This window comes from Pristiophorus japonicus, chromosome 2 (assembly GCF_044704955.1).
Source record: "Pristiophorus japonicus isolate sPriJap1 chromosome 2, sPriJap1.hap1, whole genome shotgun sequence".
NCBI lineage: Eukaryota > Metazoa > Chordata > Chondrichthyes > Pristiophoridae > Pristiophorus > Pristiophorus japonicus.
Window position 1 is genome coordinate 37,588,327 of NC_091978.1, and position 72,089 is coordinate 37,660,415.

Below are 72,089 nucleotides of genomic sequence, written 5' to 3' on the forward strand. Positions count from 1 at the left end.
TTCTTCCTGCATCTAACCTGTCTAACCCCGTCAGAATTTTAAATGTTTCTATGAGGTCCCCTCTCATTCTTCTGAACTCCAGTGAATACAAGCCCAGTTGATCCAGTCTTTCTTGATAGGTCAGTCCCGCCATCCCGGGAATCAGTCTGGTGAACCTTCGCTGCACTCCCTCAATAGCAAGAATGTCCTTCCTCAGGTTAGGAGACCAAAACTGTACACAATACTCCAGGTGTGGCCTCACCAATGCCCTGTACAACTGTAGCAACACCTCCCTGCCCAGTACTCAAATCCCCTTGCTATGAAGGCCAACATGCCATTTGCTTTCTTAACCGCCTGCTGCACCTGCATGCCAACCTTCAATGACTGATGTACCATGACACCCAGGTCTCTTTGCACCTCCCCTTTTCCTAATCTGTCACCATTCAGATAATAGTCTGTCTCTCTGTTTTTACCACCAAAGTGGATAACCTCACATTTATCCACATTATACTTCATCTGCCATGCATTTGCCCACTCACCTAACCTATCCAAGTCGCTCTGCAGCCTCACAGCATCCTCCTCGCAGCTCACACTGCCACCCAACTTAGTGTCATCCGCAAATTTGGAGATACTACATTTAATCCCCTCGTCTAAATCATTAATGTACAGTGTAAACAGCTGGGGCCCCAGCACAGAACCTTGCGGTACCCCACTAGTCACTGCCTGCCATTCTGAAAAGTACCCATTTACTCCTACTCTTTGCTTCCTGTCTGACAACCAGTTCTCAATCCATGTCAGTACACTACCCCCAATCCCATGTGCTCTAACTTTGCACATCAATCTCTTGTGTGGGACCTTGTCGAACGCCTTCTGAAAGTCCAAATATACCACATCAACTGGTTCTCCCTTATCCACTCTACTGGAAACATCCTCAAAAAATTCCAGAAGATTTGTCAAGCATGATTTCCCTTTCACAAATCCATGCTGACTTGGACCTATCATGTCACCTCTTTCCAAATGCACTGCTATGACATCCTTAATAATTGATTCCATCATTTTACCCACTACTGATGTCAGGCTGACCGGTCTATAATTCCCTGTTTTCTCTCTCCCTCCTTTTTTAAAAAGTGGGGTTACATTGGCTACCCTCCACTCCATAGGAACTGATCCAGAATCAATGGAATGTTGGAAAATGACTGTCAACGCATCCACTATTTCCAAGACCACCTCCTTAAGTACTCTGGGATGCAGTCCATCAGGCCCTGGGGATTTATCGGCCTTCAATCCCATCAATTTCCCCAACACAATTTCCCGGCTAATAAAGATTTCCCTCAGTTCCTCCTCCTTACTAGACCCCCCGACCCCTTTTATAACCGGAAGGTTGTTCGTGTCCTCCTTCGTGAATACCGAACCAAAGTACTTGTTCAATTGGTCCGCCATTTCTTTGTTCCCCGTTATGACTTCCCCTGATTCTGACTGCAGGGGACCTACGTTTGTCTTTACTAACCTTTTTTTCTTTACATATCTATAGAAACTTTTGCAATCCGTCTTAATGTTCCCTGCAAGCTTCTTCTCATACTCCATTTTCCCTGCCCTAATCAAACCCTTTGTCCTCCTCTGCTGAGTTCTAAATTTCTCCCAGTCCCCAGGTTCGCTGCTATTTCTGGCCAATTTGTATGCCACTTCCTTGGCTTTAATACTATCCCTGATTTCCCTTGATAGCCACAGTTGAGCCACCTTCCCTTTTTTATTTCTATGCCAGACAGGAATGTACAATTGTTGCAGTTCATCCATGCGGTCTCTAAATGTCTGCCATTGCCCATCCACAGTCAACCCCTTAAGTATCATTCGCCAATCCATCCCAGCCAATTCACGCCTCATACCTTCAAAGTTAGCCTTCTTTAAGTTCTGGACCATGGTCTCTGAATTAACTGTTTCATTCTCCATCCCAATGCAGAATTCCACCATATTATGGTCACTCTTCCCCAAGGGGCCTCGCACAACGAGATTGCTAATTAATCCTCTCTCATTACATAACACCCAGTCTAAGATGGCCTCCCCCTAGTTGGTACCTCGACATATTGGTCTAAAAAACCATCCCTTATGCACTCCAGAAAATCCTCCTCCACCGTATTGCTTCCAGTTTGGTTAGCCCAATCTATGTGCATATTAAAGTCACCCATTATAACTGCTGCACCTTTATTGCACGCACCCCTAATTTCCTGTTTGATGCCCTCCCCAACATCACTACTACTGTTTGGAGGTCTGTACACAACTCCCACTAACGTTTTTTGCCCTTTGGTGTTCTGCAGCTCTACCCATATAGATTCCACATCATCCAAGCTAATGTCCTTCCTAACTATTGCCTTAATCTCCTCCTTAACCAGCAATGCTACCCCACCTCCTTTTCCTTTTATTCTATCCTTCCTGAATGTTGAATACCCCTGGATGTTGAGTTCCCAGCCCTGATCATCCTGGAGCCACGTCTCCGTAATCCCAATCACATCATATTTGTTAACATCTATTTGCACAGTTAATTCATCCACCTTATTGCGGATACTCCTTGCATTAAGACACAAAGCCTTTAGGCTTGTTTTTTTAACACCCTCTGTCCTTTTAGAATTTTGCTGTACAATGGCCCTTTTTGTTCTTTGCCTTGGGTTTCTCTGCCCTCCACTTTTCCTCATCTCCTTTCTGTCTTTTGTTTTTGCCTCCTTTTTGTTTCCCTCTATCTCCCTGCATTGATTCCCATCCCCCTGCCATATTCGTTTAACTCCTCCCCAACAGCACTAGCAAACACTCCCCCGAGGACATTGGTTCCGATTCTGCCCAGGTGCAGACCGTCCGGATTGTACTGGTCCCACCTCCCCCAGAACCGGTTCCAATGCCCCAGGAATTTGAATCCCTCCCTGCTGCACCATTGCTCAAGCCACGTATTCATCTGAGCTATCCTGCGATTCCTACTCTGACTAGCACGTGGCACTGGTAGCAATCCCGAGATTACTACTTTTGAGGTCCTACTTTTTAATTTAGCTCCTAGCTCCTTAAATTCATTTCGTAGGATCTCATCCACCTGACCCCGCCACGCAGCACTGCCCCCTGGTCATCAAAATCCACGGCGCGACCTTGGACAACATGGACCATTTTCCATACCACGGGAGCCTACTATCAACAAGGGCAGACATCAACGACAAGGTCCAACACCCCCTCCAATGCACCAGCGCAGCCTTTGGTCACCTGAGGAAGAGAGTGTTCGAAGATCAGGCCCTCGAATCTGGCACCAAGCTCATGGTCTACAGGCTGCAGTTAAAAGCGCCCTCCTATATGACTCAGAGACATGGACCATATACAGTAGACACCTCAAAGCGCTGGAGAAATACCATCAACGCTGCCTCTACAAGATCCTGCAAATCCACTGGGTGGATAGATGCGGATAGACGCACCAATGTCAGTGTTCTCGATCAGGCCAACATCCCCAGCATCGAAGCATTGACCACACTCGACCAGCTCCGTTGGGCTGGCCACATTGTCCATGTTATATATGCATGCTTGTTTATTGTGTGATGACTGTAACACCGTTATGCAACACTGTACACACCTTACCTGTACACCAGAGAGTGCTGCTACTGGAGACCTAAGGGTTACCTGCACACTGCAGGTATAAAAAGGAGCTCACAGCTTGGTGTCCTCACTCGAGGAGCTGCAAATAAAGGACTATAGGTCTACACAGTTTTAGTATCATACCCTATCTTGTAGAGTCATTACTCCACAGTCCACATGCGCGAGATGAGACTCCCAAAGCAAGCATTCTATTCGGAACTCCTACACGGCAAGCGAGCCCCAGGTGGGCAGAGGAAACATTTCAAGGACACCCTAAAGCCTCCTTGATAAAGTGCAATATCCCCACCGGCACCTGGGAATCCCTGGCCCAAGACCGCCCTTAGTGGAGGAAGGACATCTCATCGCTGAGAGCATGCAGTAAACAAGCGCAGGCAGCAGAATGAGCGTGCGGCAAACCAGACTCCCCACCCATCCTTTCCTTCAACGACTGTCTGTCCTACCTGCGACAGCGACTGTAATTCTCGTATTGGACTGTACAGTTACCTGAGAACTCACTTTTAGAGTAGAAGCAAGTATTCCTTGATTTCGAGGGACTGTCTATGATGGATGATGATGAATGTAGATAAAGAGAGAGGGATGGGTAGGGTTGCAAGGTAAGTTGGTGTGAGTAAGGATGTGTAAGGGTAGGGTAGGGAAGGCAGAGTGATGGGGATGTGATAAGAGGCACAGCAGGATGAGGTTATGTGTGGCTTTGCAGTAACTTTTCCTGATCTACTGAGATCATTGAAAGGTTTGCACTAATGCAGCCAGGTCTTCCTGACCACATCCCTGCTTGTGCCCTCCTGTACAATGTGGAACCAGGCAGTGTTGGAGTCCTGGGAGGTCGCTTCTGCTCATCGGAAGGGAACAGAATCTCCATGCGTGTGGTGACTCCCTCCATAAGCATCTGGCGGGAGTTATAGGAGAGCCTGGGTGCAGCTGTGCACCTTTGTGCAGTGTTTGTCAATGTTTGCAGCACCTCAATGCTGTAGAACACTGACAGCACAACTGTCAAAATGAATGTGGGCATGGTGATGAGGGGTTTGACTTATGAGAATAGGTTGAGTAGGTTGGGCCTATACACTTTGGAGTTCAGAAGAATGAAAGGTGATCTGATTGAAATTTATAAGGTAATGAGGGGGCTCGACAAGGTGTATGCAGAGAGGATATTCAAAAACTAACGTGGAAACTCTCGCCGGGCGAAAAAACAGCTGTAATGCTGAGAAAATCACCGTCAATGAAGCTGAAAGTCTGGCCCACAGTCTCAGAATAAGGGACCACCCATTTAAAACTGAGATGAGGAATTTCTTCTCTCAGAGGGTTGTAAATCTGTGGAATTCTCTGCCCCAGAGAGCTGTGGAGGCTGGGTCATTGAATATATTTAAGGCGGAGATAGACAGATTCTTGAGCGATAAGAGAGTAAACGGTTATGGGGAGCGGGCAGGGAAGTGGAGCTGAATCCATGATGAGATCAGCCATGATCTTATTGACTGGCGGAGCAGGCTCGAGGGGCCAAATGGCCTACTCCTGCTCCTATTTCTTATGTTCTTATGTCCCTTTCGGGAAACCGGTTGATGATGCGTCATCAAATGACATCATCGGACCCCCCTCCTTTGAATTGGCCAGGAACCTCGCAAGGCGTGCTTAACAAGCCCTATCAGGGGAAAGTTGTGGGGGGAACTGACATGGAAGCAGGAGCGGGGGTTGCAGCCCGCTACCGACATCACCTGCTTCACTTCCGAACCGGTAGGAAAAATCGAGCCCGTACAAGTTTAGCGCTCAAGTGTTGATTAAACACAATTTTCTTGGAACTGTATATGTGGACTCCTCACAAACACTTCCACTGAAGGTGTGGAGTGCGCTGGCTGGCACACAGCGGCACGTTGCAGGATGGCTCAGGGACCAAGGGAGAGGGTTCTCGGATGTGGCACTGGAGGTCCTGGTGGAGGAGGCCCAGGGGAGAAAGGATGTGCGGTAGTCACGGGGAAGAATGCAACCTCGCTCTCCTGTCCCTCCTGTCCCTCTCGCCTGCCGCAGTTGGTGTGGCTCTGCCTGGCATCATGTCCTCCTCCCATTCCCCATCCAGACCTGGGGGACCGCTAGCTAGATGCCCATAATCAAGCACTCTCTTTCTCCAGGCGGCTCCTGTAAGGTGTCCAATAAGGTAGAGTAGCATAGCACTCACTCCTTTAAGGTGAAGTTCTCAGAGAATTTGCAGAATAAATGTTGCTCAAGGGTTGGTGAAGTCTTGACAAAGTGTTCCATGAAGTCCCCTGATGTGTTTTAGAGGTCCTCTTCAAGAGGGAGTTAGATATGGCCCTTACGGCTAAGGGTATGGAGAGAAAGCAGGAAAGGGGTAGCGAGGGAATGATCAACCATGATCTTATTGAAAGGCGGTGCAGGCTCGAAGGGCCGAATGACCTACTCCTGCATCTATTTTCTATGTTTCTATGTTTCACAGCCCCAACAGCAATGTCAATGAAATGGTGTGTATCCCTTTAAGTGGTGAGTATCCCTTTAAGTAGTGCTTGAAAATCGACATCAACACCGTGTTTACTTCTTAACATCTGGCCGTTATTAGTGGCGGGCGTTAGCTGAAGCACTAGCCACCAAAATGCCGTGCAGCCTCCTGAATGGCCGACTGCTAACAGGCATTTTATGTGGCAATCAGCTGTTTAACGATACTCCGGGTGGACGTTCCTAGTGCAAGCTTCAACTCCTTTACCAAGATGACGCCTTGTGCTAAACATGGGCTAAACCGGTGTTGCAGCTTAAGACCTCATCTTGGCTACCTCCCTACCTCTTTAGTGCCAAAAGAAAGATTTGCATTTATATACCACCTTTCTCAACCTCATAGTGTCCCAAAGTGCTTTACAGCTGATGAGGTATTTAAAGTCTCGTCTCTGTTGTAATGTAGGAAATGCGGCAGCCAATTTGTACACAGCAAGGTCCCACAAACAGCAATGAGATAATGACCAGATAATCTGTTTTAGATGTTGGTTGAGGGGTAAATATTGGGTAGGACACCGGATAGAACTCATAAGATTAGGAATAGGCCATTCACCCACTCGAGCCTGTTCCGCCATTCAATTAGATCTTGGCGAATCCTCTCTCTGTTCTTCCTCGAATAATAAAAGTTGACCTATCTTTTCTTTTGGACACTGACTGACCTGCTGTGCAGTTTCTGATTTTATTTCAGCTTTCCTGAACTTCACCATTTCCCCTGTTTATCGCTAACTGGAGGAATCTTTTCGTTCATTTAATTGACAAGATTAGGTGACCCGTAAATGGGTCTCTGAATTTTGTCATTTTGTTGGTATAAGGCATCAGAAATTTGCCAGTAGAGGGTAGCAGCTCACAGTCTGACTTCCCCAGGATATTTGTGTAAGAGATGAGCACTCACTGAGCCTAACACACAAGACGCAGCATGTTTTGATTACTGAGCTAATGGAAGCCCAGGGGTGTTAGATGTGAGACCCCCGCAATTCAGCCAAGTTATCGCATGCTTCACGAGGCCTATGTGGCTGATGAACAAAATCTGTGAATAGTCTAACAGCTGTAAATAACAGGTCCGCAGCGATTTGGTGATTAATGCTGCATTAGCCAAATTAGAAAGGGTATAAAGGCTATGTACATTTAATGCGGCATGATATAGAGGGTGCGGATTGGGAGGTGGGAATTGATTGAAAACACACAAATGCAGAAAGCACAGGATTCAAAGAGAAAACGCTGGCAAAGGACAGCCGGTCAGTCAGGACATGGAAGAGAAAAGACAGGGTCATTTTTTTTTCATTTGACTCTCGGGATGGAGAGCCGTATCCCAGCAGGATTGTGTATCAGTAATTTGTACATGCGCTGCGCTTGATGGTCTGACGATTTAAATTAGTGACACCCCCCCTTTTCCCAAATACATGAGTGGCGTTTCCCGTGGGAGAGGAGGGCGACTATGGAAAATTGCCCCTGGTGCTTTAAGTGTGATCCTTGGTGGGTTGTGGTGAGGGGCACATGCAACACATGAGCCCATCCTCTCTTTCGGATACTGACTGACCTGCTGTGTATTCTCTGAGCAGCATTTTCTGATTTTATTTTGGGGTTTCCTAAAATTCATCATATCCTCATTTTATCCCACTCTTTTTGTTCATTTGATTGACAAGATTAGGTGACCCGTTCATATAAGGCATTAAAAATTGGCCTGTAGAGGGTAGCAGCTCACACTTAACACAGTCTCGACAATCCCTTAAGAACTTTTAGTTCCTGCACTGATTTGTTTGCGAGAGATAACCTGTCATTTCTGGCTTCAAGTAAACAGCAGAGTATGGAAATTCCTTGAGGCCCGTGTTAGGGCCTGAAATGGGCGGTGCACACCCAGAGCACACCCAGACCGGGAGGCCGAAAGCCGGCCAGAAATTAGGCCTCAGGCCTCAGTCTTCATGAACATTATTTGGTCGAGCTGCCAGCACCTGTTGTGCCTTCACAGGCAGCTCGACCATTTTAAAAAGAGGAATGTTGGCCCGCTTGCCTTGCTAGCAGTGGCCCAAACGCAAGTCATGAGAAGGAGCGGGGTGGAGTGCCAATGGTTGGTGGGGGGGTGGGCAGTGACTGTGAGTACTGTGGACACGGGGGGAGCACACCGCTCCTCCTGGCTCCACAGGAATAGTTTCATAACATTTTTAAAGACGATAACAAGACTTGCATTTCCACAGCAGGAGGGCAGAGAAACCCAAGGCAAAAAACAAAAAGGGCCACATTACAGAAAAATTCTAAAGGGGCAAAGTGTGTTAAAAAGACAAGCCTGAAGGCTCTGTGCCTCAATGCGAGGAGTATTCGGAATAAGGTGGATGAATTAACTGCGCAAATAGCAGTTAACGGATACGATGTGATTGGCATCACGGAGACATGGCTCCAAGGTGACCAAGGCTGGGAACTCAACATCCAGGGGTATTCAACATTTAGGAAGGATAGACAGAGAGGAAAAGGAGGTGGGGTGGCGTTGCTGGTTAAAGAGGAAATTAATGCAATTGTAAAGAAGGACATTAGCTTGGATGATGTGGAATCAGTATGGGTGGAGCTATGGAATACCAAAGGGCAGAAAACGCTAGTGGGAGTTGTGTACAGGCCACCAAATAGTAGTAGTGAGGTTGGGGACAGCATCAAACAAGAAATAAGGGATGTGTGCAATAAAGGTACAGCAGTAATCATGGGCAACTTTAATCTACATATTGATAGGACTAACCTAACTGGTAGCAACGCGGTGGAGGAGGATTTCCTGGAGTGTATTAAGGATGGTTTTCTAGACCTATATTTCGAGGAACCAACCAGACAGCTGGCCATCCTGGACTGGGTATTGTGTAATGAGAAGGGACTAATTAACAATCTTGTTGAGCGAGGCCCCTTGGTGTAGAGTGACCATAATATGGTAGAATTCCTTATTAAGATGGAGAGTGACAAAGTTAATTCGGAAACTAGGGTCCTGAACTTAAGGAAAGGTAACTTTGACGGTATGAGGCGTGAATTTGCTAGAATAGATTGGCAAAGGATACTTAAACGGTTGACGGTGGATAAGCAATGGCAAACATTTAAAGAACACATGGGTGAACCTCAGCAATTGTACATCCTTGTCTGGAGTAAAAATAAAACGGGGAAGATGGCTCAACCGTGGCTAATAAGGAAAATTAAGGATAGTGTGAAAGCCAAGGAAGAGGCATATAAATTGGCTAAAAAAAGCAACAAACCTGAGGAATGGGAGAAATTTAGAATTCAACAGAGGAGGATTAAGGGTTTAATTAAGAGGGGGAAAATAGTGTACGAGAGGAAGCTAGCAGGGAACATAAAAACTGACTGCAAAAGCTTCTATAAATATGTGAAGAGAAAAAAATTAGTGAAGACAAACGTAGGTCCCTTGCAGTCGGATTCAGGTGAATTTATAATGGGGAACAAAGAAATGGCAGACCAATTGAACCAATGCTTTGGTTCTGTCTTCACGAAGGAAGACACAAATAACCTTCCGAATGTACTAGGGGACAGTGGGCCTAGTGAGAAGGAGGAATTGAAGGATATCCTTATTAGATGGGAAATTGTGTTAGGGAAATTGATGGGATTGAAGGCCGATAAATCCCAGCCCTGATAGTCTGCATGCCAGAGTATTAAGGAAGTGGGCCTAGAAATAGTGGATGCATTGGTGATCATTTTCCAACAGTCTATCGACTCGGGATCAGTTCCTATGGACTGGAGTGTAGCTAATGTAACAGCACTTTTTAAAAAAGGAGGGAGAGAGAAAACGTGTAATTATAGACCAGTTAGCCTAACATCAGTAGTGGAGAAAATGTTGGAAGCAATCATTAAGGATGAAATAGCAGCGCATTTGGAAAGCAGTGACAGGATCGGACCAAGTCAGCATGGATTTATGAAAGGGAAATCATGCTTGACGAATCTTCTGGAATTTTTTGAGGATGTAACTAGCAGACAAGGGAGAAACAGTGGATGTGGTGTATTTGGACTTTCAAAAGGCTTTTGACAAGGTCCCGCACAAGAGATTGGTGTGCAAAATTAAAGCACCTGGTATTGGGGGTAATGTACTGACGTGGATAGAGAACTGGTTGACAGACAGGAAGCAGAGAGTCAGGATAAACGGGTCCTTTTCAGAATGGCAGGCAGTGACTAGTGGAGTGCCAAAAGGCTCAGTGCTGGGACCCCAGCTCTTTACAATATATATTAACGATTTAGATGAAGGAATTGAGTGTAATATCTCCAAGTTTGCGGATGACACTACACTGGATGGCGGTGTGAGCTGTGAGGAGGACGCTAAGAGGCTGCAGGGTGACTTGGATAGGTTAGGTGAGGTTATCCATTTTGAGGGCAAAAACACGAAGGCAGGATATTATCTGAATGGCGGCAGATTAGGAAAAGGGGAGGTACAACGAGACCTGGGTGGCATGGTACATCAGTCACTGAAAGTGGGCATGCAGGTACAGCAGGCGGTAAAGAAGGTAAATGGTATGTTGGCCTTCGTAGCTAGGGGATTTGAGAATTAGAGCAGGGAGTTCTTACTGCAGTTGTACAGGGCCTTAGTGAGGCCTCACCTGGAATATTGTGTTCAGTTTTGGTCTCCTAATCTGAGGAAGGACGTTCTTGCTATTGAGGGAGTGCGGCGAAGGTTCACCAGACTGATTGCAGGGATGGCTGGACTATCATATGAGGAGAGACTGGATCAACTGGACCTTTATTCACTGGAGTTTATAAGGATGAGAGGGGATCTCATAGAAACTGTACAATCCTGTCCCCTCAGTACAGATTCACACGAGGCATGTAGTGAAGTCAAGGTCACTCTGGACCTGCACCTTTATTTCACAGCTCTGGAATGCTGAACTTGCCTGAGACCTGTCCTTATATATCTGTCTCTTGCAAGTGCACCCCTGGTGGTAAGGTCTGCTGGTGGTTACAGGTCATATCTTATTACAGTCATGAATAGCATGTTAGGATACAGTTATATATAATAATGTAAGATACATGACATCACCCTCCCCAAGGCCTTATTGTCTTTTTGGTTCAGTCTCTCAGGTAGTCTAAGCTCTCGCGTGGAGAGTCTGAGTTGTGGTTCAGTTGTTTGCCTTGGTGTCTGTTTTTCTTTGGGTGTGGTTGCTGGTATCTTGCCTGGGCTGTCTGTTTCGATTGGTGTGATTGTTGTTGACTCGCCTGGGCTGTGTGTTGGGATTGCCCTTTCCTCAGGTTGTTCCCTCTGTCTGTCCACCAGGTGTGGTGCGAGTTCCAGATTGTAGTCTGCCTCTGGTTCCGCAGTGTTGTTGGTAAATCTGCTTTTGACTTGGTCTACATGCCTCCGGCAGGTTTTGCCATTATCCATTTCTGTTTCCTTCCTTGCCCGTTACTGTCCCTGCAAGCCGTTTGGGACCCCTGCCATAGTTTAGTATAAACACTTTGTCCCCTATCTCATTCCATCTCTCCCTCGAATTTCTGTCAAGGTACTCAGTCAGCTTACGGCGCTTTGCCTCAACGATTTCGTGCATGTCTGGGAGGATTAATGAGAACCTTGTTTTTAAAGTCCTTTTCATCAACAGTTGCGCGGGGGGGGGATCCCAGTCAGTGAGTGCGGACGAGATCTGTATGCCAGCAGCAGTCGCGACAGGCGACCCTGCAGCGTGGGACCTTGGATTTTAAGCATGCCTTGTTTAATGATTTGCACTGCTCTCTCCGCCTGGCCGTTGGAGGCCGGCTTGAACGGTGCCGTCATGACGTGATTTATGCCGTGGTCAATTATAAAGTCTTGGAATTCTGCGCTGGTGAAGCACAGACCATTGTCACTGACCAATATGTCAGGGATTCTGTGCGTTGCAAACATGGTTGCGAGGCTCTCCACAGTGATAGAGGTTGTACTCGAGTTCAAAATGGTGCATTCTATCCACTTTGAAAATGCATCTACAACTACGAGGAACATTTTCCCCATGAATGGGCCCGCATAGTCTACGTGCACCCGCAAACACGGTTTGGTAGGCCAGGGCCAGGGGCTCAGTGGAGCCTCTTGGGGGCATTGCTGAGTTGGGCACAAATGGTGCACTCAGACGCAGAGCTCCAAGTCCGCGTCAATACCAGGCCACCAGACGTAGGATCTGGCTATGGCCTTCATGAGAACGATCCCCGGGTGCTCTCGGTGGAGCTCCCGGACAAATGCCACACTGCCTCGCAGAGGCATGACTACTCGGCTGCCCCACATCAGGCAGTCTGCTTGGAGTGATAGCTCATGCATGCGCCTGTGAAAGGGTTTTAATTCCTCGGGGCAGGCATCACGAGCCTCTGCCCAGTCACCGGTTAGGATACATCTTTTTACTAAAGATAACGTGGGGTCGCTGGCCGTCCAGGCTCTGATTTGGCGAGCCGTCATGGGCGAACCTGTGGACTCAAAGGCATTGATTGCCATGACTATCTCACAGTCCTGTTCGTCAGACCCTTCCGTGGTCGCCAGGGGTAGCCTGCTGAGCGCGTCGGCACAGTTGTCTGTGCCTGGTCTGTGCCTTATGGTACAGTCGTAGGATGCCAGCATGAGTGCCCACCGTTGAATTCGCGCCGAGGCGTTGGCGTTTATTGCCTTGCTCTCGGTTAGGAGGGACGTGAGAGGCTTGTGGTCGGTTTCTAACGCGAACTTGGCCCCGAAAAGGTATTGGTGCATCTTTTTGACACCGTATACGCACGCGAGCGCCTCCTTCTCTACCATTCCGTACCCGTGCTGTGCCCGCGAAAGTGACCTGGAGGCATAAGCTATGGGTTGTAATTTGCCCGCACTATTGACATGTTGCAAAACGCACCCGACCCCATATGCTGACGCATCGCATGTGAGAACGAGCTTTTTACCTGGGTCAAAGAAAGTCAAAACACTGTTGGAACACAGAAGGTTGCGTGCCTTATTGAAGGCGCGTTCCTGGGAATCCCCCCAAAACCAATCGCACTCCTTCCTGAGTTGCACGTGGAGAGGCTCCAGCAGCGTGCTTAAGTTCTGCATAAAGTTCCCAAAGTAATTGAGTAGCCCGAGAAAGGCGCGCAGTTCTGAGACATTCCGGGACCTGGGTGCCAGGCGAATTGCTTCTGTTTTGGACTCTGTTGGACGGATTCCATCAGCGGCAATCCTTCTGCCCAAATATTCAACCTCGGGTACGAGAAACAGGCACTTGGATTTCTTGACTCGTAGGCCTACCCGATCCAACCGCTTTAGTACTTCCTCCAAATTACGGAGAAGGGAGTCGGTGTCCCTGCCCGTGATAAGTATGTCGTCTTGAAATACAACCGTCCCCGGGATGGACTTGAGCAGACTCTCCATGTTGCGCTGGAATATGGCAGCTGCCGACCTGATGCTGAATGGGCATCGATTGTACATGAAAAGGCCTCGATGCGTGTTGATGATGGTGAGTAGCTTGGATTCCTCGGTCAATTCTTGCGTCATATACGCAGATGTGAGGTCTAATTTTGAGAAAAGTTTACTTCCAGCCAATGTGGCAAATAAGTCCTCCGCTCTGGGCAGCGGGTACTGGTCCTGTAGGGAGACTCTGTTTATGGTAGATTTGTAGTCGCCACAGATTCATACGGATCCATCAGGCTTCATGACTGGGACGATGGGACTTGCCCAGTTGCTGAATTCCACAGGTGATATAATGCCTTCCCGCAGAAGCCTGTCTAGTTCGTGTTCAATCTTTTCCCTCATCACATAGGGTACAGCTCTGGCCTTGTGATGGACCAGTCTAGCATCCTGTGTGATGTAGATTTTGACTGTAGCTCCTTTGAAAGTGCCCACACCTGTCTGAAAGAGATGTTCAAATCGCTTTATAACTGTTGAGCAGGAGGTCGATTCCTCTAATGACATGGCATGGACATCATCCCATTTCCAGTTTAGTTTTGCCAGCCAGCTTCTCCCCAGCAGTGCTGTGGGGTCTCCGGGGACAATCCACAGGGGAAGTCGGTTCACTGTCCCTTTGTGTGTGACAGAGAGCATGGCGCTGCCGAGGACTGATACGATTTCTTTGGTATCGGTCCTTATTTTGGTGTCGACCCTTGTGAGTTTTGGTCTGTCTCTTTTATGCGGCCACAGTTGTTCAAATTGTTGAGCCCCCATGAGAGATTGACTCGCTCCCGTATCCAGCTCCATGTTGACAGGTATCCCGTTGATTAGGACCCTCATCATTATAGGAGGCGTCCTGTTGTAGGAGCAGCGGCCATTGATCGTGTTGACCCGCTGTACACCCATGTCCCGTGTACTATCCCCACCATCTTCTGGTCCGCTTTCCGACCCATCCGATTCATATACCAGCTGAGCTGCCGTTTTTTTGCATATGCGGTCCAAATGCCCTGTATATTCACAATTTCTGCAAACAGCCTGCTGAAATCGACATCCCCTTGACGAGTGCCAACCCCCACACCTCCAGCACAGACCTGTTCCATTGTTCAAAGAGTTCCCAAAGAATGAGCTGCGCCTGGCTGATCTCTCTTGAGCTTCTCTCAGTTTGTAGTTGATTGCTCGCATTGTGGGTTGATGAGGTGTGAATGGCCGTTCCTGTGGCCCTTGATGGCTTCTGCCTGCTGTCGAGAACCTGTTCTCCCGGTTTTGTCTGTGTGTGGGGGTAGCAGCTTGTTTAGTGCTGTGAACTTCTTATTCCAATATTTCGTTAGTTGTCGTACCTGCATTGTAAATTAACCTCGTTTCTTCTTCCCCTACCAAGAATGTCTGTGCAACCAGTGCTGCTGCCTCTAAGGTCAGGTTCTTGGTCTCTATGAGCTTTCGGAATATGCCTGCATGGCCTATTCCTTCAATGAAAAAGTCTCTCAGCATTTCTCTCCTCAATTCATCGGAGAACTCACATAAACTAGCCAACCTCCGAAGTTCCGCCACAAAGTCGGGTATGCTCTGGCCCACACAGCGTCTGTTGTTGTAGAACCTGTGTCTAGCCATGTGTAGGCTGCTCGCTGGCTTCAGGTGTTCTCTTGTCAGTGTGCTCAATTCTTCAAACGACTTGCTTGCTGGTTTCTCGGGTGCCAACAGATCCTTCATTAAAGCGTATGTTTTCGAGCCACAGCTGGTCAAGAGATGGGCTCTTCTCTTGTCTGCCTTATCGTCGCCTAACCAGTCTTTGATTGCAAAGCTTTGCTGGTTCCTTTCTATAAAGTCCTCCCAATTGTCTCCCGCATTGTACTTTTCATCTGATCTGTTGTTCGCCATTCTGTGGATTCTGTTATCCCATCCTTGTCGCCACTGTAAAGTCCTGTCCCCTCAGTACAGATTCACACGAGGCATGTAGTGAAGTCAAGGTCACTCTGGACCTGCACCTTTATTTCACAGCTCTGGAATGCTGCACTTGCCTGAGACCTGTCCTTATATACCTGTCTCTTGCAAGTGCACCCTGGTGGTAAGGTATGCTGGTGGTTACAGGTCATATCTTATTACAGTCATGTATAGCATGTTAGGATACAGTTATATATAATAATGTAAGATACATGACAGAAACGTATAAGATTCTGACGGGACTGGACAGGTTAGATGCGGGAAGAATGTTCCCGATGTTGGGGAAGTCCAGAACCAGGGTACATAGTCTTAGGATAAGGGGTAGGCCATTTAGGACTGAGATGAGGAGAAACTTCTTCACTCAGAGAGTTGTTAACCTGTGGAATTCCCTGCCGCAGAGAGTTGTTGTTGCCAGTTCATTGGATATAGTTAAGGTGGAGTTAGATATGGCCCTTACAGCTAAGGGGATCAAGGGGTATGGAGAAAAATCAGGAAAGGGGTACTGAAGGAATGATCAGCCATGATCTAATTGAATGGTGGTGCAGGCTCGAAGAGCCGAATGGCCTACTCCTGCACCTATTTTCTATGTTTCTATGTTTCTATGACAGACACCATTATTTGGAAAAGTGAATTTAAAAGCTGGTCCCATATGAATTCCCCTTTTTACTGTATTAAACAATATTAATCCATACAGAAATGGATGGATATTAAGATACAATAATTATACACAGCTGGCATACCGTGAAGTCCCTGCAACAATTATCTGGTCAAATCACATGTAGCATTTGGATAAACATCTTTCAACTACACTGAGACCCATTGTGGGTCTAATGCATGGGACTATACGCAGGGCACTTTCAGGTCAAAGAAGCCTTGATGAAAAACCCACTCCCAGTATTTATATAATGCCTTTCACATCTCCCATGTCCCAAAAACACTTTAACCCAAAGAATTACTTTTGAAGTGTAGTTACTGTTGTTATGTAACCAAACGTTAGTCAATTTGTTCACAAGAAATGTCACAAACAACAATAAGATGAATGACCATTATTTTTAATATTTATTCATGTGATATGCATGTTGGTAACAAGGCCAGAATTTACTGACTTAATTTCCCTTGAGAAGGTGGAGTAGGCTTTCTTTTTGAGCCACTGCAGTCCAAGTGGTGAAGGTACTCCCAGAATGCTGTCAGGTCGGGAGTTCCAAAAATTATGACCCAGCGCCAATGAAGGAACGTCCAAGTTGGGATGGTGTGTGACTTGCAGGGAAACTGCAATGCGCCTGCTGCCCTTGTTCTTCTAGATGGTGGAGGTCACGGGTTTTGGAGGTACTTGATGAGTTGCTGCAGTGCATCTTGTCGATGGTACACACTGCAGCCACGGTTCATCGGTGGTGGAGGGAGTGGATGTTTAAGGTGGTGGATGAGCTGCCGATCAAGCAGACTGCTTTGTCCTGGATGCTATTGAGCATCTTGAGTGTAGTTGCAGTTATACCCATACAGGCAAGTGGAGACTACTCCATTATGCTTCTGACTTGTGCCTTGTAGGTTGGTGGAGAGGCTTCATCCAGCCTCTGATCTGCTCTGGTAGCCACGACATTTGTGTGGCTAGTTCAATTGAGTTTCTGATTAATGGCGACCCCTCCCCCCCTCCACCCCCAGGATGTTGAAGATGGGGAATTCAGCAATGGTAACGGCCATTGAATATCAAGGGGAGGTGGTTAGACTATCTCTTGTTAGTGATGGTCATTGCTTGAGACTTGTGTGATGCGAATGTTACTTGCTACTTAGCAGCCCACGCCTGGATGATGTCCTGGTCTTGCAGCATTCACAATCTGAGCAATTGTGATCGGAGCTGAACACTGTATTAATCATCAGCAAACAGCCTTATAATAGAGGGAAGGTCATTGATGAAGCAACTGAAGATAGTTGGACCTAAGACGTTGCCTTGAGGAACTCCTGCAGTGATGTTCTGTGGCCTCTAACAACCGCGACCATCTTTCTTTATACCAGGTATGACTTCACCAACTGGAGATTTTTTGTCCTGATCCCCATTGAATTCAGTTTTACTAGGGCTGCTTGGCGCCACACTTGGTTGAATGCTGCCTTGATGTCAAGGGCAGTCACTCTCATCCCACCTTTGGATTTCAGCTCTTGTGTCCGACAACAACAACTTGCATTTATATAGCACTTTTAACATAGTAACTATCCCAAGGTGCATCACAGGAGCGTTATCTAACAAAATTGGACACCGAGCCACAGAAGGAGATTTTAGGACAGATGACCACCAAAAGCTTGGTTAAAGAGGTAGGTTTAAAGGAGCATCTTAAATGAGGAGTGAGAGGTAGAGAGGTGGGGAGGTTTACGGAGGGAATTCCAGGGCTTAGGGAAGGCATGCCCGCCAAGAGTGGAGTGGAATTAGCTGAGGACAGTCCCACCCAATTTGATGAGGGAGGAGAGGTGTTGGAGGAGGATGGCATGGTCAACCAAGTCAAAGGCTGCAGACAAGTCGAGGAGGATGAAAAGGGATAGTTTACCATGGTCACAGTCACAAAGTGTCATTTGTGACTTTGATAAGGTCTGTTTCGGTACTATGGCGGGAGAGGAAACCATATTGGGGGGATTCAAACATAGAATTGTTTGGACGAAGGCTGCAATGAGGTCGGGAACTGAGTGGTCCTGGAAGAACTCAATGATGAACATCAATGAGCAGGTTATTGGTGAGTAAGCACTGCTTGATAGTACTGTTGATGACTCCTTCCATCACCTTGTTGATGATTGGGAGTAGGCAGACAGGGTGCTAATTAGCCAGGTTGGATTTTTCCTGCTTATTGTGAACAGGACATACCTGGACAATTTTCCACATTGTCAGGTAGGTGCTCGTGTTGTAACTGTATTGGAACAGCTTGGCTAAGCATTATGCAGCGGCAGTGGTGAGAGGATAAAGAGCGGCTCGAGAGCGGATCTGAATTAAAGCAGCGACAGTCGCGAGGCTCCAATTCAAAAACAATAACAAAAATCAAAGGGTGATGTCACAGGAGAGGTGATTAGTTGGTGAGTATTGCAGCTTTTTTTTGCTCACTAAGTTAGGGAAGGGTGTTAAATTAAGAGCTGAGAAGCTGCTATTTGCTAGTACTAATTAAATTAATAACTTAAATGAGATAAAATTATCAAACAATAAAACTAAAATATTGATTGAATAAAAGCTTTAACTAATTAATTAATAAATAAATAAAACAAGGTTATAGATGGCAGGGCAGGAGGTGTGGCACAACTGCAGCATGTGGGAGTTTGTGGAGAGCATTGCGATCCCGAGCAACCACATCTGCAGGAAGTGTCTGCAGCTTGAGGAACTTAAGAAGTTAAGGCTAGCATTAAATTGAAAGAAGCTTATAATGTTGTGAAGAATAATATTAAGCCTGAGGATTGGGAGAGTTTCAGAAACAAGCAAAGGATGACCAAAAAATTAATAAAAAAGGAAAAAATAGAAAAATGAGAGAAAACTATCAAGAAATATAAAACCGATTGTAAGAGCTTCTATAAGTATGTAAAAAGGAAGGGAGTAGCAAAAGTAACCATTGGTCCCTTAGAGACTGAGACAGGAGAAATTATTATGGGGAATAAGGAAATGTCAGAAACGTTAAATGAATATTTTATATCTGTCTTCACAGTAGAAGACACAAAATGCATACCAAAAATGATAGGGAACCAAAGGTCCAATGAGGGTGAGGAACTTAACGTAATTAATATAAGTAGAGAAAAAGTATTAGAGAAATTTATGGGACTAAAGCTGACAAAACCCCTGGACCTGACGGCCTACATTCTAGGGTTCTATAAGAGGTGGCTGCAGAGATAGTGGATGCATTGGTACTGATCTTCAAAATTCTAGAACAGTCCCAGTGGATTGGAAGGTAGCAAATGTAACACCATTTTTCAAGAAAAGAGAGAGAAAACAGGGAACTACAGACCAGTTAGCCTAACATCCGTCATCAGGAAAATGCTGGAATCCATTGCTAAGGAAGTGGTATAAGGGCACTTAGAAAATCATAACATGATCAGGCAGAGTCAACATGGTTTTATAAAAGGGAAATCATGTTTGACAAATTTATTTGAGTTTTTTGAGGATGTAACTAACAGAGTAGATAAAGGGGAACCAGTGGATGTAATATATGTGGATTCCCAAAAGGCATTCAATAAGGGGTCACAGAAAAGTTTATTACACAAGATGAGGGCTCATGGATAGAGGATTGGTTAACGAGAGCAGGGATCAACATTTCTTTTTTCAGGTTGGCAGTCTGTAACTAGTGGGTGCCGTAGGATCAGTGCTGGGGCCTCAGCTATTTACAATCTATCTTAATGATCTAGATGAAGAGACCGATTATAATGTATCCAAGTTTGCTGATAATACGTGGGACAGTAAGCTGTGAGGAAGGAGAACACAAACAGTCTGCAAAGGGATATAGACTAAGCGAGTGGGCAGTAAGGTGGCAGATGGAGTATAATGTAAGGGACTGTGAGGTTATTCACTTTGTTAGTAAGAATAGGAAAACAGAATATTTTTTAAATAGTGAGAAACTTTTAAATGTAGGTGTTCAGAGAGATTTAGGTGTCCTCATGCAAGAAACACAGAAAGCTAGCATGCAGATACAGCAAGCAATAAGGCTTGGTGAGATCACACCTGGAGTACTGTGCACAGTTTTGGTCTCCTTGTCTAAGGAAGGATATACTTGCCTTGCGAGTGGCACAATGGAGGTTCACTAGATTGGATGAGAGGGCTGTCTTATGATGAGCGATTGTGTAGAATGGGCCGATATGCTTTGGAGTTTAGAAGAATGAGAGGTGATCTCATTGAAACATACAAGATTCTGAAGGAGATTGACAGGGTAAATGCTGAGAGGTTGTTTCCCTGGCTGGACTCTAGAACTAGGGGGCACAGTCTCAGGATAAGGGTAGGTCATTTAAGACTGAGATGTGCACACAGCTCAGTGTGCAGCACTCCAAGAAGGAAGTGGAGTGTTTGATTTAGCGCTCCCCTTCCTTCCAGTATCGTTAAAGTACATTTTTTGAGAAGGGGGAAATATTAGCTCCTAGTGCTAATTTCCCGCCTCTCAAATGTTACCTCCCCCAAATGGGGCAATAATCATTTTCTCCCCCTTTGAGCATATTCAAGGCTGAGATCAATATGTTTTTTGACTCTAGGGGACTCAAGGGAAAGTGGAGTTGAGATTGATGATCAGCCATGGTCTTATTGAATGGCGGTGCAGGCTTGAGGGGTCGTATATGGCCTATTCCTGCTCCTATTGCTTATGTTCTTATGTAAAAGCAAAATGACTTTGATGAAGGCAGGTAGGTGATAATAATGGCAATAAAAAAGGAAATGAGCATTAAAATAGTTATCCATTTAATAGGAAGTGCAACAGAGCAAGGGTAAGACTACAAAAGCTTTACAAGTGAACTTTGGTTTGGCAGGGTCATCATTTCTTTGCATTCTTGGTCAGAGTGAAGCATTCTTGGTAAAATGAATCATTCACAACCGGTGGTTATGCCAATGGGCAATTCAAAAAGGTCAACGAGCATCTTTTGGTTGTTCCTGGGACTCCCTGTTTTGGTTCTAACAGTGGAACAAGATAGGATGGATCATCATACTCCCAGTCATAACAAGGTGATACCTGGTCCTGGGTTGTTAAGGATACTGGAAACTGGAACTGGAATTATGGGGGCACCGAATTTAGGGGCTGAATCATAACAAATACATTTTAATTTCTGACTAGACACCAGGCCTTGTATCTTAAATGTCCCATTTTCATTAAGATGTCTCAAGATTAGTCAGTGCCACTCAGAAAAGAAGCAGTGAGACAGACGCAAGACTCTCCAGCAGGAAAAAACAGCCTCTCTGCAGAATATCAAGCATTGGCCCAAGTTGCATCCTGTCAATACGTTGTAGATAGTCCCAGGAGATACTTGCATGCTGAACATTTTTTGGAATACAAACTTTCAAAGAAACGCTGTCTTCTTGCAAGTGGATGGATTTCTTTCAGAACAAGATTGTGGCAGAAGTGTCGGTAACTAGAGGACACAGGTTTAAGGCAATTGGCAAGAGAAACAGAGGCGAGGTGAGGAGACATTTTTTTTTTACACAGCGACTTGTTATGATCTGGATTGCACTGCCTAAAAGGGTGGCGGAAACAGATGCAATAATAACTTTCAAAAGGGAATTGGATATATACTAGAAGGGGAAAATTTTGCAGGGCGGTGGGGAAAGGATAGGGGAGTGAGACTAATTGGATAGTTCGTTCAAAGAGCCGGCACAGGCACGATGGGCTGAAAGGCCTCCTTCTGTGCTGTATCATTTTAAGCTTCTATGATTCTATGATCAGCCATTAGGAAAGCTTAGCATTCCATCATCTACTACAAACCTAGATGGAGGCTGAATTCCTATTGGCTTGACATTTCCAAGCCACAGACTAAACCACTGAAAGTAAACCACATTTATAACATCCTTGATCCGGTGTCAGATAACAGAATAAGGATACACAGGAACACACTGTTTAAGATTAATTGTTTTGTACTTTCTCCAGCTGAAGGAAAACCTCGGGTGTCTTATTTATCACCTGTGACTTAAAAATATTTGGTACAAATATTTGCAGTTTACTGGCAGTTATGTAATAAAATGATTATCTTTTTTTTGGTCGATGTGTATCATCATGTTTATGATTCTTCAAACACTAAGGAGAAATCCACACAGGTTAGAATGTCTATTTTCCCAAAGTGGATTGTATACCTTTTACCCAGAGGAACACACTACATTTTTAAACATTTATTCACGGGATGTGGGCATCACTGACAAGGTCAGCATTTATTGCCCTTCCTTAATTGCCCTCAAAGGTGATGGAGCTGCCTCCTTTGAATACAACTGAGTGGCTTGCTGGGCCATTTCAGAGTCAACCACATTGCTGTGGGTCTGGAGTCACATATAGGCCAGACCAGGTAAGGACGGCAGATTTCCTTCCCTAAAGGAAATTAGTGAACTGGATGGGTTTTTACGACAATACGATAGTTTCATGATACTAGTTTTTGATTCTAGATGTATTAAATTGAATTTAAATTCCCCAGCTGCCGTGACGTGATTTGAACTCATGTTCTCACAGATCATTAGTCTACGTCTCTGGATTACTAGTCCAGTAACATAACCACTATGCAACTGTATCCATAGACCTTAGGCATATTTTGGCTGAGCAAAGTTTTAGAAAGCCCCAAGAATGTGCAGAAGTACTGCTGGAGTTTAATCACTCAAAACTGGGCAGCTTATCAGTACAGGTCACTCCTTCCCACTCTTTGTCCAGCTAAGAAGAAAGTAAGCCAATGAAGTACTTTTTAAAGTGTAGTTACTGTTATAATGTGGGAAACATGGCAGCCAATTTGCGCACATACAACAATGTGATAATGACCAGATAATCTATTTTTGTTATGTTGATTGAGGGATAAATATTGGCCAGAACACCAGCGATAACTCCCCTGCTCTTCTTCAAAATAGTGCCATGAGATCCTTTACATCCACCTGACAGAGCAGACTTGGTTTACTGTCTCATCAGAAAGATGGCAGCTCTGACAGTGCAGCACTCCCTCAGCACTGCACTGGAGTGTCAGCCTTGATTTATGTGCTCAAGTTCCTGGAGTGGGACTTGAACCCACAACCTTCTGACTCAGAAGCGAGTGTGCTACCCACGGAGCCACAGCTGACACAGATCTCGAGCCATCCTACCTGTTAGGGCGCTGGTTTGTGGAGTTATCTGAAGCGGAGTGGGATAAATTCTAACTCCCAGTGACCGATCATCCCATTCACACTCCATTGGTGAACCGAGCTGGCTGGTTAATCATCAGCAATGTCCTAAAGTTCTGCTTAGCTATCTGGATTATGGAGTCTACCACAGAAGGTTGATTTGCTTTTGAACTTGTATGTCCGGGCATGTTATTGTGGAGCCATCTCACCCCAAAGAGGCCCTACCTATATTAATGTGAATATATATATATATGTATACTGCATGTTTAATGAATCTGTGTCACCTGGCTTTTAAACTATGTAAATAGCCGTATCAAACTGTGTAATTTATTGGAAACCATCCAGCAGTCAGTCGTATAATACAAGATGTTACTAACAGCTTTTTTTACAATGCCAATTTGCAACTAAAGTTTTGCTGAACTGTGGTAGCCTAGTGGCTACTGGACTTGCAACCGAGGTGTGAGTTCAAATTCCACCACGGCAAATTGTGAAGCTGACATCAATAAATCTGCTCATTTGGGCTCTGGCGCCAGATTAAATTACCATGCTGGCTGCCTGTAAAAACCCGACTGATTCACAAGCTCGAGGGGCTGAATGGGCTACTCCAGATACAATGTGCTCTTTAGGGAAAGAGAACCTGCCACCCACTACCTTGTCTGGCCTACTTGTAACTCCAGTCCCACACCATGTGGTTGGCTCTTAATGCCCTCAGGGCAACCAGGGATGGGAAATAAAGTAGTACTCGCTAAAATAATGGAACTAAAGGCAGACAAATCCCCTGGACCTGATGGCTTACATTCTAGGGTCTTAAAAGAAGTGGTTGTAATCTACCAAAATTCCCTGGATTCTGGGGAGATCCCAGCGGATTAGAAAACCACAAAGGTAATGCCCCTATTTAAAAAAGGAGGCAGACAAAAAGCAGGAAACTATAGACCAGTTAGCCTAACATCTGTCGTTGGGAAAATGCTGGAATCCATTATTAAGGAAGCAGTAGCGGGACATTTGGAAAAGCATAATTCAATTAAGCAGAGTCAGCATGGTTTTATGAAAGGAAAATCATGTTTGATATATTTGCTGGAGTTCTTTGAGGATGTAACGAGCAGGGTGGATAAGGGGGAACCAATGGATGTGGTGTATTTGGATTTCCAGAAGGCATTCGACAAGGTGCCACATAAAAGGTTACTGCATAAAAGTTCACGGGGTTGGGGGTAATATAGTAGTATGGATAAAGGATTGGCTAACAGAAAACAGAGTCGAGATAAGTAGGTGATTTTCCAGTTGGCAAACAGTAACTAGTGGGGTGCTGTAGGTATCGGTGCTGAAGCCTCAACTATTTACAATCTATATTAATGAATTGGATGATGTGTAATGTAGCCAGGTTTGCTGATGATACAAAGTTAGGTGGGAAAGCAAATTGTGAGGAGGACACCAAAAATCTGCAAAGGGATATAGACAGGCTAAGTGAGTGGGTAAAAATTTGGCAGATGGAGTATAATGTGGGAAAATGTGAGGTTATCCACTTTGGCAGAAAAAATAGAAAAGCAAATTATAATTTAAATGGAGAAAAATTGCAAGTGCTGCAGTACAGAGGGACCTGGGGGTCCTTGTACATGAAACACAAAAAGTTAGTATGCAGGTACAGCAAGTAATCAGGAAGGCAAATGGAATGTTGGCCTTTATTGCAAGGGGGATAGAGTATAAAAGCAGAGAAGTCCTGCTACAACTGTACAGGGTATTGGTGAGGCCACACCTGGAGTACTGCGTACGGTTTTGGTCTCTGTATTTAAGGAAGGATATACTTGCATTGGAGGCTGTTCAGAGAAGGTTACTAGGTTGATTCCGGAGATGAGGGGGTGACTTATGAAGATAGGTTGAGTAGGTTGGGCCTATACTCATTGGAGTTCAGAAGAATGAGAGGTGATCTTATCAAAACATATAAGATAATGAGGAGGCTAGACAAGGTGGATGCAGAGAGGATGTTTCCACTCATAGGAGAAACTAAAACTAGGGGACATAGTCTCAAAATAAGGGGCCGCCCATTTAAAACTGAGATGAGGAGGAATTTCTTCTCTCAGAAGATTGTAAATCTGTGGAATTCTCTGACCCAGAGAGCTGTGGAGGCTGGGTCATTGAATATATTTAAGGCGGAAATAGACAGATTTTTGAGCGATAAGGGAGTAAAGGATTATGGGGAGCGGGCAGGGAAGTGGAGCTGAGTCCATGCTCAGATCAGCTATGATCTTATTAAATAGCCGGGCAGGCTTGAGGGCCAGGTGGCCTACTCCTGCTTCTATTTCTTATGTTCTTATATTCTTATGTAAATACTGCCTTGCTAGTGCTGCCCACATCCATGCTAGGAGCAGAGCCTCACATAATCATCTCCTTAGAACTTTAAATGCTCGGAGGCAGTTCAGAGAAGGTTCACGAAGTTGATTCCTGAGATGAAGGGGTTGACTTATGAAGAAAGGTTGAGCAGGTTGGGCCTATACTTATTGGCGTTTAGAAGAATAAGAGGTGGTCTTATTGAAACATGTAAGACACTGAGGGCTCGACAAGGTAGATGCAGGGAGGATGTTTCGCCTCATGGGGGAATCTAGAACGAGGGGGCATTGTTTCAGAATAAGAGGTCGCCCATTTAGAACTGCGATGAGGAGGAATTGCTTCTCTCAGAGGGTCACAATTCTGTGGAATTTTCTACCACAGAGAGCTGTGGAGGCTGGGTCATTGAATATATTTAAGGTGGAGAGAGACAGATTTTTGAGCGATAAGAGAGTGAAGGGTTATGGGAAGCGGGCAGGGAAGTGGAGTTGAGCCCAGGATCAGATCAGCCATGATCTTATTAAATGGCAGAGCAGGCTCGAAGGGCCAAATAGCCCACTCCTGCTCCTATTTCTTATGTTCTTATGAATGCGGATGCTCATAAGCACACAGCTCTCTGCCGGGCAAGAAAATTCCAATTGGAGCCAGATAGCATAAAAACATAAGAAACAGGAGCAGGAGTAGACCATTCAGCTCCTCGAGCCTGCTTGCCATTCAATGAGATGATGGCTGATCTTCTACCTCAACTCCACTTTTCCGCCCTATTCCCATATCCCTTGATTTGCTTAATATCCAAAAATCTATCGATCTCTATCTTGAATACACTCAAAGACTGAGCCTATACAACCCTCTGGGGTAGAGAATTCCAAACATTCACCACCCTCTGAGTGAAGAAGTTTCTCCTCATCTCAGTCCTTAATGCCCTTATTCTGAGACTGTGACCCCTTGAATGAGGCTGGAACCAATAAGAGAGCCACTGGTCTCAGCATGGCCGGTGTAGGTTAAATGTATCATTGGACAATGCAACGATCCAGCTACTGACTGTGTTTTAGTCAGGTGGTGCCTGCTACCATATCCTTTGCTAGTGAGCCTCTACACAAAGTATTACAAAGTATGTACAACACAGAAATAGGCCATTTGGCCCAACACGTTCATAACAGTGTTTAAGCTCTGCACGGGCACCCCTCTTCATCTAACATATCCTTCTATTCCTTTCTCCCTCGTGCTTATCTAGCTTCCCCTTGAATGCATCTATGCTATTCATAAGAAATAGGAGCAGGAGTAGGACATACGGCCCCTCGAGCCTGCTCCGCCATTCAATAAGATCATGGCTGATCATCAATTCCAACTCCGCTTTCCTGCCTGATCTCCATATCCCTGGATTCGCTTTGACTCCAAAAATCTAACGATCGCAGCCTTGAATATACTCGACTCCAAAAATCTAACGATCGCAGCCTTGAATATACTCACAGACACTCATCACCCACAGCCCTCATTCACCTCAACCACTCCTTGTGATGGCGAGTTCCACATTCTAACCACTCTCTGGGTAAAGAACATAAGAAATAGGAGCAGGAGTAGGCCCTTTGGCCCCTCGAGCCTGCTCTGCCATTCAATAAGATCATGCCTGATCTGATCTTGGCCTCAACACTTTCCTTCCCGCTCCACACAACCCTGATTTTGTTCAAATATCTGTCGATCTCCACCTTAAATCTATTCGATGACCCAGCCTCCACTGCACTCTGGGGTAGAGAATTTCAAAGATTTACGATCCTCTGAGAGAACAAATTCCTCCTCATCTCTGTTTTGGAAGAAGCTTCTCCTGAATTGCCTATCGGATTTGTTAGTGATTATCTTATATTTATTGCCTCTCATTCTGGTTTTGCCCTCAAGTGGAAACTACGCCAATAAATCAAACCCTTTCATAACCTTGAAGACTTTTATCTGGTCATCCCTCAGTCTTCTCGTTTCTGGAGAAATGAGCACCAGCCTGTTCCACTTTTCCCGATAGGTATAACTCCTCTGTTCTGGTATCATCCTTGTGAATCTTTTTTGCACCTCCTCCAGTGCCTTGGTATCCTTTTTATAATATGGAGACCACAACTGTCCACAATACACCAAATGTCATCTAACCAAGGTTTTATACACATTTAACATAAGCTCTCTGCTTTTCAATTCTTTCCGAGAAATGAACCCCAGTGCTTTGTTTGCTTTTTTTATGGCGTTATTAACCTGTGTCGTTACTTTTAGTGATCTGTGTATCTGTATCCCAGATACATCTGTTCCTCTAACACACTTAGATACTTAAACTGCACATGATGGCACGATGTGATATGCCTTTTCATATTTCATGAAAATTATGCAGTTGGCTCGAGTTAAAAAAATAACCCTACCGTTAGCATGGAACCACTCCTTAAACTGTGTAACAATTCGCTTTTAAGATTAGTTACTTACCAAGCGAGTAATGTCGAATATGAGATACAATTGATATCCCACTTGGGGTGCTGGGCTCCCAGTTTTCAGTTAGCCTACCCATGGGGTATAAATTGCATTCCACGCTGCATCATTCCCCTCTACCTCTATGCTGAGAAGTTGCTCCCATTGGCTAGTGAGTCTTTTCAATTAAAAATACATGCAATTCACAACAAAGATCCGATCGGCACATTCGTTGTTACAGTTGTTTTGTGGATTCACACACCAGCTAATATTCTATCTGTCGGTTCATATACTATAGTCCTGAACTTGCAATGGTTGGGAAATAGGAAACATGGTGAATCAGAGGTGCCAACCTCAGTTCACAATGTTTGCTCCCAATGAGTGAGTCCTCATGTCGGAGGGGGAGTTTTTCCAATTTTTGGAGCTGATGTGTTTCGTTTGATTCTGTGGAAGACGAGCATTTTAATCTGATTTATCCCTAGGACAGTATGGAATGTGTTCCACTGGGCGGGATTGTTTAATTTAATACGGGCTTTATAGTTAGTTTACCTTAGTGTAGCGATGACCAGTTTGGGAGTCATGGTTGTAAACAGTTCCGCATCATGGGTACCGTTTGGAGCAAAACTTGATAGGTGACCCATATTAATGCTCCTTTACATTAATCAGATGCAGGTTTGAGGGACGAGCACCAATCAGCCAAGTGGCCTTTTCTCATGCCTGACCCTTTTCGTGACCAGTTTTCTGCTCTCCCCTTGTCACCTGATAGTACTGGCTGGTTCCACAGGCGCTAAGCCCCCTCTAGTACCTAGGTCAAGTGGCAATTAGTCCAAGTGTACATCGTTCATGTGCGATCCTTGTTAGGCCGTTTGACCATGGGGCATCATAACCGAGTCCAATCGTTGCCCTCATGTGACATCCACGCATGTGTACTTCCAGCGGGGCCTGTGGATATCAATCGGGAGCGGGCACCCTGGATAGTTTTCCTCAAACGACCACAGAGAGACCAACTGCTTTAGTTCTACCACAAGCTTGGCTGAGCCCAGCTAACTCAGGGAACTTCCCAGTCTGTATGGCTCAACAATGGATAAACTCTTTGAGCTACTGGTGGTGGTAGGGGTGCGGGGGGGGACGGTGGTCTCTGACTTTTTTGATATTAAAAATGTTCCAGAAAGGTACACGCCAATGTTCGATGTAAGCCGTGTTTTGTTCGGCACAGTCTGTTTCTTCCAGTGCACAGTCCCTTTAAATTTCCACACACGCGCGGTATTTACAGTGGAGAAGCCAGTGAACGGCCTGCGCGGGACTTTTCCCATTGCTGCACAGCTTAGCGGGAACACTGGTAAACATTCATGACTATTTGTAGGCAGACTTCCTCACAACACAATAATTAACTTTGAAATGACATCCAATGTCTCATATACCTTTATAAACATTTGTACATTAATACTAGTGATTAATATGACCCCACAATAACAGAGGACAGTGTGATTACATAGATCATAAAGTGCACATCATATCAGTAGGCTTTCTGATTGTCTGACCACTTGTTTCTAAGGAGACAGCCAGAGGCCCTGCCACAATTTGCTATCAGCAGGAAATCTGGCCACCACACAATCAGAAAACAAGCTGAAAATACACATAAGATCACATGTGGGGTCATCAGCATTTTAACCAACTGACCAAGCAATATTGGAACTTTGAAATAACTAGCATTGGTAGCACTAGTTTTAGCTTAATTCATCAAATTTAACGGACCCCTTTACAGCAAATTATTCAGATTTATAATTATCAAAAATATGCAATTAATCCCGGTGCATGGATGATTGTTATAACCTTCTCTACAGCTTTATAAATTCTTGTTACCCAGCCACAAAAACACAATGCATTACATTGTACCTAGCGGACCAACATGTGTTTCAAGGTAATTCAGTCTCAGACACCTGACTTTAACTCTCCTAAATTTTTTTAAAAAGCTATCAACATAAAATTGCATAATTCCTCTTTATCCGGTTATCTGTGCTGTTAAAATGAATGAAGGCCCAAACCAACATCATCCTCCGACAAAACAAAAGGAGAAAGTGCCGAACAGATTGCACGTCTAGAAATCTGACTGTTCCTGTAGGCTGATATTGTATTCCCGAGAAAGGGGACTTCTTTTTTTCCAAACAGTCAACATCATTTCTTTTGGGTTAACCTCTCTTCTGCGTAATTTCTCCTGCAATTCTATATCTGGTCTTCAATTTATTATACGTCTGCTTCCCTGTCAGTGTTGGCTAGACACCAGCTCACTGTGTGATGTTCCTGTGAAATGTCGCTCCTTCACTGGATCATTCCTGAAACGGCAGAATGTAATTTATGATAGGAATTACTGGTAGACCATGTGGAATAGGATGAGATTAATTAACCCGTAGAGTACTGAGTTTACTAGCAGCTGTTGGCAGTCAAATGTGTTTTGTGTTAGGGACAGACTTAAAGACGAAGTCAGGTTAGCTGAAAGCTATTGTAAAACCCATAAAAAATACATAGTTTCACTCCATCTCGGTTAAGCAATAAATACACGAACATTTAATCCAAGGGCAGTAATGAACTCAGACATCTGAAATGAATTCAGGTTTTAACACACCAGGTTCAATTTTAGCACTCAATTTTACCTTGCATCAAAACGGACCCTGGTGAGCTGAAGCCCATAACGTGCTATTAGCGTGCTTGACAGAGTACTTCTTTATTTACATGTTTTCCCAAATATATAGCAAGAATTAAAAATTACAAGATAGGAAACAGTATTGAAGCCTGAGAGGCTGCCCACAAACTGAGCTTCACAAGGTGCTGCACCAGTGCAGACTGAAGCCCCAATTTCTCGTGCCTCGTGTCTCCCGTCCTTTGCGGTGGAGTGGAGAACAGGCACTGCTTCTCAGGGGTGCAAGAGGTGGCCCCCTCGGGCCGCTCTAATGCAGCTCAGGGCCCAAATCGAGACTGACATCGGCAGAGACCTGACATCAGGCTGTCCATTCTCCGCTGTCATAAGAAATAGGAGCAGAAGTAGCCCATGTGGCCTCTCGAGCCTGCTCTGCCATTCAATAAAATCACAGAAACATAGAAATTTACAGCGCAGAAGGAGGCCATTTTGGCCCATCGTGTCCGTGCCGGCCGACAAAGAGCCACACGGCTCTCGGTCAGCTGCCCTGAAGGTTACGTATAAACCTATGAACAACGACGGGAAGGTAAAGAGCACCCAGCCCAACCAGTCCGCCTCACACAACTGCGACACCCCTTACACTGAAACATTGTACACTCCACACCAACCGGAGCCATGTGATATCCTGGGAGAGGCAAAAAGAAGATAAAAACCCAGGCCAATTTGGGGAATTGGCTGATCATCAACCTCAGCTCCACTTTCCTGCCTGATCTCCATATCCCCTGATTCCCCGAGACTCCAAAAATCTTTCTGTCTCAGCCTTGAATATATTCAGAGACTTAGCATCCACAGCCCTTTGGAGCAGAGAATTTCAAAGATTCGCAACCCTGTGAGTGAAGAACTTCTTCCTCATCTCTGCCTTAAATGGCCTTGCCAGTATCCTGAGACTGTGCCCCCTAGTTCGAGCCAGGGGAAACAAACTCTCAGCATCTACCCTGTCAATCCCCTCCAGAATCTTGTATGTCTCTTTATAATCCTGACATGAAACAACACAATTGGGAAAAGCCAAGCTAAGATTCCCCACGTCGTGAAGGCAGCTCTTTGCTGGTTCTACAGGAAGTTGCATCCCTGTACGTGCTAACACATTGCAAGTCGGGAGATATGCATGTGAGGTGGAGAGATAAAAAGCTAATGATGGGAGGAGAATAACTAATTAAAGTAAGTTAGTCTCGGGTATACATCCCACCTTGTCGCATTGCTCTGACACATTCCAAAGCATTTCGCATACAATAAATTGTTTTCTTTAAAAGTGCAATGATTGCTTTTTTTTAAATGTATTTGTTCACGGGATGTGTCAGCAGTACGGCTAGTATTTATTGCCCATCCCTAATTTCGCAAGAGAAGTTGGTGGTGAGCCACCTTATACAATTGCTAGGCCATTTCAGAGGGCTGTTAAGAGTCAACCACATTGCTGTGGGTCTGGAGTTACATATAGGCCAGACCGAGTAAGGACGGCAGGTTTCCTTCCCTAAAGGACATTAGTGAACCAGGTGGTTTTTAACAACAATCCAGTAGTTTCATGGTCACCATTACTGATGCTAGTTTTTTTTAATTCCAAATTAATTTTAACTCAATTTAAATTCCGCAGCTACCATGGTGGGATTTGAACTCCTGTCGCCGGGATCATTAGTTCAGGCCTTTGGATTGCTAGTCCAGTGACACAACCACTATGCTAATATACCCAAAGTTATACAGGCAAATGTACCCAAGACGAATAGCCAGCTAGCCGGTTTCGATGGTACTGGCCGTGGCACTGGAAGGACAACCTTTGTCTTCTTCAGTAATGCCATGGGGTTTTGAATGTCCACCTGAGTCACATAGAAACATAGAAAATAGGTGCAGGAGTAGGCCATCCAGCCCTTCGAGCCTGCACCACCATTCAATAAGATCATGCCTGATCATTCCTTCAGTACCTCATTCCTGTTTTATCTCCATACCCTTTGAACCCTTTAGCCACAAGGGCCATATCTAACTCCCTCTTGAATATATCCAATGAACTGGCATCAACAACTCTCTGCGGTAGGGAATTCCACAGGTTAACAACTCTCTGAGTAAAGAAGTTCCTCCTCATCTCAGTCCTAAATGGCTTACCCCTTATCCTTAGACTATGTCCCCTGGTTCTGGACTTCCCCAATATCGAGAACATTCTTCCCGCATCTGATTTTGTACACCAATCTCTAAATGTTAGGGCCAAACCTTTCAGGAACAAACTGACCTCAACAACTTTCTGTGGTAAAGAATTCCACAGATTCACAATTCTCTGAGTGAAGAAGTTTCTCCTCATCTCGGTCCTCACCCCTTATACTTAGACTGTGACCCCTGGTTCTGGACTTACCCAACATCGGGAATATTCTTCCTGCATCTAACCTGTCCAGTCCAGTCAGAATTTTATATGCTTCTTTGAGATCCCCTCTCATCCTTCTAAACTTCAGTGAATACAGGCCCAGTCGATCCAGTTTCTTCTCATATGTCAGTCCTGCTATCCTGGGAATCAGTCTGGTGAACTTTCGCTGCACTCCCTCAATAGCAAGAACGTCCTTCCTCAGATTAGGAGACCAAAACTGAACACAATATTCCAGATGGGGCCTCACCAAGGCCCTCTACAACTGCAGTAAGACTTCCCTGCTTCTATACTCAAATCCTTGTTATGAAGGCCAACATACCATTTGCCTTCTTCACTGCCTGCTGTACCTGCATGCCAACCTTCAATGACTGATGAACCATGACATCCAGGTCTCGCTGCACCTCCCCTTTTCCTAATCTGCCACGTTTCAGATAATATTCTGCCTTCGTGTTTTTACCCCCAAAGTGGATAACCTCACATTTATCCACATTATACTGCATCTGCCATGTATTTGCCCACTTGCCTAACCTGTCCAAATCACCCTGCAGCCTCTTAGCGTCCTCCTCACAGCTCACACCGCCACCCAGTTTAGTGTCATCTGCAAACTTGGAAATATTACACTCAATTCCATCATCTAAATCATTAATGTATATTGTAAAGAGCTGGGGTCCCAGCACTGAGCCTTGCGGCACTGCACTAGTCACTGCCTGCCATTCTGAAAAGGACCTGTTAATCCCGACTCTCTGCTTCCTGTCTGCCAACCAGTTCTCTATCCACGTCAGCACATTACCCCCAATACCATGTGCTTTGATTTTGCACACCAATCTCTTGTGTAGAACCTTGTCAAAAGTCTTTTAAAAGTCTAAATACACAACATCCACTGGTTCTCCCTTATCCACTCTACTAGTTACATCCTCAAAGAATTCCAGAAGATTTGCCAAGCATGATTTCCCCTTCATAAATCCATGCTGACTTGGACTGATCCTGTCACTGCTTTCCAAATGCGCTGCTATTTCATCCTTAATGATTTATTCCAACATTTTCCCCACCACTGATGTCAGGCTAACTGGCCTATAATTACCCGTTTTCTCTCTCCCTCCTTTTTTAAAAAGTGTTGTTACATTAGCAACCCTTCAGTCCATAGGAACTGATCCAGAGTCAATAGACTGTTGGAAAATTATCACCAATGCATCCACCATTTCTAGGGCCACTTCCTTAAGTACTCTGGGACAGACGGATAGGGCTTCGGTTTGACATATCCAAAGAACAGCATGGCCCTTGTTACGTGCTCAAGTCCTAGAGTGGGACTTGAAGCCACAACCCTTTTGACTCAGCAATGAGAGCACTACCAACTCAACCCAGCTGACAATTATAGGGTAACAAAAAGAAACAACTTAAAAATAAATGATCACAACTACCAATGGACTGCTTCCAGTCCATTGCAAACAATGGAATGTTATTTCATTTGAGTGCCAAAGCTTCTGAGAGGCAATCAAGAAGGGAGATATTTTGTCAACACATCCTTTTTCCAAGAAATATAATAAAATTCTGATTTTAACTTTAGATCAAGGAAAGTGAAGTTTGCTCCACACGCATGTTGTCCCTCCTCCCCTCCTGGCAGTATAGTCCCATGAGCTCCGGCAAACCTCCAGCCAATTAAGTCATCTATGGCCATTAGTCATCTATGAACATAGACAGCATCGGCAGGCGAGCCATCAATAAATAGCATTTCAGCCAAGTCCAATCCTGTCCTCATCTGACATCCACACAAACATACATTTCCAGTGCGAACACATGATGAGTTTTCCCTCTCTTGCCATCACACACTGGGGTCAAATATAACATCCCAACTGTTGTCCTGACTGAAATCAGTTAGCTTGGCAGACCAAAGATTGGAACTTAAAGAAAAATATTTTTTAATGTACTCTCGGAGGATAGGTGCTGATATATGCAAATCATGCTTCCAAGTCATCAATAATTAAATCTGAGCCCCATCAATCACTAAACAATTGTAATTTCACTTAATGAGTAATCAGGTCATTTGTTCTAGTCTAAACATGTAATTATTTCTTAACTAGGACATTTGTCATCTAATACTCTACAATATACTAAATTCCAACTATTTATTTTGTAATTATAAAACTCGGGATTCACTTTGAAAAAAAGAATCTCAAGTAGACAAAGTCTGGATGGATGCACTTCTTTAGAGGAAAAAAGATAAAGTAGTTAAAAGGTTTAGTATTTATGGACAAGGAGAAAAAGTACTGAATGCTCCACATTAATTCCTTCAGTTGAGACATTAAGGTGAAGCCCTGTCTGCCCATCCAGGTGGATGTTAAAAACCATGCCTCTATTGAAAGAAGAGCAGAGAGTTCCTCCAACATTCCCCTATGTCTTGGCCAACATTCCTCTCGAAACCAATGCCACCAAATAAAACTAATTTTTAAAATGTCATTCCCGGAATATGGATGTTGTGGGCAAAGCCGGCATTTACTGCCCGTCCCTAGTTGCCCTTGAGAAGGCAGTGGTGAGCCCTCTTCTTGAACTGCTACAGTTCGTGTGGTGAAAGTACTCTCACATTAACTTGGCATTCATCTCATTGCTGTGAAATGTTGCTGGAGCAGAATCACTGGCACGTTTGTCTACATAACAGCAATCACTGCACTTCAAAAAAGTAACTCAGATGATAAGATGCTTCATTCTTTCTTATATAGATGCAGTTGAAAACCACGAGCCCTTAAAGCATTAAAGTCACACAGTGTTTATGAAATAGTGTTTGAAAAATCTTATGATAGCACACAGTTCAGTGACATAGATTACATGGCAATGCATCACACCACTTGTGCCTAAGCCAATGGAGTCGATTTAAAAAAAATCTTTGTTGCCAGGACAATAAGCATTGCCTGGGCAGAGTCCAGAGAGGAAAGTCTTGCGGGAAGAATTGCAGACTGGTAACAGAAACTGATGGATTTTTCTTCCGTTTATTTGAAGGAAATAGCTAGACGATTCTTAAAGTGGCAGGCGATCCTCCCAGTCCAATTTTCCTCTCTTAACTCCAGGTGAAAATCTACTCCAACATCGCCACAGTCTGCATCAATGCCATCCTGTACCCAGTCAGTAAGGGGCTCTGAATTAAGACCCAAAGAATGATTTTCCCATCCTCCACTTCCGAACAGCCACATTCCCCTTTGTCCTCTGCTCAGTGTTAGGCCTAATAATGCAATTACCAATTCACTGTGCGGGAGAAATCCAGGGGTTTTAATAAACAAGCTGCAATGGTACCAAATCCTTCTGAGTCTGACAATTACATTTATTCTCATCTGAAGAGAAGAGAGGAAAGACACACGGTTGGAGTTGAGAGGATGTTTCTCCACCACAGATCACATCTATTTTTAAAAACATGACAGAGGAAGTAACTAATGCTATGGTAATAATGTGCAAACCACATATCAAACACCCACACTGCAGTTTTTGGCCATCGTGACACTGTTATTGGGGAGATCTAATAACAGGTTCACTCCTGCCATGATTTTGCTAAGAAATGAGCCTAACCAAAAATCCCCATTGGATTTCAAGGGCGATTCTTGGTCTGGTTGGACTGCCTACATTTATTCTAGCTCCTTAACAGAAGTTCCTAAATAGAAAGTGTACTACGTGCACATTTTGCAGACTTACCCTTTGTTTTCAAATCCCTTCATGGCCCGCCCCTCCCTAAATCTGTGATCTCCTCCAGCCCTACAATCCCCCCCGAGATATCTGCACTCCTCTAATTCTGGCCTCTTGAGCATCCCCCTGATTTTAATCGCTCAACCATTGGTGGCCATGCCCTAAGCTTTGGAATTCCCTCCCTAAACCTCTCTGCCTCTTTACCTCTCTTTCCTCCTTAAAGATGCTCCTTAAAATCTATCTCTATGACCAAGATTAGGTCATCTGTCCTAATTTCTCCTTATGTGGCTTGGTGCCAACAAATTTTGATAACACTTCTGTGAAGCGCCTTGGAATGTTTTACTACGCTAAAGACGCTTTGCAAATACAAGTTGTTCTTGTTATTCATAATTAGGTGTAACTATATAGCATACAACAGGAACAGGGCTCCCCTCTTAGAGTGGGATTAGGCTTCTGGAATATCAAACTGACCTATGCTACCATTTCCATTAATCTACCTGATAGTGGTGTGATTTCAAGAGAAATGGCAAATTGGAGTAATGTGCCTTGAATTGGTTGGAGGCTCTTTCCTTTCCAAGCTGCAGTATCTCTTTCCTAAATGCCAATTTCAGATGTTTGAAATCAATCAATGAATGATTGGTGCATGCTTTACAGGTCAGTGGGACTAATTGGACAGCTCTTTCAAAGAGATGGCACAGGCATGATGGGCCAAGTGGCCTCCTTCTGTGCTGTATGATTCTATGCTTTAAAGACGGACTGACACTGCTAAAGTTTAATTGCAAAACTTTGACAGAGTGCAGTTATACTGTTGCTATGGAATGGTTTCAACTGTGCAACCCTGCAAAAGTGCCAGCATAACTCGAAGTCATGTCATGCTGCTTGCTCTTGTCACTGCTTTGAGTCTAACTGCAGTTTGGCAGTAATTATTCACTCATCATTAAAAATTCACTCACTCTTAAATGCACCCGCCCTAACTTTTTCTAGAATCTTTAGTAGGGAACTAGAGGGTAAGTACCTCCAAGTTCACGCCATCACACTCATTTCAGTGCTGAGTCTATCGGCTAGGACTGTTACAGTGCACCCTGTGGAGGAGCAGGGTATCTCTGACAGCAACTTCTGGATTTCCGCGTTTAACTGTACATGTGGATGCCATAAGTTACTGTCAGATTTTATCCATTATAGCGTTGTTAGCCTCACCATTATTATCAACGCAAAATTCAGACCCTTATCTCCTTATATGGCTCGGTGTCAAATTCTGTTTGAGTATTGCTCCTGCTAAGTGTCTTGGGGAGGGTTTACTACACTAAAGGCGCTATATAAATGCAAGTCGCTGTTGTTGTTTTGAGAGTATGGACAATCTTGCTCGTGGTTGTTAAGCCAGTTAGCAGTCTGAAGTCAGTGCGTGCACGCACAGGCAGAGCTCTCGCTCTACACCGGTTTGATTGGCAGTCGAAACAAAGTGCAGCCCACTGCAAATCTGTGCTGCAGCTGACCTAAGATTTTAGCTCCAGTATAACCACAGTGTTAGCGATAGAGAAAAAAAAACTACGATGCTTTAAAGTAGCACTGCGAAACATTGCCGCTTCAAAACGTTGTTGGGTAGTTGTGACATGATTTGCTCCATCTGTTGTGTTACCTCCATAAAATAGCAAATAAACACCTTCAAGCACAGCTCTGAATTAAAATAACATTTTTAAAAATTAAAATGAACAGGATAAACCTTCAAACTTGAATGATTTTAGTTTGTTTTTCTGGGGAGGGGGTTCAATTCAGGTTCAAACCTAGTAAATTCAATACTTAACAGAGAGAGGTCTACGTTTAAAAAAAGTTAGAAAGCATAGCAACTTTCCTGTATTTAAAACTGTAATAACATTATTCATAACATTATGTCCTGCTCATATAGGTTTACGTCTCTCTCTCGCTCTCGCTCTCTCTCTGTCTGTCTCTGTCTCTTCACATGAAACAGCTGCAGTCAGTGTATCCTCACGAGCTGCTCAGAAAGCAGCTATTAAAAAAGTTTTTCTGGAACAGATGTCCAGCCGAGAGCTGGGGAATGTGCCAAAAGTTTCGTGTGACTGAGTGTTTCTTCCCCAAATCGCGTGCCTTTGCTCTGCCCTCTGCCCTGAGTGGCGCCAGCACTGCTTCCCACACCAGCAGCTGAACATCTGGAGTCTGGGGCTGCACAAACACCAAACACTCCCGAAAACCATCCTCTCCATTCATTCACTCCACAAACAACACGGTGGCAAGATCAGCGCGTGATTTATTAGACACTGTTGCAGCTGGAAAGTACAAGAATGCCGAGGGAAGTTCAGATGAAGTTTAAAAAACTCCCATTGTCATAAAGTGGGAATGAAAAGCTTGAATCGCTTTGGTTTAATTGCTTCACAAGTTCATTTTTTTTTTAAACAGAAGATTTACTGTTTTTTTTTTAAATTGTCTTAAATCCAGACTTGATAATATGATGTTTGGTTTCTATAAGATTTAAAAAAAATTGATTTCTATAAGATTAAAAAAAAATTAAATTGCAATTTAACAAAATCTGCATTCAACCGTTCTGCAAATCGTCACAAAATACAAATGTAATCGATTCCCAGGTTTTTGTAAGTAAACAATTATTGCACCCAACGGGGTGGGTAACCTTGCCTCAACCTAAAGTCCTCCTCTCCTCCAGCCCCCCCACCCCACTCCCCCCAGCCTTCTCGGTTCAAATAAAAACAAATGACCACACTGTTCTGAAATGCCTCAGTTCACCAGAGCTCCGCAAAGGCCAGTGCAGCCAGTGTCGAACTGCAGACAGACAAACAGATCGAACTGTACCAGGGAAACGGCAGCACTCACAAGGCAAGGGGTGGGGGAGGGGGAGTGAATTGAGAAAGAGTCCTGATGTTTATGCAATGGGGAAAGACTGTTTAACCCAGGGAACATAAGAAATAGGAGCAGGAGTGGGCCATTTGGCCCCTCGAGCCTGCTCCGCCATTAATAAGGTCATGGCTGTTCTGATTTTGGCCTCAACTCCACTTCCCTGCCTGCTCCCCATAATCTTTGACTTCCTTATCATTCAAAAATCTGTCTATCTCTACCTTAAATACATTCAATGACCCAGCCTCCACAGCCCTCTGGGTCAGAGAATTCCAAAGATACATGACCCTCTGAGAGAAGAAATTCCTCCTTATCTCCTTCTTAAATGGGTGATCCCTTAATCTGAGACTATGCCCCCCTAGCTCTAAATACTCCCACGAGGGGAAACATCCTCCCTACATCTACCCTGTCAAGCCCCCTCAGAATCTTAAGAGCAGCAGAGAAGAGAGGGTAACACCCCTCCCCCCCCCCCCATATCGTTCATGCAGTGTGTGTATGTGTGTGTGTGAGAAAGATGGATATCGCTTTGAAAGTGTCCCCTTGTGCTTTAAGGGCTGGAAAACTCACCTTCCTCTTTTTTGATCTGCCCTCTGCCTGCAATGTCTTGGTGCATTGCTCCACACACTCGGAGAAGCTCATGTTGCTGAGATCGGGGCTGTAATCGAGGTCAGCCAGCCTGGCTAGGGACAGGATGTAATTACACGCTATCCTCAGGATCGCCAGCTTCGACAGCTTCTGTCCATACGAGTAGCAAGGAACCTGCAGAGAGGCGCCCAGAGTAATTGAAGGGGAAAATACAAGATGAATAAGTCTGGCACTCCATGCACACATACTTAAAGTATGCATAATACACATATAATTACACCCACACAGGCACACACACATATGTATATATGCACAATGGATAAATACATACGTATATATACACCCAATACATCATTGGAAACGTATATAAAATATGAATGCACACACGCACACATGATAAATGTTAACTGAAGTGGTTGCAAGATGGGTTATATATTACAAAAGGATTTCCGGGTATTGAGACAGTGTTATATCGATAAACACTGGTTAGTTTCCGTGAAGTGAAATATGAATCTGATTTGAGACATTGCTGCGATGGTTCTGCTTTTATAAATAAGTACTAGGCACGCGTAACAATACGAAGGTTCAGTGGATCTGACGGGGTATTGACAATTGCAGATAAGGTTCGGCCAAGCACAGGCGCTAATTGTTTGGAGGAATGCAAGAAACGAAACAAAACAAAACGAGAACACGTGCAATAAAGCCCCGGGCTCCTATCCAATATCCCAATCGGCAATTTTGCAGCTCATTATGAACTCAGTTTGTGCAATTTTTCAGTAATCTGCTCGGTGACCTCTCCCCCACAGAGAAGTATTTGTAAACATATCCACAAATGCGTCAATCAGCCTTCGCAGGCTCGCTACATTATATAACTCTTGAGGCAAATGTTTCAAACTTCCAGCACCAGATCACGTGGAACATGCCCCCTTTCTTTCAAAGCAGTTTCCACTCAATCATGTTAAATATATACCGAAAGCCCGGGAACAGTCTTTTTTTTGTCCAACAGTGAGAGCCTGTTGTATCGAGGCTGGGCGAACGAGCCGGGCTCCCAGTCTGTAAATGCAGCTACAAGCTCGTATTAAGTGTTAACAAGGAATGACAGACTCGGCACTAAAGGGACAACTGTGTCTGTTCTGGCGGGTTAGGTCTGCATTGGGAAGGAACTTTGTGTGTATGTATGTGTGCCTCTGTATGTGTTTAAAGTGTTTTGGGAGCCCCATTAACTTATGTATCATTTTTTTTCCTACATCGAATTTTGACTAGGTGACAGGCGATTCGGTTACTGTATCATGTCGCCATCCATGTAGACGCTTCCTACATTAATGATGGGACTTTGAGAATCTACTGGGGCTGATTATGGAAGCATCTTTTTGGCCATGGATGTTAATTTTAGGATCAAGGCAGGGGACCAAGAGCTGGAAAGTGGGATAAGGCTGGATAGCTCTTTTTCCAGGCCTGTACAGACACGATGGGACGAATGGCCTCCTTCTGCGCCCTAAATCTCTGATTCTATCTTCTTCTTTCGTACGGCAGCAAATCAAATGTCAATATCTCAGTCAGATATCCAGGCCAAAGCTTCCGGCGTGACAGCGTGGATAATCTTGCAGGCTGCCTGTAAATGTCCGCTGAGGGCAGTGATGTGCTGTAGGGTCTCAATAGGAGCTCCACAGTCGCTTTCCTGCTGTAAAGTGGTGGGGGCTTAATATCGACCCCACTCACTGTCGTCGGTATTTACATTGCCACAAGCTGAACCCTTGACACCGAGCACGTTTTTAATTAGTATCTTTGCTTATAAATGGAACTCTTTTTGTGTGTGTGACAATGTGTTTCCTTCAATCTTTGCTTTTGCAGAGACTTCCCAATGATTTAGCAAACACAAAAGGTGTTATCCTCTATCCTCAAGCTTTTGCAGACTCCCCAATGCAATGATTTAGCAAACACAAAGTGTTATCCTCTATCCTCACACACACACACACACACATAAATAAAGTTCCATTTGCACTGTAGCACCATTTACAAAAAAAAACAAAGTGTGTGTGTGTATACCTGTTTCCTAAGTGCCTCGAAGGCTGCACTGATGGTGTGGACTCTGGTCCTCTCCCTGGCGTTGGCCAGCAGCCTCCGGGTCTGCTGGATGGCTTTGATCTCGGTGGAGACGCCGGGGCTGTCGCCCGGCCGCTTCCTGGGCGACGGGCTGTAGGCGGGGTGCGGGACGGTGGTGTAGGAGCCGTCGGCCGAGCGCTGGCACAGCACGATGCGGGGCTGCAGCAGGCAGGGCGGCTCGGCGAACGCCTGGGGCTCGAAGGCGCGCACTTGGGAGGAGATCTTCCTCTTGCCCGGGGCGGCGGACAGCGGGCTGAGACCTTCCTCCCCTCCTCCTCCTCCTCCTCCTCCTCCCGCCATGGTCGCGGCCCTGCGCAGCTCCACCGTCTCACCATGGGAGCCCCTGCCACTGCGAGAAGACGAAGAAGAAGTGGTGGCGGCCGCCTCTCGCAAAGTGTCGCCGCCGCCGCCGCCGCTCAGCCGGGCCACCAGAGGGTCGGAGCCCGGCTCCCCCTCCTCGCCCCCGGCAACTTTCTCCGCCTCGCCCTGCCTCAGCACATCCTGCTCCTTCCTCTTCAGTCGCTTCAGGGTCCCGATCCCTCGGACGCACACTTTCTTCCACTCAGCCTCGTCCAGGCTCTCCGAGGTCCTCATTCCCAAGACCAGTCCTAAATGGGTTCTTTTTTTAAATGTTTTAAAATCTACTGCTTGAGCGTGTTTCAGCCACTAGCACTGTGTGTGTGTGTGGTGTGTGAACCCTCCTTCTCGGCAGCTATAGCAACAGTTCTGAAGCAATGCCTCTAGTGATGCGAGAATGTCATCTCAAGTCCCCTCGCTCTTGCCCTGCCAACATTTTTCTCTCTCTCTCTCGCGAACGCATCCATCTGTGTTTGTTTAGCCCCAGCTCACACAGAAGCCCGTGTTAGTTAAGATCAGTCATCGCGATGACTGTTAAAAGGCAGACTGCGAAACGCAACGCCTGACAGTCGAAGGAAACCCCTTCGCATCTGCCTTCGTTCACATCACACACTTCCAACACTGGGGGCTTTTTTCAACCCGGCCAGCACAGCATAGGCTGAAATCCCAACTGTTCGCCGATTTACTTCGACACCAAAAATCCATCCAGGCAATGATTTAACTAGAGAGACAAAAAGTGCCTTTCCCTTGAGCAGAGAAGATTAAGGGGTGATCCAATCGAGGTGTTTAAGATGATTGAAGGAGTTGATAGGGTAGATAGAGCTAAACTCTCTACCATTACCATCTCAATTTGGGCCATCATTCCTTTTGTCTCTCAAATCTCTCCTGCCTTCCACCCTATCACAGACCTTCCCTTTTGTTCTTTCCTCCCCTCCCCCTTTCAGTGCTCCTTGCCTTCCTTAAGTTTTGAAATTTTGCTGATTCTGACGCAGGGTCACCAACCTGAAACGTTAACTCTGTTTCTCTCCACAGATGCTGCCTGACCTGCTGAGATTTCCAGCAGTTTCTCATAGAATCACAGAAGTTTACAGCACTGAAGGAGGCCATTTCGGCCCATTGTGTCCGCGCCGGCCAACAAGAGGCTATCCCACTTTCCATAACCCTGCAGGCACTTCAAGTGGCCATCAAGTACTTTTTAAATGTGGTGAGGGTTTCTGCCTCTACCACCCTTTCAGGCAGTGAGTTCCAGACCCCCACAACCCTCTGCGTGAAGAAATTTCCCCTCAAATCCCCTCTAAACCTTCTATCAATTACTTTAAATTTATGCCCCCTGGTTTTTGACCCCTCTGCTAAGGGAAATAGGTCCTTCCTATATCTAGGCCCCTTATAATTTTATACATCCCAATGAGGTCTCACGTCAGCCTCCTTTGTTCTAAGGAAAACAAACCCAGCCTATCGGATCTATCCTCATAGTTAAGACTCTCCACTCCCGGCAACATCCTCGTAAATCTCCTCTGTACCCTCTCCAGTTCAATCGCATCCTTCCTGTAATGCGGTGACCAGAACTGCACACAGTACTCCAGCTGTGGCCTAACTAGTTTTTTATACAGTTCAAGCATAACCCATCTGCTCTTATAACTATGCCTCGGCTAATAAAGGCAAGCATTCCGTATGCCTTCTTAACCAACTTCTACTTTCAGGATCTGTAGAGATGCATTCCCAGGTCCCTTTGTTCCTCTACACTTCTCAGTATCCTACCATTTAATGTGTATTCCCTTTCCTTGTTAGCCCTCCCCAAATGCATTACCTCACACTTCTCTGGATTGAATTCCATTTGCCACTGTTCTGCCCATCTGACCAGTTGATTGATATCTTCCTGCAGTCCGCAGCTTTTTTCTTCATTATCAACCACACAGCCGATTTTAGTATCATCTGCAAACTTCTTAATCATACAGTTTTGGTCTCCTAATCTGAGGAAGGACATTCTTGCTTTTGAGGGAGTGCTGCGAAGGTTCACCAGACTGATTCCTGGGATGGCAGGACTGACATATGAAGAAAGACTGGATCGACTAGGCTTATATTCACTGGAATTTAGAAGAATGAGAGGGGATCTCATAAAAACATATAAAATTCTGATGGGATTGGACAGGTTAGATGCAGGAACAATGTTCCCGATGTTGGGGAAGTCCAGAACTAGGGGTCACAGTTTAAGGATAAGGGGTAAGCCATTTAGGACCGAGATGAGGAAAAACGTCTTCACTCAGAGAATTGTGAACCTGTGGAATTCTCTACCACAGAAAGTTGTTGAGGCCAGTTCGTTAGATATATTCAAAAGGGAGTTAGATGTGGCCCTTACGGCTAAAGGGGTCAAGGGATATGGAGAGAAAGCAGGAATGGGGTACTGAAGTTGCATGATCAGCCATGATCATATTGAATGGTGGTACAGGCTCGAAGGGCCGAATGGCCTACTCCTGCACCTATTTTCTATGTTTCTATACCCCCAACATTCAAGTTTAGATCATTGATATCGAGGAAAACTATTTACTCTAGTGGAAGAGTCCAGAATAAGAACATAAGAACATAAGAAATAGGATCAGGAGTCGGCCATATGGCCCCTCGAGCCTGCTCCGCCATTCGATAAGATCATGGCTGATCTGATCATGGACTCAGCTCCACTTCCCCGCCCGCTCCCTATAACCCCTTATCCCCTTATCGTTTAAGAAACTGTCTATTTCTATCTTAAATTTATTTAATGTCCTGGCTTCCACAGCTCTCTGAGGCAGCGAATTCCACAGATTTACAATCTTCTGAGAGAAGAAATTTCTCCTCATCTCTGTTTTAAATAGGCGGCCCCTTATTCTAAGATTGTGCCCTCTAGTTCTAGTCTCCCCCATCAGTGGAAACATGAGGAGGCATTACCTTAACATTGGTGCTCGGTCTTTCAGGGGTGATGTCGGAGGCACTTCTTCACACAAAGGGTGGTGGAAGTCTGGAACACTTCACCCCCCTCCAAAAAAAAGCTATCAATTGAAAATGTTGAAACTGAGGTTGATAGATTTTTGTTAGGTAAGGATAATAAGGGCTACAGAGTCAAGGCGGGTAGAGTGAGTCAAGATACACATCAGCCAAGATCTCATTGAATGGCGGAGCAAGCCTGAGAGGCTGAACTCAATGTTCCTCTGAATATCACGCATGCACAAAACTCAACTTTGAAAAAGTTGGCCCTGGCTGTGCAGCTTATAGGGAATGTTGGCTGAACTGCCTACTCCTGTTCCTATGTCCCAGTGAGATCTTTTATACCATCCAACATTTTTCTGTTGAACAGTTTGCAGGCCATTCATCCCATGAACTCCCTGTCTATGATCGGAGTATCTATTGTTTTCCGGTTCCCCTTTTCCCCTCTGTTCCAACCTGACTAAAATGCTTGCCGTTTCTTTTAGCTCTCATCCCTGACTTCGCCTTTCCTCCTAGGACCTACTCGGAGTCAGAGCTGGCTGGATCGATCAGGTCCCGACTGACGACCGGTCTCATGAAGCTCGATTGTCGTCTACAGCTTGCTGGTTTTGTCATGTATCTTACATGGTTACTGCTTGTACTATCACAAGGTGTGCCACCAGGTGGCACAGCAATGGGAGACTTGTAGGTTACCTGTACAGGTGTGCCTGGCCTAGTATAAAAGGCAGGCCATCAGGTGTGATCCTCACTCTGGAGTTATCAATAAATGACTAAGGTCACTACAGTTCAAGTGCAACACATTGCCTCATGGAGTCATTGTCAGAGCATCTAAAAACATAACAGGTTTAATACAATTGAGGCTCAAGGCCCAATTTTGATCAGGTCTTCAGGATACCTTTGGGTGTGCATCATGAATCCAATAGGGAATTCAGGAGAAAGTTCTTTACCCAGGAAGTGGTTAGAATGTGGAACTCGCTGCCACTTGGAGTGGTTGAGGCGAATAGTATAGATGGATTTAAGGGGGAGATAGATTAAGTACATGAGGGATAAAGGAATATAATTATAGAATCAGAGAAATTTATAGCACGGAAAGGAGGCCATTTTGGCCCATTGTGTCCGCGCCGGCCGACCAAGAGCTATCCAGCCAAATCCCACTTTCCAACTCTTTGTCCATAGCCGTGTAGGTTACGGCACTTTAAGTTCACATCCAAGTATATTTTAAATATGCGGAAGATTTCTCCCTCTACCACCCTTTCAGGCAGTGGGTTCCAGGCTCCCACCATCCTCTGGGTGAAGACATTTCCCCATCTATCTCCTCTAAACCTCCCCCCAATTGCTTTAAATCTATGCCCCCTGGTTGTTGACCCCTCTGCCAAGGGAAACAAGTCCTTCGTATCCACTCTATCCAGGCCTCTCATAATTTTATGATCTATGATCAATTTATGATCTGTGCCAAAGTGACAGAGGAGGCACAACAAGTGGCCTCAATACCCTTAGACTAAGAAGAGGGAATGTGAGTCAAAGTGAAACTGGATTAAGATTGTCAAACTCAGGATCTGTACTCTGGCAGAGAGAAAAGCTTTAAGGCTATGCTGAATCCAGCTTACAGACGTGAAAGAACAAGGTTACAAACTCATTGTGCCAGCCATTCTCCGACTAGTGAGCTACAAGCTTATTAGGCAGAACTGCTTCTCTCTAGATCTCCCCTTACCCTCCTCTGCTCCAAAGAAAACAGACCCAGCCTCTCCAGGGTTGATAGGGTGAGATGAGGTCGGGTGGGAGAAGGCTCATAAACAGCGGCATGGACCATTTGGGCCAAATGGCCTGTTTCTGTACTGTAAATACGATGTAATTCTATGTAATTAAGATTTTGCCGTCCCTTGTGCACAGGAAATTGGCGTGAGTTGAATTTCTTGCCCATGCACCGGAAGTTTCAACTTTGGTGTGCGCATATAATGGGCAGTAACGGATGGACCTCCCGTTACAGACTATTATAGACCAATCAATCGAAAGGAAAATTGAGCGTGGTCTATACTGGGCAGCCAATCAGCTAGCGCCCATTTTACTCTCATGCTGAAGGTGAAAGTCATGCCCACAGCCAGAAATGACTTTTGCCAACTTTAATCTTGGATGCAGAACAGTCAAAATAGGAGAAGAACTCTCCTTATTTCTCTACAGTTGTGCTGTCTCCCAGCTACACCTTCATCTTATTACTGAGAATCAATCTTCTTATCTACTGGTTTGCAGGTTCACCTAAGTCTTACAGTAATAAGCTTTCCAAGTACAAGATGACTTCTAGTTGCTTGCCTTAGTTCCAGGGGTCTCTATCTCGAGAGAAGCAGTTCTGTCTAATAAGCAAATAGCTCACTAGTCAGAGAATGGCTGGCACAATGAGTTTGTAACCTTGTTCTTTCACATCTATAAGCTGGATTCAGCATAGTCTTAAACCATTTCTCTCTGCCAGTTGTACAGATCCTGAGTTTGGCAATCTTAATCCAGTTCCACTTTGACTCACTTTCCTTCTTCTTAGTCTAGAGGTACGGAGGCCACTTGTTGTGCTTCCTCTGTCACCTTGGCATAGATCATAAATTGAACATTGGAGATTCTTGCAATGCAATTAAATATTGGGAAGACCAAAGCCATTGTCTTTGGTCCCCACCACAAATTGCGTTCCCTAGCCACCGACTCCCTCCTTCTCCCTAGTATCTGTCTGAGGCTGAACCAGACTGTTCGCAACCTAGGTGTCATATTTGACCCTGAAATGAGCTTCCGGCCATTTACTCGTGGCATAACTAAAACCGCCTATTTCCACCTTCGTAACACTGCCCATTTACACCCCGCCTCAGCTCATCTGCTGCTGAAACCCTCATCCATGCCTTTGTTACCTCTCATCATCATAGGCAGTCTCTCGAAATCTTGCTTCCACTCTAAAAGACCTCTAGACTTGACTATTCCAATGCACTCCTGGCTGGCCTACCACATTCTACCCTATGTAAACTTGAGGCCATCCAAAACTCGGCAGCCTGTGTCCTAATTCGCACCAAGTCCCATTCACCCATCACTCCTGTGCTCGCTGACCTACATTGGCTCCCGGTTAAGCAATGCCTCGATCTCAAAATTCTCATCCTTGTTTACAAATTCCTCCATGGTCTCACCCCTCCCTATCTCTGTAATCTCCTTCAACCTCACAACCCCCCCCAAGATATCTGCACTCCTCAAATTCTGCCCTCTTGAGCATCCCTGATTATAACTGCTCAACCATTGGTAGCCATGCCTTCTGTTGCCTAGGCCTCAAGCTCTGGAACTCTCTCCCTAAACCTCTCCGCCTCTCTACCTCTCTTTCCTCCTTTAAGACGCTCCCTAAAATCTACCTCTTTGACCAAGCTTTGGGTCATCTGCTGTAATTTCTTCTTAAGTGGCTCGGTGTCAATTTTTTTTGTTGTCTTATAATACTCCTGTGAAGCACCTTGGGATGTTTTACTACATTAAATGCGCTATATAAATACAAGTTGTTGTTGTTGTTGCATGGGTCAGTACCACACTGTATAGTGGATTTACCTGATATTCAACCAGGAAAGATATGTTCGTCTAATATGTAGTGAGAAAAATTCTCTAGAGTTTTTATTAACCAAAGGTATTAAGGTACAAATCCCACCATGGCAACTGTGGAATTTAAATTCAGTTAATTAAATAAACCTGGAATAAAAAAAAAGACTCAGTAATGGTGAAACTGCCGGATTGTCATAAAAACCCATCCGGTTCACTAATGTCCTTTAGGGAAGAAAATCTGCCTTCCTTACCTGGTCTGATTTATATGTGACTCCAGACCCACAGCAATGTGGTTGATGTTTAACTGCCCTCTGAAATGGCCTGGCACGACACTCAATTGTACCAAACTGCTATGAAAAAAAACAATACTGCAGCGGTTCAAGACGGTGACTCACCAGTACCTTTGGAAGGGCAACTAGAGATGGGCAATAAATGCTGGCCATGCCAGTGATGCCAACATCCCAGGAACGAATTTAAAAAATGGGGCAAAGGTGTGTATATGGAGTTAGGTCATAGATCAGCCATGATCTCATTGAATGGCGGAAATGGCTCAAAGGCCTAAAATGACTACTCCTGTTCCTATCTTCCAATGTTCCTATGTTCCTAATATTATACAGGATTCTATATACGGTAATTTAAATGGGCTGTGAAGCCCCTTAAATGGGCTGTGCATACCCCTCAAAAATTACAGGGAACATTGGCACCATCTACAAGATGCACTGCAGCAACTCGCCAAGGCAGCACCTCACGAGCCCGCGATCTCTACCACCTAGAAGGACAAGGGCAGCAGCTGCATGGGAACACCATCACCACGTTCCCCTCCAAGTCACACATGATCCTGACTTAAGACATATATCGCCATTCCTTCATTGTCACTGGGTCAAAATCCTGGAACTCCTCCCTAACAGCACTGTGGGAGTACCTTCACCACACGGACTGCAGCGGTTCAAATAGGCTGCTCACCACCATCTTCTCGGGCCACTAGACTAATTCCCAGTTAAAAGCATCTTAATTATCAAGATAGGCTAAATCAGTTGGGACTCTGCACTTTCGAGAAGTGTAGGCTTAGAGGTGAACTGATTAAGGTTTATAAGATAATGAAGGGAATAGATTGTGTTCTGGTTGCCAGTTTGTCAGTGTGATATAATCCTCTGGGTCTCGCAACACACACAGACTCTAAAGGTCGTTGTTAACTCAGGAACTTGTCAGGTGACCTGTCCCTGATGCTTTATTGTGAAAACATCAATGGCTGCTTTACCACAGTAGTCCACTAGGTGGAGCAGTACTATATTACAGTCAGCTGTCAGTTTGTTCCAATTAAATAGATTAGGGAGGACCAGGGGTCACAAATTCAAGTTGTATATGGCCTGACCGGGTTTTAGTGTCCCCCACCCCTTTTATAGGGGGCACTTGTAAATTATATGATTTTAATGCCCAAATAAAATCACAAAAGGAAAAAAAACACAAAAAAAAGAAAAAAAAAGAGGGCAGTTATAAGTGTCTGGAGTGTCCCCCAGATCGGGGGGGCACTCGATCAAATGTTTATTTTGTACTCCCTAAAAGAGTTGTATATGGCCTGATCTAGGTTAGATGTCAGGAGGTGGTTCTTTTCCTAGTGAATATTGATCCTCTGGAACAAGCTGAAATATCATGTAGTGCATGCTGATTCACTGAATTACTTCAAGCCAGCTAGACCTGTTTCTGGCTGGGGTGGAGATCCACTCTTACAGAAGGTAGGTACTACAGGGAATTCAGGGGCAGAGTGATCTCCTGGACTAATTTTGATCGTCTCAATGGGTCGGAGAGGAATTTCCCAGATTTTTTCCCCAAATTGGCCTGGGTTTTAAAAAATCTGTTTTTGCCCCTCCCAGGAGATCATGTGGTGGGGTGGAGAGTGTATATATTGTGATACACAAGGTAACACAATTGCGTGGGACAGTGGGTCTTTACCTGTCCATCAATGTTCGTGTGTTCGTATGTTCAATGGCATCTCGGGATAGGTGATAAATGCTGGCCTTCCTAGTGATGCATACATCCTGAGAATGAATAAATAAAAATAAATAAAACAATATCGCCTTCTTTGCCTCAGTTTCCATTAAAAAAAAAATCTTTCTGTGAAAGCCTGGGGATGTTTTTCTAGGTTAAAAATGCTATATCAAAGGATTTACAAGGATGATCCTAGATATACCTATCAGGAAGGGATGATCAGGCTGGGTCACTTTTCAATTGAAAAGAAAAGGCTGAGGGGTGACTTAATAGAAGTCTTTAAAATTATGAAAGGTTTTGATAGAGTAGACACAGAGAGAGTGTTTCCACTTGTGGGGAAGAGCAAAACTAGAGGCCATCAATGTAAGATAGTCACCAAGAAATCAAAAGGGAATTCAGAAGAAACTTCTTTACCCAGAGAGTGGTGGGACTGTGGAACTCGCTATGGGGAGTAGTTGAGGCGAACAGTATCGAAACACTTAAAGGGAGGTTAGATAATATATAAAGGAGAAGGGAATAGAGTGCTATGCTGATAGAGTAGATGAGGAAAGATGGGAGGAGGCTCGAGTGGAGCATAAATGGACTGGTTGGGCCGAATGGCCTGTTTCTGTGTTGTATATTCTATGTAATTCTATGTAATCAGTGCAGGTTGTTATAATGAGATAATCTTGAGTACATTTGTTGTTAATTGAAAGAAGTTATTCTAATCTTGCATAGATCATAGGTGAGGCTATATCTGGAACTTTGGGCAGAACACCTTTGAAATGACAATTGCATTCGAGAGATTTGGTGAAGTGCAACTTTAATGATTGTCTAGTTTAATAAGAGGGACTCACAGAGCTGAACTTGCTTTCTCTCAGAAAAGAAGATTAAAGGGAAATCTGATTTAATCTTTTCATTTCCTAGGAAGAATAAATAATATATAATATGGAGGCAAGCAGTTTTTTTTTGTCTTGGACTGTGACTGCAAGACGTGAGTATAAAATGATTAAACCTGGTGAGATTTGAGATTCAGAGGGTCTTTTGTTCCCATGGAGTAGTGGAAAGATAGAATAGATTCCCTAAAGCTATTAATTCTGTGTGGATTGACATCTTTAGAAAAGAGTTGAATAAGTATCCTGAGTTGCTGGGATTATTCAAATATCCTGCCCAGCAAGACAATTGCCCCGAGGCTCTCTGATGTAGAATGCAAGAATAGGACAGGTATCCTGGTATCTTTCTGGATTAACTCTTGGGGGCAGGGAGAAAATGTGCAAAACCTTTCGTCGGGATATTAAACAGGTTAGAAGGGTTCCTGATAGAAGGCATTACATAAGATCTGTGGAAGAAACTGGTTTGTATAGTCTAGTGGCTTGATGTGCCAAATGGTCTTTTTGCATTCAATGCTTTATTATCTTCAGTTGCATGTGTGTTTATGGTTTTAATATTGGGATTCGACATGGGGGCGGAGATTCTTTTGGTTCTATTTTCATCATCATAGGCAGTCCCTCGGAATCGAGGAAGACTTGCTTCCACTCTAAAAATGAGTCCTTAGGTGGCTGAACAGTGCAATACGAGAACCACAGTCCCAGGTGGGACAGATATTCATTGAGGGAAAGGGTGGATGGGACAGGTTTGCCGCACGCTCCTTCCGCTGCCTGCGCCTGATTTCTGCATGCTCTCGTTGATGAGACTCGAGGTGCTCAGCGCCCTCTCGGATGCACTTCCTCCACTTAGGGTGGTCTGTGGCCAGGGACTCCCAGGTGTCAGTGGGGATGTTGCACTTTATCAGGGAGGCTTTGAGGGTGTCCTTGTAATATTTCCTCTGCCCACCTTTGGCTCGTTTGCCTGGAGTGGAACTAAACTACAGAACCAGTGGGAACCTGTTCAATCTTCGTCGTCTCCAAGCCAGATCCAAGACCACTCCAAACTCTGTCGTCAAGCTACAGTACGCGGACGACACCTGCGTCTGCGCACATAGAGGCTGAACTCCAGGACATAGTCAACATATTCACTGAGATGTACGAAAGCACGGACCTTATGCTAAACATCCATAAGACAAAGGTCCTCCACCAACCTGTCCCCACTGCACAGCACTGCCCCCAGTCATCAAGATCCACGGTGGGGCCCTGGACAACATGGACCATTTCCCATACCTCGGGAGCCTCTTATCAACAAGAGCAGACATTGACGTTGAGATTCAACACTGCCTCCAGTGCGCCAGTGCAGCCTTCGGCTGCCTGAGGAAAAGAGTGTTCGAAGACCAGGCCCTCAAATCTGCCACCAAGCTCATGGTCTACAGGGCTGTAGTAATACCCACCCTCCTGTATGGCTTAGAGACATGGACCATGTACAGTAGACACCTCAAGTTTCTGGAGAAATACCACCAACGACGTCTCCGCAAGATCCTATTTTATTTGGGTGATGACTGTATGAGTTTTTTTTTCCAGGCTCGACTGTCTGGTATCTGTGACCTATTTTCGGTGCAGCTGACAGTCCAGAATGTTTAGGGCCAGTCCCATTGGATTTATTTTCTGGATAGGTGGCTCACTGGAAACCTCAAGGAAATGGAAAAAAAATATTTTCTTAAGCCTTCACTTACAACTTAATTATGCATTAAATAACCTAAAAATTGTTCAATTGGAGTGTTGTCTGTTATCAGATTACGTGAAATAAGGGGTCATGTCTAACTGCGAATAATGTGCTGTATTGATTGAGAGTGACAGACATGATTAAAGCTGTCATACTGTTCAAGCAAAGAACTGAGGCCATTTCAATAATAAATATGTGTACAGTTCTTTCATAGAAACATAGAAACATAGAAAATAGGTGCAGGAGTAGGCCATTCGGCCCTTCTAGCCTGCACCGCCATTCAATGAGTTCATGGCTGAACATTCAACTTCAGTACCCCATTCCTGCTTTCTCGCCATACCCCTTGATCCCCCTAGCAGTAAGGACCTCATCTAACTCCTTTTTGAATATATTTAGTGAATTGGCCTCAACAACTTTCTGTGGTAGAGAATTCCACAGGTTCACCACTCTCTGGGTGAAGAAGTTCCTCCGCATCTCGGTCCTAAATGGCTTACCCCTTATCCTTAGACTGTGACCCCTGGTTCTGGACTTCCCCAACATTGGGAACATTCTTCCTGCATCTAACCTGTCTAACCCCGTCAGAATTTTATATGTTTCTATGAGGTCCCCTCTCATTCTTCTGAACTCCAGTGAATACAAGCCCAGTTGATCCAGTCTTTCTTGATAGGTCAGTCCCGCCATGCAGGAGTAGGCCATTCGGCCCTTCGATCCTGCACCACAATTCAATAAGATCATGGCTCATCATTCACCTCAGTACCTTTTCCTGCTTTCCATACCCCTTGATCCCTTTAGCCGTCAGGGCCATATCTAACTCCGTCTTAAATATATCTAACGAACTGGCATCATCAACTCTCTGCGGGAGAGAATTCCACAAGTTAACAACTCTCTGAGTGAAGAAGTTTCTCATCATCTCAGTCTTAAATGGCTTACACCTTATCCTTAGACTGTGAATCATGGTTTTGGACTTCCCCAACATCGGGAACATTCTTCCTGCATCTAACCTGTCCAGTCCTGTCAGAATTTTATATGTTTCTATGAGATCCCCTCTCATTCTTCTAAATCCAGTAAATACAGGCCCAGTCGATCTCCTCAGATGTCAGTCCAGTCCCGGGAATCAATCTGGTGAACCTTCGCTGCACACCCTCAATGACAAGATAATTTCTTCCTCAGATTAGGAGAACAAATACCCCCACAGCCTGCAAACCCCCACATCCTAGACCCCGCATCTTACACCCCCACATCCTACACCCCACATCCTACACCCCACATCCTACACACCACATCCTACACACCCTCAACCTACACACCACATCCTACACCCCACATCCTACACCCCACATCCTCACCTCGCTATCCTGCGATTCCTACTCTGACTAGTATGTGGCACTGGTAGCAATCCCGAGATTACTACTTTTGAGGTCCTACTTTTTAATTTAGCTCCTAGCTCGTTAAATTCGTCTCGTAGGACCTCATCCCTTTTTTTTACCTATGTCGTTGGTACCAATGTGCACCACGACAACTGGCTGTACTCCCTCCCTTTTTAGAATATCCTGCACCTGCTCCGAGACATCCTTGACCCTTGCACCAGGGAGGCAACATACCATCCTGGAGTCTTGGTTGCGGCCACAGAAACGCCTATCTATTCCCCTTACAATTGAATCCCCTACCACTATCGCTCTCCCACTCTTTTTCCTGCCCTCCTGTGCAACAGAGCCAGCCACGGTGCCATGAACTTGGCTACTGCTGCCCTCCCATGATGAGTCATCCTCCTCAACAGTACTCAAAGCGGTGTATCTGTTATGCAGGGGGATGACCGCAGCGGACCCCTGCACTACTTTCCTTGCACTGCTCTTCCTGCTGGTCTTCTGTTCCCTAGCTGGCTGTAGACCCTTCACTTGCGGTAAGACCAACTCGCTACACGTGCTACTCACGTCATTCTCAGCATCGTGGATGCTTCAGAGTGAATCCACCCTCAGCTCCAAATCCGCAACACGGTCCGTCAGGAGCTGGAGGCGGATACACTTCCCGCACACGTAGTCGTCAGCGACACTGGAAGTGTCCCTGAGTTCCCACATGGTACAGGAGGAGCATATCATGTGACCGAGCTCTCCTGCCATGACTTAACCCTTAGATACACTTAATTTGGTGACAACAATCTTAACAGGTTACTTACTGATATAAAAAAGACAAAGAAAAGCTACTCACCAATCACCAGCCAATCACTTACCTCTTTGGCTGTGACGTCACCTTTTGATTTCTTTCTACTTCTTTTATGCTTTTTCTCCCGCCTCTCGCAGCCGCTGGGCCTTTATAGGCCTCCCCACGCACCTCAAGCTCCCGCCTCCGATCTGCCGCTACATCCCCACATCCTACACCCCACATCGTACACCCCTACTTCCTAATACCCGACATCCTACACCCCCACATCCTACACCCCACATCCTACACCCCACATCCTACAACCACACTTCCTACACCCCACATCCTACACCCTCACATCCTACACCTCCACATCATACACCCCCACATCCTACACCCCACATCCTACACCCCCACATCCTACACCCCACATCCTACACCCCACATCCTACAACCGCACTTCCTACACCCCACATCCTACACCCCACATCGTACACCCCACATCCTACAACCGCACTTCCTGCACCCTCACATCCTACACCTCCACATCATACACCCCCACATCCTACACCCCACATCCTACACCCCACATCCTACACCCTCACATCCTACACACCCACATCCTACACCCCACATCCTACACCCCACATCCTACACCCCACATCCTACACCCCACATCCTACACCCCCACATCCTACACACCACATCCTACACCCCACATCCTACACCCCACATCCTACACCCCACATCCTACACCCCACATCTTACACCCCACATCCTACACCCCCACATCCTACACCCCACATCCTACACCCCACATCCTACACCCCACATCCTACACCCCACATCCTACACCCCACATCCTACAACCGCACTTCCTGCACCCTCACATCCTACACCCCCAAATCCTACACCCTCACATCCTACACCCCACATCCTACACCCCACATCCTACACCCCACATCCTACACCCCACATCCTACACCCTCTCATCCCACACACCACATCCTACACCCCACATCCTACACCCCCACATCCTACACCCTCACATCCTACACCCCACATCCTACACCCACACATCCTACACCCCACATCCTACACCCCACATCCTACACCCCCACATCCTACACCCTCACATCCTACACCCCACATCCTACACCCACACATCCTACACCCTACATCCTACATCCCACATCCTACACCCCCACATCCTACACCCCCACATCCTACACCCTCACATCCTACACCCCACATCCTACACCCCCTTCCTACACCCCACATCCTACACCCCACATCCTACACCCCACATCCTACACCCCCACATCCTACACACCACATCCTACACCCCACATCTTACACCCCCACATCCTACATCCCACATCCTACACCCTCACATCCTACACCCCACATCCTACACCACACATCCTACACCCTACATCCTAATACCCCTCATCCTACACCCCACATCCTACACCCACATCCTAATACCCCACATCCTACACCCCCACAGCCTACACCCCACATCCTACACCCCACATCCTACACCCCCACATCCTACACCCCCACATCCTACACCCTCACATCCTACAACCGCACTTCCTGCACCCTCACATCCTACACCCCCAAATCCTACACCCCCACATCCTACACACCACATCCTACACCCCACATCCTACACCCCACATCCTACACCCCACATCCTACACCCCCACATCCTACACACCACATCCTACACCCACACATCCTACACCCCACATCCTACACCCCACATCCTACACCCCCACATCCTACACCCTCACATCCTACACCCCACATCCTACACCCACATCCTAATACCCCACATCTTACACCTCCACAGCCTACACCCCACATCCTACACCCCACATCCTACACCCCCACATCCTACACCCCACATCCTACACCCCACATCCTACACCCCCACATCCTACATCCCACATCCTACACCCCCACATCCTACATCCCACATCCTACACCCCCACATCCTACACCCCACATCCTAAACCCCACATCCTACATCCCACATCCTACACCCCCACATCCTACACCCCCACATCCTACACCCCACATCCTACACCCCACATCCTACATCCCACATCCTACATCCCACATCCTACACCCCCACATCCTACACCCCACATCCTACATCCCACATCCTACACCCCCACATCCTACACCCCACATCCTACACCCCACATTCTACACCCCCACATCCTACACCCCCACATCCTACACCCCACATCCTACACCCCACATCCTACACCCCATGTCCTACACCCCACATCCTACACCCCCACAGCTTTCATTACCTCACCCTCAGGGATTTCTGTTGCTATTTCATGCTAATATCTGGTATATCAGTATAACACTCCAATATACATTGTATATCGGTTACAAAAGCGTAACATACTTATATACATTATTTTATAACAGTCAAATCAGTAAGGATATCCATTTGCCAAGTCTTGCTCTGCCTTACCTGATCGAATAAAATTGGTTAAAGGAGATAGCTTGGAAAAGCTCCATTTTAAACAATGTGGCATGCAACTTAGGGACACTGGGCAACCACAGAACAAGATGGTGGAACCAGATTCTCGAGCCTGCAGCATTGTGATCAGGTGACTTCAGAGCAGGCCTCAGGCTGGTTTGAAGCACCAGGCCTTGCTGTTTCCTATAGAGCCACTCCAGGGTTCACAAGAATGTATCTCCTGATTGGTGTCACTGAAGTGACTCAGCAGGAGGAGAAACCCCCACTCATGGCTCTTCACACTTGTCAGAAAAAGGAAAAGTACATTAAAAGCAATTTTATCATTTTCTTCAATAGAAAAAGGAGGCATTTACACAAATGATAATCTCACCTGACAGTTCTTTACCTGATAGGTCACAGGTCTGTGGCCACCCGAGAAAGAGAAGTTGCAATTTCTTTGAGAATCAAAAATATATTGAACATAAATGAGACGTGGGTCGGGATTTTGCCGGTGCTCAGAGGGTGGGATCAGAGGCGGGTCCACTGTCACATTCTAAAAGATTGACAGCGGGGCTTGATCCCGCTGTGAACCCGTCTCTGTATCAGTTTCCCAAGTGCCGGGTCTGCCTGCGCTTTAGAGACCCAACACTAAGCGGCGGGTGAGCTAATTGAAATAGTTAAGAAGTTGTTAAAAGGTACTTAAACAGCATTTTGCCATCTACTTACCATTTCTCCAGCTTTTTGACGAGTTTCACGGCACTCAGGGATCATGTCAGGCAAGTGAGTCGGGTTTTCAATGACTCTCCATTCCACTGAATAGGTGACAGCTGGAAAAGTGGTAAAAAGCTACCATTTCACAGCTGTTCACTTTCCAATGTTAGAAGCTGAAGCCTTCAGGATTTGGAATACACTTTTCCGCTTTAAGAATGTTGGAAGTGTTTGGAGAAAACTCTGTATCCAGTGTCACCTCTTTGGAGGAATGTCTCTCACCATAGACAGATCGCTTTTGTCATCTCAACTTCAGCTGCCATCTATTCCAACGGCATTGGTGGCCTTTAAAAAATCTTATCTTGGTCCTCAGAATCCCACCACGATCGGCCTCAACACCAACATCACTAAACACACCAGCATCACCAACAACAACACCAATCTTCTCTGCAATCACCTGATGCTGCACAGGACACATTGCATCAGCACATGACCACATTGCTGCCTGGGAGGACAGGAATTGCTTCATCATGGTTACACTTACTTCACTTGACGCTGTACACCCTCGTTCCAGGTTGGGCACCATACCACACCAACACTAGAACGTATCCCTACAATGCCCAAGCCATTCCTTTCACACTCATCACCATTGCGGGGGTTAACGTTATGTCTCACCATTCACTGCAACTCACTAAGCAACTCCCAAAGGAGCGCACAGACCTATCCAAGAAGGCAAAGTGTTGAAAATACAGATTTCAATGTTTGACACCATGTTAACAGAAACTTTACATGAACATTGGCTGAAACACACAAGTGCCTTGTTAGTAGTTGGTATGATTGCACTAGGATGAGGGTGAGTGTGAGCGGTGGCTAGTGAGATGGGAGCTGATAATAAAGATAGAGAGAGAGGGATGGGTGGAGGTGCAAGGTAAGTTGGTGTAAATTACGATTTGCAGGGTTAGAGTAGGGAAGGCAGAGTGATGGGGATGTGATGAGTGGCACAGCAGGTTGAGGTTATGTGTGGCTTTGCAGTAATGTTTCGTGATCTACTGAGATCATTGAAAGGTTTCCACCATTGCAGCCATGTCCTCCTGACAACATTCCTGCTTGTGCCCTCCTGTGCAATATGGAACCAGGTCTGGGGAGGTCTCGTCCACCCATTGCAAGGGAAGCGAATGTGTTGTGTGTGCTATGTGCTGTGACTCCCTCCAGAAGCATAAGCAGGGAGTGATGGGAGAGCTTGGGTACAGCTGTGCACCTCTGTGCAGTCATGGCGAACTGGCATGAGCTGGAGGCCAAGGTCACCGCTCGCCTAGGGCGCTGGACAGGACTGCTCCGAATGCTGTCCTACAGGGGTCGAGCGCTAGTCATAAACCAGCTGGTGGCCGCTATGCTGTGGTAACGGCTGGTCACTTTGACCCCTCCCTCTGCGTTTGTCACCAAGATACAGAAGAAGCTGGTGGACTTCTTCTGGAACAACAGGAAGCACTGGGTCTCTGCCGCGGTCTTGAGTCTCCCGCTTAGGGAGGGCGGTCAGTCGTTGGTGTGCGTCAGCGCCCAGCTAGCGACTTTCCGTCTTCAGACCCTGCAGAGATACCTTTACGTCGAACCCCCTCCTAGATGGCTTGCGCTGGTGACGTATTTCTTCCGCCAGCAGCACAGCCTCAATTATGACACGCAGCTCCTGTTTGTGAGACTGGGGGACGTCAGGACGGCCATGCGGGGGCTGCCTGTCTTTTACCAGGAACTCATCAGGATCTAGAACAGAGTCATCACCAAGCGCAGCTCTCCCCTGTCTGGAGTGGCGGCTGTCCTGCAGGAGCCGCTGCTCGGGAATCCGTACCTCCACGACTGCGGTTTTAGGTAGCAGGCGGACGAGAGGGCTGTGGCTGGTGAGGTGACCAGGGTCAGGGACCTGCTCGATGGCGGAGGAGCGGGCTGGATGGTGTCAGACATGCTGGCACGGCGCCTAACCTGGGCCGACGTCCGCCGCGCGGCCGATGCCATCGAGTCGCTAAAAACAGCTCTGGGCCCGGGAATTCCTCATCGGCGCCAAGCCCCGAAACCTCCCTCGGGAGCCGGCGCTTCACAACTTGAGCCGCCTCGGGGAAATCCCCTCCGTGCCTTTCAGTTCTGCGCGGAGGGGTTTCCTGTACGGGCTGCTCCTGCACACTCTCAACTTTGCCATCCTCGTCTGCCGTCTGGACACGCCATGGCGCACCATCTTGCCGTCCGGAGGAGGCGGGGGTCCCCGATGGAGTGCACTCTATGCGGGAGTCCTCCCACTATTTATCGGGGACTTGGCCTGGAGGGTGGTGCACGGAGCAGTCCCGTGCAACAAATTTTTAAGTCGGTTCACGGGCTCCCAGGACGCCTGCAATTTCTGCGGTCTGGAAGAGTCCGTGTTCCATGTTTTTATCGAATGTCGAGGTTGCAGTCACTGTTCCATTATTTAAAGGGGCTGCTCCTCAAATTCTGATTGCACTTCAGTCCCACACTCCTGATCTTTGGGCACCCTGTGCGCAGGGGAGCGGGTAGGTCCGAAGGCCTCCTCGTAGGACTGCTCCTGGGCACGGCCAAGGGTCTAGGCAGCGGGCGGTCGAGGGGGTCATTCAGCACGACTGCCTGCCTCTCTTCCACGCTTACATCCGAGCTAGGGTGTCCCTGGAGATGGAGCACGCGGTGTCCACCGGTATGCTCGCGGCCTTCCGCGAGAGGTGGGCGCCGAAGGGACTGGAGTGCATCATCACCCCCGGCAACCAGATTTTAATTTGATTTTATATGTTTTAAAGTTTAATTTGTTTTTATTGCTGGGTTTTAGTGTCCACATCCCCTTTTATAGGGGGCACTTGTAAAATTTATGATTTTAGTGCTCAAAAAAACACAAAAAAAACACAAAAAAATATTTTTAAAAACCCTCCAAAAATAAAAAAAGGGCTTTGAAAAGTGTTTTGAGTTTCCCCCAGATCAGGGGGCACTTGATTTAACTGTTTAATTTTGTTTTGCAACAAAAAGAGTTGTCAGTGTGTCACAAAAAAAAAAACCCATAATCAAAATAACCCCCAAAAAAGGGCACTTGAAAGGTGTTTGGAGTGTCTTCCCCATCCCCGTTTATTCAGGGGGCACTTGATTAAAGTTTAATTGTCTTTAATGTAGAATTTACCAATATTTCGCAAAGATTCCTGGTACCTTTCCCCTGCAGAGGAGAAGAAACCCTTTCTCGACTTTTAAAACGAGTTTAAAGGGGCAGACGAAGCCTGCAGGGGATAAAAGGGGATGTATTCAGGGAGAATGAATGTTGGGTCGGCAAGAAAAGGGGTGGGGTCCATCTCTAAAGGGCCAGTTTGGACATTGGAGATAATCAAATTGTCTGGGAACTGTTTACTCTCGCAAACTTGCCCCTAGAAAACATTAGCATTCAAACAATCAACCATGGAAGAAACAGTATCACCCCACCCAGAGGACCCAAATGTCACATACATATTCCAACACCTTTTCAACAGGCATAGAAATATCTGGCTCAGGCCAGACTAGCACAATGTACGAGAGCTCACCAACTTCGAAAAGCCTATTAACGCCAGATTAAAACCACTTAATCAAGTTTCAGTTAGCTGGGCTGCAAAATCGAAACAAAGAGCTGAGCTAGATTTGATGGAAGATAAGGAAGCCTGTTTTAGTATAAGTGAAGGGCTGTTCTGGCAGTTAGGGGTGCTTCTAGAGACACTGTTAAGTTAGCAGTCTCGTTGCATAAGTTCTACACCAGCCTCGAAAAGTGGGACCCCGAAACATCGGCGAAAGGAATCTCTAAAACCCAGAAGGACAGCACCACGACAGCAAACAGGCTGTCAAAACAACTATTGGAAAGTTGCGGGCCAACGCGACCAACCAAACAGTCAACCAGAACCAACCCGACAAAACCGAAGAAAAACCGAAGATTTTCCACTCTACAAGCTGGTCCTACACTACCAAGGGGTACAGGCTACAGAACGCGGACAACTAAGGCGAACCCCAGGGACAACTAAGGCGAATCCTGGAGTTGGAACTGTCAAAAGGGGATTGGTGAGTATAGCCCCTGAACCCCCCGGAGCTATAACTTAGTTAGTTAGGGGAATTGGGAGGGGGGGAGGCTGGGATAACTTGTGTAAATGTATCTGCATTCTCCTCTTTACCCCATTTAGAGTTTAAGCTGTATTCTTTTCCCCACAGGCTGTAATTTGACATTTTATTCAATGTGTTGTACCCCTCAGTGTGTAATGGTATTCCTATTCTGTGTGTGTTATTAAAGGTGTGCCTTTAATTTTTTTTTCAACACAATAAAGCCATACCTGCTTCCTACCTTGAAAACCAATTGTCTGTCCAAGTCTATCACAGTCCCTTCATAATTCCAGTGTCTAGAACCAAGGGTGTGGGAGCGATTCGGAACCGCTCATATAAGGTCAGAAGGGAAAGCTGACCCCCTGAAAACCACCCCTTACATAATGGCGACCCAGATGGGACACTGGTACAAGGGACGTGATAAGAGAGAGACTGGTTTCAGGAAAAGAAGCAAAATGGAAGAGGGGATTTCCTCGTATGTGTTTAAGAGGGTAAATGTGGCTAAGGAGTGGGTACTCGATCTATTGTATGCTGAGCATCCAGAAGATGCTGCAGCTCAATGGACCGAGAACAAGGACCATAAAAAGTCGATAGAGAAGGCCATTTGGCTAATTTGCCTTCAGCAACAGATCTGGCTTCTAGATGAGGAGAATGAGAAATTAAAGGGTGTATTGAGACAGGCAGAAGAGAGGTCCAGCGCAAGGGCCACAGTCGGGGAAAGGCTGTGGACAGAGGTGGGACAGTTAAAGGAAAGTAGAGAGATCACTAAAGAAAGGCACAAAACCCAACTGGACCTTTTACAGTGTCAGATTATTGAAGCCAAGAATAGCGAACGGGCGTTGCGGGAAGAGAATTCCTGCCTCGCCAAGCAAGTTAAAGAGTACGGGGAGAGGGTGAGAGACATTCAGGTAGCCTATAAGGTAGCCAGTACCAGGGAATTTGAGGCAGGAGACCATGGCCCCTGCCAGCAGCAGATCTAAAGCTTGAACCTTGCTCTATCCCGGGCTAAAGGCATGGTATGCCTGTTAAACCCGGGTTTAGCCCAGGAACATCTGGTCGGGCAAGGAGAAACCCCTCAGTCACCGCCTGTAGCTCCCGGGAACGGCCCAGAGCAGCAGGGGTGTCAGCCAGAGTGCGGGGTAGGCAAGCATTGCGAACTACCAACACCGGCAGCTCCGAGTTTTAACTCGGCTTGGCAGCAGGGGGAAGTGGGCGAGCCAATACAAGGAGGGCCGGAACCAGGGCCAATGCACCCGGTCCGGCAGCAGAAGTTTGGCCCGCCTGATGCCAATGGGGCAGCAGGACCCCTAGTCCCCCACGACTGAGGGCTATGATAGGCCACCTAAGTAAGCTCACCCAACAGGGGAATCCCTCGGACACTTTCTGGAAATGGAACACACAGGGGATATTAATGGGTGTGATGATTCGGAGCAGGCTAAGCTGTTGCTCTTCTCGCTAGACATCATGCTGTGCCATTCCCTCTCTGCAGACAGCAGAAAGGGGCGAAACACTTACGCTATGGTTAAGGAGGACGTTCTAGAGGCCATGGGTATGAACGACGGGAGTCCTTACTCCCGAGTGGATAAAACAGTGCAGCTCTATGGGGAGACTCCACAGGCTTTTGCCGACAGGTTGTGGCCGGTCTACGAAAGGGCCTGTAGTGGGGTTCTTCATAATCGGACAGGGAGCAGTAGCTATTGCAACCGATGCAGTAGCCGGTACAGTAAAACCCTCTGCTCCAACCCACCCAGATGCATGACTAGAGCCAGCGCAGCCTGTGTACCTGTGTTCCCTTGAGTACGATGCCTGGAAGAGACCTTGCATTACGATGGAGGTGGAGAAAGTGAAAGGGACCTACCTGCTAGAAAGCAATGCTTCCAGCACCCTTGTATATGCAGATAACCCAGCTACGTCACCTCTATCGAACGGGTCCCGTATAGTCTAGTGGGGTTCACAGGCAATGAGCAAACTGGTTCATTTTCCATCCCGTTCACCATTCAGTTAGGGACACTCAAAACCAAATGGAAGTGTGTCCTGATGAAATGGGGGCAGAGGGAAAAGGGATCTTGGGAGCTGATTTTATCATTAGCCACCAGATCCTAGTGGATCTTAGGAACCACTGTCTATGGGGAGCCATAGTGACTGACAGGGAAGGTGAGGTGGCGGTGATCCCAGAAAAAGGGGCCAAGGGAACGTTGTGTACCGTGAAGCCAAAGGAGGGTTATGACTTGGAATTACTGGTCAGTAACACCCCAGTGGAGTACCAGCCGTATGTACGGGCACACCTTGCAGCATTCCCCACCCACAAACATGACTGTGGCAGGGTAACGGGGATGGAAGTTAGCATAGAAGGGGACTCCATGACCCGACCACAAAAGCAATATAACTTCCCCAGGGAGGCAGAGGCAGACCTGACAACGGCGCTGGGATCACTGGTAGAGCAAGGGGTGTTAAGACCGATAGCTACCCATGTGAACTCTCCACTGTGGCCGGTTAAGAAACCGGGCAACTCATGGAGGGCCACCGTGGACTATCAAGTACTAAATAAGAATATCCCTGCCTGTGCACCCACTGTAGCAGCCGTAGCAGATCTCATAGGGAGTAATCCAGCATCCGCGACCACTTTCACGGTGCTGGACATTTCAAATGGGTTCTGGTCCATTCCTTTAAAACGCCTTTACCTTTAAGGGCCAATAATACACGTGGAACTGTCTTCCCCAAGGCTTCCACAATAGTCCCAGCATTTTTCACCAATGCATGGAGAACTGTTTAAAGGGCTTTAGCAGACTCCAGCAGTTGGTGCAGTATGTGGATGACCTGCTTCTGTTCACCGATCAGAGGGAGGAGCATGGCCCACTGCTGGCCGAGCTGCTGGAGCTGCTAAAAGAAGAAGGGTTTAAAGTAAAGCCCAAGAAGGCACAGATCGGCCAGAAGGAAGTCAAATTCCTGGGGCTGACTGTGTGCGCTGGGGAAAGGGCCATAGACAAGGCTAGAAGGGAGGCAGTACAGGAGTTACCGGTCCCCAACACAGTGACAGGGGTAAAATCCTTTCTAGGACTCACCGGGTACTGCAGAGACTTCATTGAGGATTATGCAGCCACCGCAGCCCCTCTGCTCAGGCTCCTACACAAGGGTGTAGAGTGGGACTGGGATGAGGGTTGCGAGGCAGCATTTAATCAGCTCAAGAAAGACTTGCAGATCGCGCTAGCCTTAGGAGCGACAGATGAAGGAAAGGTGTTTTTCCTGGAGGTGGCAGCCAGCGGGGACAGTTTGAGCTCAGTGCTGCTTCAAGAGCGGCACGGCCAGCTGAGACCGGTGGTTTACTCCTCCAGGATCCTCACAGATGTGGAGAAGGGGTACTCCAACTGTGAGAGACACCTCCTAGCCACACATTGGGCAGTGAAAAGATCCTTGATCTTTACGGGAGGGTCTCCTCTAACACTCCTAACCCACCACACACCTACTCAGATGCTCCTAGATGGGAGGATTAAGGATGGGATGGTGAGCAGTGCCCGCATTGCTCGCTGGACCCTGCTCCTCTCCCAGATGGACCTCAGAGTAGAAGGCCCCCACGAGCCAAGGCTCACAGCCAACCTAGTCTACCCAGGGAAAGCCCATAGGTGCTCCATAGAGGGGGTATGGGAGGTGAACATTGGCCTTCGGGCGGGGTTACACCCTACAGGCCGGGACATCTACATGGACGGGTCCAGTACGGTATCTGCTGGCGAGCGACTCACCGGGTGCGGAGTCTATGACCCAAGGGCAGGTATTGCCCTGGCAATCAAGCTCCCCAGCACCATGAGCGCCCAGCATGCTGAACTGTCCACCATAATGTACGTGGTGACCCACCCCGAGGAATTCCCTACCCCGTACACGATTTGCATGGACAGTATGTTCACCTGCAATTCATGTACGGAGTACCTGGCTATCTGGTCCCGTCGCGGATACACGTCTGCTGACGGGAGACCCCTGGCAATCAAGCCCCTGCTGGAGAAAATCATGACAGCGGTGGGGGAAGAAGGAAAGGTCTACATACATAAGGTGAAGGCCCATTCAAAAACCGAACCCCGTGCAGAGGGAAACCAACAGGCTGACAAACTGGTCAAAGAAGGTGCCCGCACGGGAAAGTTCTGGGACCCCTATGACACCAGCCACATAGCAGCGGTCAAGAATAAGAACAGGGCAGCAGAGAGTACAGGGATGGCTTTGGCCCCGGACTTAAAACCAGTTCAGGCACAGGACACGGTCCTGAAAGCTGTCCTGAATGCGCTAGCTAGAGGAGAGAGAGTAGAAGGTCCGTACGGCACAGCAGCCATTACCGTTAAGGAAGGCATGCTGTTTAAAGAGGGATAATGGGTCGTGCCACAGCAGCACCAGAGGGAATTCCTAAAACTGGCCCATGAGGGTCCAGGAGCGGGACACCCTGGGCCTGAGACCACCTGGCAACGGGTGGAACAGGCAGGATGGTGGCCGGGATTCAGGGAGGACGTCCGCGAGTTCTGTGCGAACTGCCTGGTGTGTGCTGCGAACAATCCTGACCCCCAGAAAAGGAAGGTGTCCCTAGGACATGTCAGGAGGGTAGAGGGACCATGGCAGTCCATCCAAATTGACTACATCGGGCCCCTACCCACTGCCCAGGAAGGCTACAAATACTGCCTAGTCCTGGTGGACATGTTCTCAAAATGGGTTGAAGCCTTCCCCTGCCGAACAGCCACCGCACTAGGGACAGCTAAGATTCTAGTGAGGGAAGTGTTTTCCCGGTGGGGACTCCCACAGTATGTGGAGTCAGACCAGGGGAGCCATTTCACCGGGCAGGTAATGCAGGCAACCCTTAAAGTGCTTGGCATTGAGGGGAAATGGCACGTTGCCCACAATCCAGTCATCGGGTATTGTGGAGCGTTTAAACCGCACCATTAAAGAAAGGCTGCAGAAGGAAACGGGAGACTCACCCCAAAAGTGGGTGGAGGTCTTACCATTGGTCCTAATGGGGATCCGAGCCAGCCAGTCAAAGAGCACCGGGTATTCCCCATACGAGCTCATGATTGGCCTGATCATGCGGAACCTCACCCATGTTCTAGCCCCGGTGCTCACAGAAGGTCAGCTCAGAGAGGTGAACCGGGACCGGTTTGTCAGGAACCTGTTTGAACACCTCAGGCAGATTCACTGGCAGGCTGCTAGTAACATGGGCAGACAGTATCCGGGGAACCGATTGCTGCTAGAACCCAGCAAATACCACGAATGGGAGATAGGGGACCAGGTCATGGTGAGGAACTATGCTCGGGTCGGGTTTTTTGAAGCATTATGTATGGGGCCATACAGCATTGTCGACAAGGCAAGCCCGATGGTCTATGCCATAAAGCTGCCCCGCCGTACTAAGTGGTTCCACATCAACCAGTGCAAGCTGTACAACCCAGGGTCAGCCAAGCACAGAGGGCAGCCGGGAGGGGTGAACCGTCCTCAGGACGGGGACCCTCCGTTGGCCGCCCCCGATGGTGAAAGACCCACAGAGAATGTGGCAGGCTCAGAAACCGTGCTCATAGGGGCGGTGAATTGCACTACTGGAGGGGCTATCCCACCCTCGTTTGGGATTCGGATGCACCCCCAGTTACCGAAGCCCTGAGAAGGCCCTTCCTTACACCACGGCCAAAGATACCGTGGTTACCGGCATCTGAGCCTCAACGCTTCTACCCTAGGAGAAGGGCAGCCCAACAGGAAAGGCCGAAGGTCAGAAGTACAGAGGCCACTCAGAGTAGGGACCCCCAGCCAGCCGCCTCCAGCGGAGAGGGACTCACAGGAGCAGTAGCAACGAGCTGTCCCAGAGACAAGGGTCTCCAACTCACCGGCTGCGGGGAAACCCTAGCATCCAGGCAGTTATCAGGCCACACAAGGCATGGGTCTGGTAGGGATTAACCAGGCCACCCGGAGACGGGTAGCGATTGTACACAGCTCTAATTTTTAGTTTAAAGCAGCTGACTGCATCATTTTACATTGTAAGGTTTAGTTTAGAATTAAGGTTAATGTTGCAGCAATGTTTAGGTGATTGTTTTGAGTTTGTCTTGTGTGTCAGCCAGCCTGAGAGCAGTTCTCAAGGGCAGGATCCAGACATTACCGGGTGATGGACAAACCTCAGGAGACCAATTGATGTTGTTTAATTTTAATCTATGTTCTTCCTTCTGTAATGTGGTTGTATGTTGCCTACATGCTGGTGAATATAATGTAATTGAAATGAAATGTAACTGTGCTGAAATGCAATTGTAGTGATTGAACCCCCTCCAAGCTGGGAGGGTGTAAATGTAAAAAGTTTGTACCCGTAAAGGGAAAAGTGTGTATCTATGGTGATGTTGCATAAGTGTAATGCATATTTTGGGTATTAGTTTAGTTAATTTACGGGGAAGGTTATCTCTTGGGAGCCAGGAACTTTGCTCACCTGGAAGATGATACCATAAGTGATATGGTATCACAGGGGGGAATGTAGAATTTACCAATATTTCGCAAAGATTCCTGGTACCTTTCCCCTGCAGAGGAGAAGAACCCCTTTCTGGACTTTTAAAATGAGTTTAAAGGGGCAGACGAGGCCTGCAGGAGATAAAAGGGGATGTATTCAGGGAGATCCTCCCCCCCCGCCACAGTGTTTGGACTCATAGGAAAGGGAATTTAATTTGGAACTATCTTCCAGAAAGTCTGAAATCCTAAAGCACACATGGAAGAAACTATGAACTTTAATCAAATTTGGGATTTTTAAAAGATGAATGTTGGGTCGGCAAGAAAAGGGGTGGGGTCCATCTCTAAAGAGCCAGTTTGGACATTGGAGCTAATCAAATTGTCTGGGAACTGTTTACACTCGAAAACTTGCCCCTAGAAAACATTAGCATTTCAACAATCAACCATGGAAGAAACAGTATCACCCCACCCAGAGGACCCAAATGTCACATACATATTCCAATACCTTTCCAACAGGCATAGAAATATCTGGCTCAGGCCAGACTAGCACAATGTACGAGAGCTCACCAACTTCGAAAAGCCTATTAACACCAGATTAAAACCACTTAATCAAGTTTCAGTTAGCTGGGCTGCAAAATCGAAACAAAGAGCTGAGCTAGATTTGATGGAAGATAAGGAAGCCTGTTTTAGTATAAGTGAAGGCCTGTTCTGACAGTTAGGGGTGCTTCTAGAGACACTATTACATTAGCAGTCTCGTTGCATAAGTTCTACACCAGCCTCGAAAAGTAGGACCCCGAAACATCGGCAAAAGGAATCTCTAAAACCCAGAAGGACAGCACCATGACAGCAAACAGGCTGTCAAAATGACTATTGGAAAGTTGTGGGCCATCGCGATCAACCAAACAGTCAACCGGAACCAACCCGACAAAACCGAAGAAAAAACGAAGATTTTCCACTCTACAAGCTGGTCCTACGCTACCAAGGGGTACAGACTACAGAGCGCGGACGACTAAGGTGAACCCCAGGGACAACTAAGGTGAACCCCGGAGTTGGAACTGTCAAAAGGGGATTGGTGAGCATAGCCCCTGAACCCCCCGGAGCTATAACTTAGTTAGTTAGGGGAATTAGGAGGGGGGAGGCTGGGATAACTTGTGTAAATGTATCTGCATTCTCCTCTTTACCCCATTTAGAGTTTAAGCTGTATTCTTTTCCCCACAGGCTGTAATTTGACATTTTATTCAATGTGTTGTACCCCTCAGTGTGTAATGGTATTCCTATTCTGTGTGTGTTATTAAAGATGTGCCTTTTACTTCTTTTTAAACACAATAAAGCCATACCTGCTTCCAACCTTGAAAACCAATTGTCTGTCCAAGTCTGTCACAGTCCCTTCATAATTCCAGTGTCTAGAGCCAAGGGTGTGGGAACGATTCGGAACCACTCATATAAGGTCAGAAGGGAAAGCTGACCCCCTGAAAACCTCCCCTTACATCAACCCAAAAGAGTTGTCAGTGTGTGAAGTGCCTCAGTGCCGTAGAACACTGACAGCACAACTGTGAAAATAAAGTTGGACAATGTCCCTTAAAGAAAAGCGGCCGATAACGTGTCATCAAATGACGTCACCAGAACCGCTTCCTTTTAATTGGCTGGTAACCTCGCAGGACGGGCTAAACAAGCTCAAACATGGGAAAGTCGTGGGGGAAGCCGGCATGGAGACGGCAGCGGGTTTGGACACTGGACTCGACATCAGCCGTCTCTCTCCCATCTCTCACCTGTCACTCTCCTGCCTCTCTCCCGCCTCTCACCCGTCTCTGTCCTGTCTCTCGCCCGTCTCTCTCCAACCTCTCTTCAGTCTCTCCCGCCTCGCTCCCGTCTCCCTCCCGCCTCTCTCCTGTTTGTCTCCCGTCTCTCCTGTCTCTCTCCCTCACACCCGTCTCTCTTCCGCCTCTCTCCTGTCTCTCTCCTGTCTCTCTCCCTCTCTCCCACCTCTCTCCCATTTCTCTCCTTCTCTTCTGCCTCTTTCCTGTCTCTTTCCTGTCTCTCTCCCATCTCTCTTCTCTATCCCGCATCTCTCCCGTCTCCCTCCCTCTCTCCCATCTTTCTCCTGCCTCTCTCCCGTCTCTCTCCCGTCTCTCTCCTGCCTCTCTCCCGTCTCTCTCCTGTCTCTCTCCCGTCTCTCTCCCACCTCTCTCCCACCTCTCTCACTTCTCTCTCCCATCTCTTTCCCTCTCTCCCGTCTCCTGCCCGTGTCTCTCCCGCCTCTCTCCCATATCTCTCTCCTGCCTCACTTCCGTCTCTCTCCCTCACACTCCCGTCTCACTTCCGTCTCTCTCCCTCCTCTCTCCTGTCTATCTCACGTCTCTCTCCCGTCTTTCTCCCACCTCTCTCCTGTCTCTCTCCCGTCTCTCTCCGTCGCTCCCTCTCACCATCTCTCCGGTCTCCCTCCCGTCTCTCTCCCTCTCTCCCGTCTCTCACCTTTCTCTCTGCCACCTCTCTCCCGTCTCTCTCTCTCTCTCCCTCTCTCCCGTCTCTCTCCCGTCTCTCTCCCGTCTCTCTCCCTTCTCTCTCCCTCTCTCCCTCTCTCCCGTCTCTCTCCCATCTCTCTCCCTCACGTCTCTCTCGTGCCTCTCTCCCACCTTCCTCACATCTCTCTCCCATGTCTTT

The 72,089-nt window shown here is 46.4% G+C and overlaps 1 protein-coding gene across 1 annotated transcript; it reads right to left on the minus strand.

The window, feature by feature from the left end:
• Window positions 1-29,286: 29,286 nt before the first annotated feature.
• Window positions 29,287-43,259, minus strand: atoh8 (atonal bHLH transcription factor 8). Its single transcript, XM_070861645.1, has 3 exons — window positions 42,086-43,259; window positions 40,022-40,213; window positions 29,287-30,220 (listed from the first exon to the last, which is right to left on the minus strand). Exons 1-3 carry the CDS (start codon window positions 42,734-42,736, stop codon window positions 30,215-30,217), a joined length of 849 nt encoding a protein of 282 aa, XP_070717746.1. The 5' UTR covers window positions 42,737-43,259; the 3' UTR covers window positions 29,287-30,214.
• Between the last annotated feature and the right edge of the window lie 28,830 nt (window positions 43,260-72,089).

Excerpts from the sequence above, each read along its gene's own strand:
- atoh8 (XM_070861645.1), bottom strand. The coding sequence starts at position 42,736 with ATGAGGACCTCGGAGAGCCTGGACGAGGCTGAGTGGAAGAAAGTGTGC. Across the intron at positions 40,214-42,085 it reads TCGAGGCACTTAGGAAACAG|GTTCCTTGCTACTCGTATGG; the intron begins GTATACACACAC and ends GCCTCTCTGCAG.